General features: G+C 42.6%; 3 protein-coding genes and 1 non-coding gene across 5 annotated transcripts; 3 read left to right on the top strand and 1 right to left on the bottom strand.

Moving 5' to 3' along the window:
* Positions 1–42825: 42825 nt before the first annotated feature.
* Positions 42826–46210, bottom strand: fahd2a (fumarylacetoacetate hydrolase domain containing 2A). 2 transcript variants are annotated; one of them, XM_021606280.2, is made up of 8 exons: positions 45976–46210; positions 45089–45354; positions 44778–45000; positions 44369–44428; positions 44107–44269; positions 43901–44009; positions 43601–43688; positions 42826–43228 (listed from the first exon to the last, which is right to left on the bottom strand). In XM_021606280.2, exons 2-8 carry the CDS (start codon positions 45352–45354, stop codon positions 43166–43168), a joined length of 972 nt encoding a protein of 323 aa, XP_021461955.1. In that variant the 5' UTR covers positions 45976–46210; the 3' UTR covers positions 42826–43165. The 2 variants fall into 2 exon arrangements, with proteins under 2 accessions (XP_021461955.1, XP_021461956.1); XM_021606281.2 differs by having other exon boundaries at positions 45089–45280; positions 45976–46209.
* Positions 46211–46409: 199 nt separating this feature from the next.
* On the top strand, positions 46410–63037 carry LOC110525830 (putative aminopeptidase W07G4.4). Its single transcript, XM_036979969.1, has 16 exons — positions 46410–46538; positions 49811–49852; positions 50075–50165; positions 50256–50404; positions 50528–50636; positions 50880–51007; positions 58858–58957; positions 59280–59355; positions 60909–60994; positions 61142–61246; positions 61348–61423; positions 61635–61753; positions 61842–61925; positions 62061–62118; positions 62245–62426; positions 62516–63037. Exons 1-16 carry the CDS (start codon positions 46519–46521, stop codon positions 62678–62680), a joined length of 1590 nt encoding a protein of 529 aa, XP_036835864.1. The 5' UTR covers positions 46410–46518; the 3' UTR covers positions 62681–63037.
* Positions 63038–65779: 2742 nt separating this feature from the next.
* LOC110525832 (proliferating cell nuclear antigen) lies at positions 65780–68651 on the top strand. Its single transcript, XM_021606282.2, has 6 exons — positions 65780–66221; positions 66973–67070; positions 67286–67353; positions 67479–67673; positions 67771–67894; positions 68007–68651. Exons 1-6 carry the CDS (start codon positions 66001–66003, stop codon positions 68081–68083), a joined length of 783 nt encoding a protein of 260 aa, XP_021461957.1. The 5' UTR covers positions 65780–66000; the 3' UTR covers positions 68084–68651.
* LOC118965128 lies at positions 66821–66891 on the top strand. The gene has a single exon (XR_005052458.1). It is a non-coding gene; the product is annotated as a small nucleolar RNA SNORD2 (small nucleolar RNA).
* Positions 68652–71572: the final 2921 nt, after the last annotated feature.

Raw genomic sequence — 71572 nt, 5'->3', positions numbered from 1 at the left:
TACCCTTTCTCTACCTCGTCCTTCTTCCTCTGCCTTCCTAGTAGGAAGCTGGGGGGCCCTGGAAACCACTGATCGATTCCTGGTGTTCCAGGGGGAAGATAATGAATGTGGGAACCAGAGCCAGTTGAAGTGGAGCAACTCCCCAAAGGGAGGGGCTTAGTTTTAATTAGCCAACTTTAATGGGGCGGGGGTGAGCGAAAGAGAGAGAGAGCGATGGAGACAGAGAGGAGCAGAGAGAGATACGGGCTTTAAGTGTCTCTGTTGCAGGATTAGCATTGAACCCACTAATACATGAACTCTACTCTACTAAATAACCATATATCAAAGGAATGTCCCATGGAAACCTGTTTGTAGAGCAACAACACAGTACTCTGGCTAGCCATGGCTTCACTCACACTGCAAAAATACCCCCGCTACTGTAGCTGTGTGAAGTGAAATTAGATCATGTTTCCTGAGGCCCTATATAACTGTGACCCACCAGTTTTAATCTAACCTTGATACACTATATATACAAAAGTATGTGGACAAATTAGTAGATTCAGCTATTTCAACCACACCCATGCTGACAGGTGTAGAAAATTGAGCACACAGCCATGCAATCTCCATAGACTTACTGAAGAGCTCAGTGACTTTCAACTTGGTACCGTCATAGGATGCCACCTTTCCAGCAAGTCAGTTCATCAAATTTCTGCCCTGCTAAAGCTGCCCCCGTTAACTGAAAGGGCTGTCTAGGAGCAACAACGGCTCAGACGGGAAGTGGTAGGCCACACAAACTCACAGAACAGGACCGCCAAGTGCTAAAGCGGGTAGTGCGTAAAAATCATCTGTCCTCGGTTGCAACACTCACTACCGAGTTCCAAACTGCGCCTGGAAGCAACAAGAACTGTTCATCGGGAGCTTCATGAAATGGGTTTCCATGGCTGACGAGCCGCACAAGCGAAAGATCACCACGCCAATGCCAAGCGTGTAAAGCTCGCCGCCATTTGACTCTGGAGCAGTGAAAAGGCGTTCTCTGGAGTGATGAATCAAGCTTCGCCATCTGGCAGTCTGACAGACGAATCTGGGTTTGGCGGATGCCGGGAGAACGCTACGTGCCAGAATGCATAGTACCAACTGTACAGTTTGGAATAATGGTCTGGGACTGTTTTTCATGGTTCAGGCTAGGCACCTTAGTTCCAGTGAAGGGTGAACGCTACAGCATAAAATTATATTTTAGACGTTTCTGTGCTTCCAACTTTGTGGCAACAGATTTGGGAGGTCCCTTTGCTATTTCAGCATGACAATGCCCCCGTGCACAAAGCGAGGTCCATACAGAAGTGGCTTGTCCAGATCGATGTGGAAGAACTTGACTGGTCTGCACAGAGTCCTGATCTCAACCCCATCTAACAACTTTGGAATTAATTAGAACACAGACTGCGAGCCAGGCCTAATCGCCCAGCATCAGTGCCAACCTCACTAATGCTCTTGCTCACTGTCCCTCTTTCTTTGTTGGCTCTCTCTCTCATCTAATGCTTGTCTCCCCCTCTAGACTCTATTCCCAGCCCTGCGGTGTAATGGGAATATCAGTGTGTGAGTTGACGATAGTGTGAATGACAGTGGTTGCGAGTGCAACCATGGTTATACCAGTCTCCTCTCTCACTGAGAAAATCCCAGTCTCAGCCCAGTAGGGGAGAGTGGGGTAAATTGAGCCCTTTTTACATTCAGCACCACTCTGTCAATGGAAATAGATACTGTGTCAATTGATTAGACATGATTTAGAAAGGCACACACCTGTCTTTATAAGGTCCCACAGTTGACAGTTCATGTCAGAGCAAAAACCAAGCAATGAGGCCGAAGGAATTGTCCATAGAGTTTAGAGACAGGATTGGGTCGAGGCACAGATCTGGGAAAGGGTACCAAAAAATGTTTGCAGCATTGAAGGTCCCCAAGAACACGGTGGCCTCCGTCACTCTTAAATGGAAGAAGTTTGGAACCACCATGACTCATCCTAGAGCTGGCCACCCAGCCAAACTGAGCAATCGGAGGAGAAAGACCTTGACCAAGAACCTGATGGTCACTCTGACAGAGCTCCAGGGTTCCTTTGTGGAGATGGGAGAACCTTCCAGAAGGACAACCATCTCTGCAGCACTCCACCAATCAGGCCTTTATGGTAGAGTGGCCAGACGAAAGCAACTCCTTAGTAAAAGACACATGACAGCCCGCTTGGAGTTTGCCAAAATGCACCTAAAGGACTCTCAGACCATGACAAACAAGATTCTCTGGTCTGATGAAACCAAGATTGAACTCTTTGGCCTGAATGCCAAGTGTCATGTCTGAGGTGACCAAGAGCCTGAAGGTCACTGATAGAGCTCCAGCTCTCTTCCTCTTTGGAGATGGGATAACCTTCCAGAAGGACAACCATCTCTGCAGCACTCCACCAATCAGGCATTTATGGTAGAGTAGCCAGATGGAAGCCACTCTTCAGTAAAGACACATGACAGCCAGCTTGTAGTTTGCCAAAAAGCATCTAAAGGACTCTCAGACCATGAGAAACAGATTCATTGGTCTGATGAAACCAATATTGATCTCTTTGGCCTGAATGCCAAGTGTCACATCTGGAGGAAACCAGGCACCATCACTACGGTGAAGCATAGTGGTGGCAGCATCATGCTGTGGGGATGTTTATCAGCAGCAGGGACGGGGGAGACTATTCAGCATCGGGGGAAAGATGAACAGAGCAAAGTACAGAGAGATCCTTGATGAAAAGCTGCTCCAAAGCGCTCAGGACCTCAGACTGGGGTGAAGGTTCACCTTCCAACAGGACAAAGACCCTAAGCACACAGCCAAGACAATGCTGGAGTGGCTTCGGGACAAGACTCTAAATGTCCTTGAACCTGATTGAACATCTCTGGAAAGATCTGAAAATAGCTGTGCAGCGACGCTCCCCATCCAAGCTGACAGAGCTTGAGAGGATCTGCAGAGAAGATTGGAAGAATGTCCCCAAATACAGGTGTGCCAAGCTTGTAGCGTCATACCTAAGAAGAATCTAGGCTGTAATCTCTGCCAAATGTGCTTCAACAAAGTACTGAGTAAAGGGTTTGAATACTCATGTAAATGTGATATTTCCGTTTTTTGGGTTTATAAATTTGCAAACATTTCTTAAAACCAATTTTAGCTTTTGTCATTATGGGGTATGGTGTATAGACTGATGAGGAACATTTTCTTTTTAAATTAATTTTAGAATAAGGCTGTAACGTAACAAGATGTGGAAAAAGTCAAGGTGTCTGAATACTTTCTGAATGCATTGTATAATAATTAATCAAGCCTACAAACAATACAATACTCTATTATTATGGGGGGAGATGATATTACAGTTTTAAATACCTCAATGGACTGTAATGTAAATCACAATAAAACTATCACCCTCATGCACTTAAATAAATCACGAATATCATGGATATATTGGAACTAGTGGATGTACGGAGGCATAAATGTCCTGCCCTAGTGAGATATACTGTACATGGCGGAGGTTCAATCAAGCTAGTCGTCTTGACTACTTTCTTATGTCATTTTCGGTGGCACCAAAAGTTTAAAAAGTGTTGATAGTGGACAGAATGCAGTAGGACAATCAAATAATTGACATATACATTACTCTTACATAATTTCCACATGGGTGAGGTTATTGGAAATTGAATCAAAGCCTATTGGATGACAACTAGGACCGAAGAATTTATAACTGACTTTTTCCGACATAACATAGGTATAGCAGATCCCCTTATTGTACGGGACACTTTTAAATGTGCCTTTAGAGACCATGCAGTTCAATACTCATCTTTAAAACAAAAGCAGTGTCGGGTCAAGAGTTCATATTAACAAAGGAAATAGAGGGACTAACAGTACAGATGGATAGCAATAAAAACTATACCAGGCACATAATCAGTTAAAGGAAAAACAAAAACAACTGGAGGAACTTATTCAATAATGATCAAGTGTAATATATTATAAAACATTTAAAAAATTGATGGAAAATGGGGGAAAATGTACTGTACATTTATCTTTATCTTCAACATAGAAATGCTACCAAAAAGAATAACTGAAACATGTTACAAATGATGGAGTCACCATTGATTCAACAAACAATATTTTGAAAGAGGACGCAAAGTACTTTAAACTTATGTTTTCGTTTCAGTGTCCTCCATATCTACTAACCGACGTTAATTATAGGGTTGTTTTTCTATTAATAATGTAAAATTAACAGCTGTACAGAAAGCCTAATGTGAATGCCAAATTACAGAGGAGGAACTTGCATGCAATTCAAGCCATTAAGTCCGGGGGAAAATCCAAATATGGATGGCATACCAGTTGGGGTATATCAAACCTTTTTTGATGTACTCAGCGGTCCGTTATTGGCATGTTTAACCACTCAAATAAATATGGCAGATTATCAGCTACTCAACAAGGTCTGATTCCACTATTACTGAACCAGGACCCAGGTGGTAAACAAAGATCCAGTCCATTTAAAAAAAATTGAGGCCCTTTACATTTCAGTGTTGTGATGCACAAATTCTAGCAAAATGCATAGTGCATAGAAACATAAAGGTATTGTCAGATATTATTAATCCTAATCAGACAGGTTTTTTATATGGACGATACGGTGAAGATAATATAAGACAAGTACTGGAAACAATATAACACTTTGAAAAATCTGTGAAACCAGGCCTGGTATTCATCGCTGACTTTGAAAAGGCTTTTTTTTTATTATGATTGTAATTTATATATAAATGCCTGTAATATTTCAATTTGGGAGAGTCTCTTATACAGTGGGTTAAAGTTGTATAGTAACCCTAAGTGTAAAATAGTAAATAATGGCTACTTCTCAGAAAGTATTGAACTGTCAAGATGGGTAAAACAAAGCTGTCTACTATCGGCATATCTATTTATTATGGCCATTGAAATGTTAGCTATTCAAATCAGATCCAACAGTAATATCAAGGGGCTAGAAAAACAGGGCTTAAAAACAAAGGCGTCATTATACGCTGATGATTCATGTTTTCTTTTAAATCCAAAATTTGGATCCCTCCACAGCCTCATAGAGTATCTAATTGTTCTAAACTCTCTGGATTACAACCAAATGATGATAAGTGTACTATATTACATATCGGATCACTAGAAATAAAACTTTTACATTACCGTGTTGTTTACCAATGAAATGGGCTGATGGTGAAGTGGACATACTCAGTGTTCATATCCCGAAAAATACATTTTAATAGAAAGTTAGCAAAAATAGATAAGATAATGCTACCATGTAGAGGAAAATACCTGTCTATTTGTCAAAAAATCACCCTGATTAACTCTTAAATCATATCCCAGTTTACCTATTTGCTTATGGCCTTGTCTACACCTAAAGACTTGTTTTTTTTTATATATGAGCAAAAACATATTAATATTCATTTGGAATGGCAAGCCACAAAAAATTAAACGGGCCTATTTATATATTGAATAAGAATTCGGAGGGCAGAAATTATTAAATATTAAAGCATTAGACCTCTCAATAAAGGCTTCAGTCATACAAAAGCTATACTTAATTCTGAACTGGTTTTAGAATGGTTAATCCCGTGTTCAAGAAGGGCCTTTTTCCCTTTATTCAGATTACAACCTCTCACTTTCGATTATTTGAAAATGAAATCATATCCAAAATATAGCTATTTTTAAAACAAGCCATAAAAAGTTGGTTTAAATGTCAGTTTAATCCACCAGAAAAGGCAGAACAAATATAAAAATACATATTACAGTTAAACTCAAATATACTAGTTGATAAAAAAAAACATGTCTTTTTTTAAATTAAGAAAAAACTGTATAATCTTTGTAAATTAAATAATAAATAGGGCTGGTGGAGTTATGTCACACATGCAGCTAACAAAAATATATGAAAATGTCAGCTCTATCGAAAATTACAATCAACTAATTGCAGCATTACCGCAAAAAATGGAAGCCGTGGAAGGGGAGAAAGTAAAAACTTGTCTGTTGGCCCTGCATTAACGATCAAATGTAAAGAAAATTCTGATAAATAAAAAGTATACAAGTTTAATTTAAGGACAAAAAAATTGACAGCTGTGCCATACAGATTGCAAAATAGCACCACCAAGCAAGCGGCACCATGAAGACCAAGGAGCTCTCCAAACAGGTCGGGGACAAATTTGTGGAGAAGTACAGATCAGGGTTGAGTTATAAAAAAACATAATCCATTGCTAAATAATGGAAAGAATATGGCAATACAACAAACCTGCCAAGAGAGGCCACTCACCAAAACTCACAGACCAGGCAAGGAGGGCATTAATCAGGCAACAATCAAGGAAAACGCTATGTCTGGCGCAAACCCGACACCTTTCATCACCACAAGAATACCATCCCCACAGTGAGACATGGTGGTGGCAACATCATACTTTGGGGATACTGTGGGGATGTTTTTCATCAGCAGGGAATGGGAAACTGGTCAGAATTGAAGGAATGATGGATGGCGCTAAATACAGGGAAATTCTTGAGGGAAACCTGTTTCAGTCTTCCAGAGATTTGAGACTGGGACGGAGGTTCACCTTCCAGCAGGACAATGACCCTAAGCATACTGCTAAAGCAACACTCGAGTGGTTTTATTTATTTATAAATATATAATATAATATAATATATATATATAAATTCCCTTTATTTAACTAGGCAAGTCAGTTAGGAACAAATTCTAATTTACAATGACGGCCTACCAAAAGACAAAAGACCTCCTGCGGGGACGGGGGCTGGGATTTCAGTTTTTTTTGTCTTATTTCTTGTTTGTTTCACAAAACAAAATGTGCATCCTCAAAGTGGTAGGCATGTTGTGTAAATCAAATGATACAAATCCCCGCAAAAACTATTTTAATTCCAGGTTGTAAGGCAACAAAATAGGAAAAATGCCAAAGGGGGTGAATACTTTCACCAGCTACTGTATGCACTGATTCAGAAAACTAAACCTGATTCAAAACTTTCAATTTAAATTATTATAAAAAATTATTGCAACCAATAACATTTTATATATTGGGGATACAACCATACCAGCTCTGCAGATTTAGCCGCAAAGAGAATCAATAGAGCATTTGTTTTGGTACTGTCGATATGTAGCTTGTTTTTGGTCGCAGGTTCAGGAATGGCTGAAGAATCCATATCACCTGTCTTTTCGGACTACTGTAGATGAAGGAGAGGAAGCCTCTATTGAGATGTACCCATAGACAGAGGGTTGACCTGACACCTAAAGCATATTTAGCAAACCCAGTCATGTCCTAATAAATGACCCATTTAGATGACATCCCTCAAGGACCTTCAGTATTCACTTCAGTCTCTGCAGCAGTGGTGGCTGGGGGCACTTTATTAAATTAGAGGATGAGTTCATAATGGCATGAATGGGCTGCAGAACAAGTCTGATTATTGAGTTTCGGCTGTCAGTGAAAAGCATCTGAAAATGTGTGAAGACAATGTGTCTTGTGTATAATTTAAAATGTTAAATCCTGCAGGATTTTTCTTTATTTTTCTTATTTTCTACATTGTACTGTAGAATAATAGTGAAGACATCAAAACTATGAAATAACACATATGGAATCATGTAGTAACCAAAAAAGTGTTAAACAAATTTAAAAAAGGGTACCAGTCAAAAGTTTGGACACACCTACTCATTGCAGGATTTTTCTTAATTTTTACTATTTTCTACATTGTAGAATAATAGTGATGACATCAAAACTATGACATAACACATATGGAATCATGTAGTAACCAGCATTTTTTTTAACATATCAAAATTCATTTTATATTTAAGATTCTTCAAAGTAGTCACCCATTGCCTTGATGACACTCTTGGCATTCTCTCAACCAGCTTCACCTGGAACGCTTTTCCAACCGTCTTGAAGGAGTTCTCACATATGCTGAGCACTTGTTGGCTGCTTTTACTTCACTCTGTGGTCCAACTCATCCCAAACCATATAATTGGGTTGAGGTTGGGTGATTGTGGAGGCCAGGTCATCTGATGCAGCACTACATCACTCTCCTTCTTGGTCAGAGCTCAACAGTCCTATAGTATAAAAGGTAATAGCAGAGCAGTGTTTTTGAAACAGCTGCAATGTATTGACATTTTCCTTATATTTCAGAATTGTTTTGTTGAGTTTTTACCTGAAATTGCAGTAACATCCTCTTACATTCTGAAATTGTCGCAGTAGCTGCCGCCTGCCGGCTGCACTGAGCCACGTAAAACTATGGAAGCTCATTTCCGCCTCCAATTTTTTTTCTATAATCTCAATAGTTTCTAAACTATACTGAACAAAAATATAAACGCAACATGTAAAGTGTTGGTCCCATGTTTCATGAGCTGAAGTAACAGATCCCAGAAATGTTCCAAACGCACAGAAAGCAAATTTCTCTCAGATTTGGTGCACAAATTTACATCTCTGTTAGGGAGCATTTCTCCTTTCTTTGCCAAGATAATCCATCTAGCTGACAAGTAGCTGATTAAACAGCATGAACATTACACAGGTGCACCTTGTGCTGGAGACAATAAAAACCCAATCTAAAATATGCAGTTTTGTCATACAACACAATGCCTTCACCTGCGGGATTGTCTGAGACCAGCCACCCGGACAGCTGAGGAACCTGAAGAGTATTTCTGTCTGTAATAAAGCCCTTTTGTGGTAAAAGAAAAACAACTAATTCTGATTGGCTGGACCTGGCTCCCCAGTGTTTTGAGTTTCCACTTCGTCAGGAGGTGAATTAGCACCAATTGAATGAGGCTTACGTATAATATTAGTTCACATAAAGATTAAGGCAAATTATAAAATTCTGGAGCCCTATTTTCACAGTAAATTATTTCAAAAATGGCCTAATTGTCAACCCAAAATTCAAGACAATCACTGGATTAGGCTGCATTTCACAATATTTTGAATCATGCATTCCTGCTTGGAGATGTTAAATGTAACAACTTATTTTGTTGAATACCATCTCAGCAGTCTATTACAGTTCTTAATAAAGCATTGTGAATGACTTTATAATGACTTTATAAGATGTATTCTATTGTGAAATGTATTCTATTGTGTAACACTACATATTGTTTTTTGGGGGGGAGCCATCAAATCATGGGCTGGTGCCACCAACTGAAAAAGTTAGTGGCACCAGTGCCACGAAGGAAAATGTTAGTCTGGAGACCTGCCAAGGAGCCATAGGTTGATCATAGTAGAATGGACTGGTGAGAAAATGCATCTATGTTAAACTAACTGTGAAATCATGTACTGTATGTCCATACACACACACAGACTTTTGATCGGGAGGTTTGTAGGTGTGCATGTGCATAGAGTGCAATTGAAAGAATAAAGTGGGTGTGTGTGTTTCTTTGTTCATGGGGTGCTCCACAGTTGTATATACACTATATACCCCTCCTGTCTCAGCTTCCAGTATTTATGCTGCAGTAGTTTATGTGTCGGGGGGCTAGGGTCAGTTTGTTATATCTGGAGTACTTCTCCTGTCCTATTCGGTGTCCTGTGTGAATTTAAGTGTGCTCTCTCTCTTTCTCTCTTTCTTTCTCTCTCTCGGAGGACCTGAGCCCTAGGACCATGCCTCAGGACTACCTGACATGATGACTCCTTGCTGTCCCCAGTCCACCTGGCCGTGCTGCTGCTCCAGTTTCAACTGTTCTGCCTTATTATTATTGGACCATGCTGGTCATTTATGAACATTTGAACATCTTGGCCATGTTCTGTTATAATCTCCACCCGGCACAGCCAGAAGAGGACTGGCCACCCCACATAGCCTGGTTCCTCTCTAGCCACCGTGCTTCTACACCTGCATTGCTTGCTGTTTGGGGTTTTAGGCTGGGTTTCTGTACAGCACTTTGAGATATCAGCTTTACAGCTTTATGTAAAACAGTACAGCGCCCTTAACCACTGCGCCACCCGGGAGGCCCTGTCTTTGATTAATTCTGACTATTTTGAGGAAGTGTATACTGGCTATGGCGTCCCAACATGGACAAACAGTACTATTACCGCTTTCTTCTTGTTTTTCAAGCAAGGGTCTTTTAAGGAGGTATGCGAGCACACTCGTTCGGTTCACAGCCTGCCGAAATGAAGTATGCTAACGCCTTAACTCTCTTCCTGTCACCTGACTGATATAACCCGCTCCTATAGGTCAGTCCTGCAGATATTTTGCGTGGTCTTCCTTCCTGTGGGTCCAATCACACAGCAGGAAGCAGAAACAGACAGCCTCTACTCATGGGCTGGTGCCACCAACTGATGTTACTCATGACATCCGCAAGTCTGACTCCAACAGTAAGCGCATTTGAAGGGCCTTCATTCTTCAAAAGGAAGAGCAGAAATGTAATTTGGGCTACACACACACACACACACAAATACACACACCATCTTTATTTCTCTACTTGGCATGCTGATGGCAGCCCTTCAATCAGAACCCAACCTGTCCCTATCCCCATCTCATCTCCAGGACCATCTCCATCCCACACTCCATCCCACTCCAGCTCTGTTGCCATTCCCATGGACAGCCGCTCCAAATCTCACTAGTGAGGCTGTGGCGTCTGTTGGCTGGAGAGGAGAGATGGAAAGGAGAGAGGAAAAGGGGGAGAAAAAGCTGTCTCCCCACTCAATCAGAACAAACAAATCTCCTGCAGGTTGAGTTCAATAACTACAGGCAGATGTATGTTGAGATGTTGGAGGAAGCTTTGAATTGGTCAGTAGCCTACAGAGTAATATGAGAAGAATGCAATTCCTGAATTTATGTAGATATTCTAAACTAAGTGTTTTGATAACTTTCAAATGTAGTAACAGGTCCATGTAGAATAAACAACACTTTACATAATACCAAAGAAGTAGTGTTCTGCTAATATAACAATGTGCACATTTCATCTTTCATTGTCATTCCCAGCCGATACAGATATTGTGCCTATCGGCATTTTGTCTAGTGGTAATGGGGCTACCTTGGCAAACGTGTCAGAGTGGTCATACCCTAGGGCTGTGACAGTCATTACATTTTGACAGCCGGTTATTGTCATGCAAATGACTGCCGGTCTCATGATAATTTGTTGTGAATGATACAAACCTTAGAATATCTTAGAAATCAAAACATATACAGTATGGGCTGCATGATGCAACTATAGGCTATTGACTATTTGAAAAAGTTACAAGAAAAATTTGCTCTCTGATCCTTGCCTCAGGCTGCACACGCTGTTCTCTCATCAAGTGATAATATACTGAACAAAAATATAAATGCAACCTGTAAAGTGTTGGTCCCATGTTTCATGAGCTGAAATAAAAGATCCCAGAAATGTTCCATACGCACAAAAATCTTATTTCTCTTCAACTTTGTGCACAAATTTGTTTACATCCCTGTTAGTGAGCATTTATCCTTTGCCAAGATAATCCACCTGACAGGTTTGGCATATCAAGAAGCTAATTAAACAGCATGATCATTACACAGGTGCACCTTGTGCTGGAGACACTCTAAAATGTAATTTGGGCTACACACACACACCAACTTTATTGCTCTCCATGCTGATGGCAGCCCTTCAATCAGAACCCAACCTGTCCCTATCCCCATCTCATCTCCAGGACCATCTCCATCCACACTCCATCCCACTCCAGCTCTGTTGCCATTCCCATTAACAGCCGCTCCCAATCTCACTAGTGAGGATGTGGCGTCTGTTGGATGGAGAGGAGAGATGGAGAGGAGAGAAGAAAAGGGAGAGAAAAAGGTGTGTCTTTGTATGTGCGTGTTTGGCAAGCCTAGGCAGGTTGTGTCTATTTCTGTGGGTAGGTGATTTGTCCATGTGTGTCCTTATTTAGAGAGGTCAGGGTAAGTAGTGCTGGATGAATTACTCTCGCTGTTACATTCCTCCTCAACTCTGCCTCGCTCTTTTATTTTTCCATGTCAATTTCTTTAGTCTGTTTCTCCTTTTTTTCTATGTAGCCTATCTGTTGTTCATGATTATCAATGTGTTTTTGTACCATAGAAATACCTTTCTATTTGGGGACAAAGCCCTTGGCTCTAACCACTAGGCTACCTGCCGCCCCAACTTAAGTATGCTCTCTCTAATTCTCCCATATCTCTCTCTCTCCTCTCCCAGAGGACCTGAGCCCTAGGACCAAGTCTGAGGACTCCTGGCTGTCCCCGTCCCCAGTCCACCTTGTCTTTCTGCTGCTCCAGTTTCAACTGTTCTGCCTGCGGTTATGGATCCCTGACCTGTTGCCTGGATGTGCTACCTTCTCCTGAACCTGCTGTTTTTGACCCTCTTTGTCACTCTCCCTCCCTCTCTCTACTGCACCTGCTGTCTCAAACTCTGTTTATTTTTATTTAACTAGGCAAGTCAGTTAAGAACAAATTCTTATTTACAATGACGGCCTACAGGCTAGACCAATTATGTACCAGAGAAATCTTAAATCATTTTTGTTTTATGTTTTTCTTCCATGCATAATATGTGGTAGGCTGTTTGTTGTATAAAAGGCACAATCATAATAAAAAATAAAAAATGGGCTCATAAGCCTATGCATAAGCTCTAATATTCATATGGAAGTGTTGAATTGATCATCACTTTAGAAAGCGCTGGTCCTTTCATCAGGTTAGGCTTTGAAACAACATCCACAACAACCATGTTTTACACTGTTTCAACCTGCTGTTGAACTTCTTTCTTCAAATTGTTCATCACAGTGAGGTGAGTTTTAAAGGGACTATAGGCCTACTGTTTTAATGATAAGTGTTTGATGTGAATTTCAATTGCATTGATATCAGAGTGGTTAGAGGAACAATAGAGCCCCGAGTACCAGGCCATAGGACCTGATGGTAGTTAGGTGCTACCTAAGCATGTCCAGAGTGCATTAACCATGACACGTGGAATTTTACTGCGGTCATGACTCATGACTGCCGGTGTGGTGGTAATACGGTCACCACAACAGCCCTACTCATGACTGCCGGTGTGGCGGTAATAAGGTCACCGCAACAGCCCTAGTCATGCCTTCCTGTGTGGTGTCCCGTATACAACAGGTGTTTCCTGATTCTGGTGCAGAATACAAAGGGTTTCTCCCTCCCCATATTGACTGATACCATTCAATCCAACAATAAAAAGAGGCAATACAAGTAAAAGTTGTGTCTAGTAAAAGTTATGCCGAGTGCCAGGTCTCTCTCCATTCAGAGACATCAGTATCAAGCCCTTCTGTCAGTCTGGACTTCATCACATCATCTTGCGAGTCTCCATGTGGTGGCGCCATACATGTTTCTATGAACACATACACATATAGTCACTGTTCTATTACCAATATCAGTTAGGATAGGTACTATGTTGAAGTTTGAACAGGTAAGACTAAACCTACCTAATTCTGTTCTCCCCATCGACAACCATTGGTGAGCAGGCAAGAGACTGGAGGTGAGGTCTTTGCAGAGCCCCATTGATTGGCATTGCAGCATAGATCAACTCCTGGCCCCTCAAAGATACTGGTCGGACACACACACACACACACACACACACACACACTAGGTCATGCCCTGGACATTATATGCATCTAAGAAGTAGAAAATAAGCAACAAATAAAGTCAGTTTACATAGATTATGTTTCAAAATTGGGTTATCAAATGTATCAAAATAATGAAGTGGGCAAACTTCTGTATTTGTGCAAATGATGAGCCTGTGAAAGCTGTTGCCGCTGACAGGTGAAAGTTGCTGGCTGGATACTTGCAAACATGTGCCTGACTGTTTCATTCATAGGAATATTCACAGTGGAGGCATGTCTGAATCAGTGGAGGCTCGGAGGACCATCTGTCAGTATACTCCGCTCTTCCCCTCCGGCATTTGACGTTGACGGTTTACTATCCACCGGCCCTGGCAACCATCGTTACGCACACCAGGCACCCATCAATACGCACACCTGTGTCTCATCATGAGACATACCTGGACTCCATCACTTCACTGATTACCTCCCCTATATCTGTCATTTCCTTTATTCCATTCCCCAGGTGGTATTGACTGTTTCGTGTCTATACGCTGCTCGTGTTTCTTGTATTGGTCTATGGGCCGTTTATTAAACTCACGACCTGCACTTGCTTTCCGACTCCCAGCGTACATGTCACACCATCCTCCTCAATTAATTTCATAGAAATGGTGAAACATTAAAAGTGATCCTATTTAGATATGTCAACAAATAATTGCTTAAACACACTGTTTTGTAATGTAGGTAGCCTCAGCAGCACTCTGTAGGGTAGCACCATGGTGTAGCCAGAAGACAGCTAGCTTCTGTCCTCCTGTGTGTACGTACATTGGCTAAAAATACAAAACCTAAGAGGCTCATGGTTCTCACCCCCTTCCATAGACTTACACGGTAATTATGATTGGTTTCAGGATGTCCTCCGAAAAATCATCAGAGCACTTGCATCATGAACTGACATGTTGTCCACCCAATCAAAATAGCAGAGAATGAATCTAGTAAAGAAAGCATAAACTGCAGCTAGCTAGCACTGCAGTACATAAAATGGGGTGAGTAACTCACTCAGAGAGACAATAGTTAAACAGTTTTGAACAAATTAATTTCTTCCAAAATTAGCGAGATGCAAAAGAGAGCTAACTATATTTGGTTTCACTTTCATTTTCACTTAGCTAGTGAATGGAGCTAGCTAGTTTAGCCTTCTCAAACACCCAGCTCAAACCCGAGAGGAATGCCATGTTAACTAGCTGGCTATGGCTATCCAACACTGGAACTCTTCCAAGTCAAGGTAAGCTTTTGGTTTTATTTATTGAAATCAGGTCTCATCAGTGTAACTGCTAAACTGCTTTCTGACTACACTGTACTGCATGATTGTAGTGGGTTTACTAACACAGTTGTAGTAGCTACGGTACGTCTACTATGACGATATCATAACCGCCATCGATAAAAGACAATACTGTGCAGCCGTCTTCATCAACCTGGCCAAGGCTTTCGACTCTGTCAATCTGTCAAATGACTGCCTCGACTGGTTCACCAACTACTTCTCAGATAGAGTTCAGTGTGTCAAATCGGAGGACCTGTTGTCCGGACCTCTGGCAAGTCACTATGAGTGTGCCACAGGGTTCAATTCTTGGGCCGACTCTTTTCTCTGTATACATCAGTGGTGTCGCTCTTGCTGCTGGTGATTCTCTGATCCACCTCTACGCAGACGACACCATTCTGTATACTTGTGGCCATTCTTTGAACACTGTGTTAAAAAACCTCCAGACGAGCTTCAATGCCATACAACTCTCCTTCCGTGGCCTCCAACTGCTCTTAAATAAAAGTAAAACTAAATGCATGCTCTTCAACCGATCGCTGCCCGCACCCACCCGTCCGTCTAGCATCACTACTCTGGAAGGTTCTGACTTAGAATATGTGGACAACTAAAAATACCTAGGTGTCTGGTTAGACTGTAAACTCTCCTTCCAGACTCACATTAAGCAACTTCAATCCAAAATTAAATCTAAAATCGGCTTCCTATTTCGTGTCAAAGCATCCTTCACTCATGCTGCCTAACATACCCTCGTAAAACTGACCATCCTACCGATCCTTGACTTCGGCGATGTCATTTACAAATTAGCCTCCAACACTCAGCAAATTGGATGTAGTCTATCACAGAGCCATCCGTTTTGTCACCAAAGCCCCATATACAACCCACCACTGCGACCTGTATGCTCTCGGCTGGCCCTCGCTTCATATTCGTGGCCGAACCCGCTGGCTCCAGGGCATCTATAGGTCTTTGCTAGGTAAAGCCCCGCCTTATCTCAGCTCACTGGTCATCATAGCAGCACCCACCCGTAGCACACGCTCCAGCAGGTATATTTCACTGGTCATCCCTAAAGCCAACTGCTCCTTTAGCTGCCTTTCCTTCCAGTTCTCTGCTGCCAATGACTGGAACAAATTGCAAAAATCACTGAAGCTGGAGTCTTCTATCTCCCTCACTAACTTTAAGCGTCAGAGCAGCTTACCTGTCACGTCCTGACCTTAGTTCCTTTTTTATATCTCTATTTTGGTTTGGTCAGGGCGTGAGTCGGGGTGGGCATTGTGTTTTTTCTATGTTTTCTATTTCTATGTGTTTGGCCTGGTATGGTTCCCAATCAGAGGCAGCTGTCAATCGTTGTCTCTGATTGAGAACCATACGTAGGTAGCCTTTTCCCACCTGTGTTTTGTGGGTAATTATTTTTCAGTGTGTGTTTGTGTGCACCTCTGTTGTGTCACGTTCTTTGCTGTTTACCTGTTTGTTTTTTGGTAATTTCAATTTTACTTTTATTAAAAGATGTGGAACTACATGCACGCTGCGCCTTGGTTGATTTATGACAGGGAGTTTGAGGATAGCGAGCATGACAGAATTACCCACCACAAGAAGACCAAGCAGCATGCGCCAACCTGGAGGAGGAGTTGGACCGGGGAGGAGAGAATGGTGGAGGACAAGACCCGGTCACTGAAGCCCGAGAGGCAGTCACCAAAATGTTTTGAGGGGGGGCACACGGGGAGTGTGGCGGGGTCAGGTTGGAGACCTGAGCCCACTCCCCATGCTTACTGGGGCGAGCAGGTGACAGGTCAGGCCCCGTGCTATGGGGTGATGCGCACTGTGTCTCGGCCGAGTATTCACAGGCCGGTGTGCTTGGTGCCAGCGTCCTGCATTTGCCTGCCGGGTGGAAGCTGGCATCCAGCCAGAACCGGGGGGGGGCAGCTATGCGGTCGAGACCGCCAGTGCGCCTCCAAAGCCCTGTCTATCCGGTGCCTCCTCCACGCACCAGGTCTCCTGTAGGTCTCCCCAGCCTGGTGGGTCCTGTGGCAGCCCCACACACCAGGCTGTCTCTCTGTCTCCTCTCTCCAGGTTCTCCCGTCAGTCATGAGTTGCCAGAGCCGCCCGTCAGTCAGGAGCTGCCAGAGCCGCCCGTCAGTCAGGAGCTGCCAGAGCCGCCCGTCAGTCAGGAGCTGCCAGAGCCGCCCGTCAGTCAGGAGCTGCCAGAGCCGCCCGTCAGTCAGGAGCTGACAGAGCCGCCCGTCAGTCAGAAGCTGCCAGAGCCGCCCGTCAGTCAGAAGCTGCCAGAGCCGCCCGTCAGTCAGGAGCTGCCAGAGCCGCCCTTCACTCCGGAGCGGCCAGAGTCTCCCGCCTGTCCGGCGCCGCCAGGGTCACCCGCCTGTTCAGGGCCCGTGGTAAGGGTCCCCAGTTTGGGGTCGGCGGCGAGGGTCGCCACTCCAGAGTGGGCCAAGACTAAGGTGGAGTGGGGTCTACGTCCCGTACCAGAACCGCCACCGCTGTGAAATGCCCACCCAGACCCTCCCCTATAGGTTCAGGTTTTGCAGCCGGAGTCCGCACCTTTGGGAAGGGCACTGTCACGTCCTGACCTTAGTTCCTTTTTTATGTCTCTATTTTGGTTTGGTCAGGGTGTGAGTTGGGATGGGCATTCTATGTGTTTTTTCTATGTTTTCTATTTCTATGTGCTTGGCCTGGTATGGTTCCCAATCAGAGGCAGCTGTCAATCGTTGTCTCTGATTGAGAACCATACTTAGGTAGCCTTTTCCCACCTGTGTTTTGTGGGTAATTATTTTTCAGTGTGTGTTTGTGTGCATCTCGATTGCGTCACGTTCTTTGCCTGTTTACCTGTTTGTTTTTTGGTTATTTTGGTTTCATTTTCATTAAAAGATGTGGAACTACATGCACGCTGCGCCTTGGTTGATTTATGACAGGGAGTTTGAGGATAGCGAGCGTGACATTACCAATCATTGCACCTGTACACAGCCCATCTGTAAATAGCTCCTTTGCATCTCTACTTGCACATTCATCTTCTGCATATCTATATCTCCAGTGTTTCATTGCTAAAATGTAATTATTTCGCCACTATGGCCTATTTATTGCCTTACCTCCCTATTCTTTCTACATTTGCACACACTGTATATAGATTTTTTTATTGTGTTATTGACTGTACGTTTGTTAATCCCACGTGTAACTCTGTGTTGTTTGTGTTGCACTGCTTTGCTTTATCTTGGCCAGGTCGCAGTTTTAAATGAGAACTTATTCTCAACTGGCCTACCTAGTTAAATAAAGGTAAAATAAAATGACACAACAATGTAGGCTGTGTGTAGTGGTTGGTGGTCATGGTGTGAAGGTTTGGCTTTGAAAGACTTGGTCAAAGACACCTGGTCACAGACAGCTGATGTGTTGTGCATTGAAGTCCACAAGAAAAGGTGAGATGAGGAGAACGAGTAGATAGTTGCAAGAAATAATTATACAGTGCATTTGGAAAGTATTCATACCCCTTGACTTTTTCCACATTTTGTTACGTTACAGCCTTTTTCTAAAATGTATTAAATTGTTTATTTCCCCTCATCAATCTACACACAATACCCCATGATGACAAAGCAAAAGCAGGTTTTTAGAAATTGTTGCTAATTCAAAAACAATACTGAATATCACATTTACATAAGTATTCAGACCCTTTACTCAGTACTTTGTTGAAGCACCTTTGGCAGCGATTACAGCCTTGAGTCTTCTTGGGTAGGATGCTACAAGCTTGGCACACCTGTATTTGGGGAGTTTCTCACATTATTCTCTGCAGATCCTCTCAAGCTCTGTCAGATTGGATGGGGAGCATCGCTGCACAGCTATTTTCAAGTCTCTCCAGAGATGTTAGATCAGGTTGAAGTCCGGGCTCTGGCTGGGCCCCTTGGACATTCAGGGACTTGTCCCGAAGCCACTCCTGCGTTGTCTTGGCTGTGTACTTAGGGTCGTTGTCCTGTTGGAAGGTGAACCTTCGCCCCAGTCTGAGGTCCTGAGTGCTCTGGAGCGGGTTTTCATCAAGGATCTCTCTCTGTACTTTGCTCGGTTTATCTTTCTCTCAATCCTGACTAGTCTCCCAGTCCCTTCCACTGAAAAACATCCCGAACAGCATGATGCTGCCACTACCATGCTTCAACGTAGGGATGGTGCCAGAATTCCTCCAGAGGTGACGCTTAGCATTCAGGCCGAAGAGTTTAATGTTGGTTTCATCAGACCAAAGCATCTTGTTTCTCATGACCTGGGAGTCCTTTAGGTGCCTTTTGGCAAACTCCAATCAGGCTGTTATATGCTTTTTACTGAGGAGTGGTTTCTGTTTGGCCACTTGATCATAAAGGCCTGTTGGAGGAGTGCTGCAGAGATGGTTGTCCTTCTGGAAGGTTCTCCCATCTCCACAGAGGAACTCTGGAGCTCTGTCAGAGTGACCATCGGATTTTTGGTCACCTCCCTGACCAAAGCCCTTCTCCCCCGATTGCTCAGTTTGGCCAGGCGGCCAGCTCTTGGAAGTGTTTTGTTTGTTCCAAACTACATTTGAGAATGATGGAGGCCACTGTGGTCTTGGAGACCTTCAATGCTGCAGAAATGTTTTGATACCCTTCCCCAGATCTGTGTCTCAACACAATCCTGTCTCGGAGCTCTATGGACAATTCCTTCAACCTCATGGCTTAGTTTTAGCTCTGACATCTACTGTCAACTGTATATAGACAGGTGTGTGCCTTTACAAATCATGGCCAACCAATTGGACACCACAGGTGAACTCCAGTCAAGTTATAGAATACTTATGGAAATAAGATTTTCACTTTGTCATTATGGGGTATTGCGTGTAGATTTTTTTACATTTAACTTCTTATGGGCCAACATCCGGTGAAATTGCAGAGCGCAAAATTCAAACTACAGAATTAAAAAATATTTAACTTTCATAAAATCACAAGTGTTATACATCAAAATAAAGCTTAACTTCTTGGTAATCCAGCCGCTGTGTCATATTTCAAAAAGGCTTTACGGTGAAAGCACACCATGCAATTATCAACCAGGCAGGTGCGCCACGAAAGTCAGAAATAACGATATAATAAATGCCTTACCTTTGATGATTTTCTTCTGTTGGCACTCCAAAAGGTACCAGATACATCACAAATGGTCCTTTTGTTCGATAATGTCCTTCTTTATATCCACAATAACTCAGTTTAGGCGGCGCACTTCAGTGAATAATTCACCCAGTTTCCCTCCATCAAAACGCAAACAAAATGAATCCCAAACGTTACTAATAAACTTTTCCAAACAAGTCAAACAACATTTATAATCAAACCTTAGGTACCCTAATACGTAAATAAATTATACAATTGAAGACGGAGAATCTTTATTGTCTTTACCCGAGAAAAATACCAAAGAACGTGCTCTCTTCCACACGCTTGGAAACACTACAGCCAAAATGGAAGCCACCTAGAAAAACTACAATTTCTGGCGCATTTTTCCAAAAACCAACAATAAACTCTTTCTAAAGATTGTTGACATCTAGTGGAAGCCCTAGGAACTGCAATCTGGGAGGATTTCGCCTTATAATAAAAGTGACAGCCATTGAAAACAGTGGTAGGCTGAAATATTTATTTTTCTGGGATGGTTTTTCCTTGGGGTTTCGCCTGCCATACCAGTTCTGTTATACTCACAGACATAATTTTAAGAATTTTAGAAACTTTAGAGTGTTTTTTATCCAAATCTAAATTATATGCCTATTATATATATTGTATGTGTCGAACTGCTTTGCTTTATCTTGGCCAGGTCGCAAATGTAAATGAGAACTTGTTCTCAACTTGCCTATCTGGTTAAATAAAGGTTCATTTTTTTTCTTTTTTATAAAAATATATATGCATATCCTAGCTTCTGGGCCTGAGTAACAGGCAGTGTACTTTGGGCATGCTTTTCATCCGAACGTGAAAATACTGCCCCCTACCCAAGAGAGGTTAATCCATTTCAGAATAAGGCTGTAACGTAACAAATTTTGGAAAAGGTCAAGGGGTCTGAATACTTTATGAAGGCACTGAATATACGGTACAACAGGCAACATGATCATACTGTTTTTAATGTGGGTTCTATGAAAATGAACTGTGTTTGCACGTGATCAGGGGTGTATTCCGCCAATTCTGTTGAAAAACGTTTCTTAAACGGAAGCAAACAAAATGGGGATTAACATACTTGAACTTGTCCAATTGAAACTCAAATGTACAAATACTAGACTAATGATTACATCCTATATCAGCTAGATGCAGGCAATAGTGTGCAAGGCAGTATTGAATGTGTCACTGTCTGTCACCTTGATTACTTAAAATTCTCTCGACCTGTAAACTTTCGTTCATAGGCTAGGTTGTAGTAACCTCATGATGGGTATAGGGAAAATTTGAGCATCATGTTGTAGCCTAAACCTATCGGTCTTACATTGAGCTGGGTGAATGGAATGTGAATGACAGTCATCCGATATGCTGCGATAGAAATAAGGCCATGCTCATAAAACAATTATCATCCTCCCTCATCTTAAACGGGATCGACCACCACTGGTCTACATGATGCTGATGAAAGCCTCCTTGCTGGACTTCTCTATGCTGCATGTCTGGCTGCAAACTGGACATCTCTCTTACAACTGCAGCAGGCAATCTTATGAGGTGGTGTGGACTGGGAGGGTATGTGACAGGGTGATATAATAAATAACCAAGTGGTAAATTGCATTCTGTTCTAAAGAAAGGACTAAGTTTTTTTGCTAATGCAATTCACAGCCAAAATTACCCTGCTAGTTGTATCTGCTTGGCAGGGGAATTGGCCTACTATTTTATCAAGCCGGGTTGTTTTTTAACACAACATTTCACATTTCACATAACACACATTACCTTTCGTTGTTGATGAAGCCGTCTGTGTCCTTAGGGCAGTAACTCAGGTCACTATCAGAGGCCTAATGATGGGGTGTCCTTTTCAAAGGAGTCGAGGGAGACTGGCAACAACGGAGGAGTTGTCACAAATGTACTTTTATTCTTGCCTGACAAGCTGTGAAAATAGCAAGTGAACATTCAATTAAATTATTTCTGGAGGTCACTAAACCATTGAAATCACAATGGTGGACATGTTATGATACCCATATTTGCTCCTTCTGATAGGTCCCGGCATCCGTTCCTGACCAGGGGATCAGTCTGACACCCATCTGAGCACTTTTTATAACAGAAAAACAGGGTCAACGATTGTTATCATCCCTCAATTATAAACATAGCTCGAGAAATAACGTAATCTTGTTTGGAAGCTAATTCTATGCTTTACAGATGTAGACACTGGCTCCAGATTGGATTAGATTCAGGCCTGTGATGCCGTTACACTATGCAGTCAACTGTGACATGATTTGAAATAGGGTGCAGGCCAGGCAGCAGGCTGTTAGCCAGCCTGCCAGCTTAGTGGAGTCTGCCACTAGCACAGTCAGTGTAGTCAGCTCAGCTATCCCCATTGAGACAGTGTCTGTGGGCAAAACAAAACATGGCGGTGTTCGCCTTAGCAATCTCACTAGAATAAAGACCTCCTCCATTCCTGTCATTATTGAAAGAAATCGTAATACCTCACATCTCAAAATAGGGCTACTTAATGTTAGATCCCTCACTTCAAAGGCAGTTATAGTCAATGAACTAATCACTGATCATAATCTTGATGTGATTGGCCTGACTGAAACATGGCTTAAGCCTGATGAATTTTCTGTGTTAAATGAGACCTCACCTCCTGGTTACACTAGTGACCATATCCCCCGTGCATCCCGCAAAGGCGGAGGTGTTGCTAACATTTACGATAGCAAATTTCAATTTACAAAAAGCTTCTAGTCATGAAATCTATGCAGCCTACTCAATCACTTTTTATAGCTACTGTTTACAGGCCTCCTGGGCCATATACAGCGTTCCTCATTGAGTTCCCTGAATTCCTATCGGACCTTGTAGTCATAGCAGATAATATTCTAATTTTTGGTGATTTTAATATTCACATGGAAAAGTCCACAGACCCACTCCAAAAGGCTTTCGGAGCCATCATCGACTCAGTGGGTTTTGTCGAACATGTCTCTGGACCTACTCACTGTCACAGTCATACTCTGGACCTAGTTTTGTCCCATGGAATAAATGTTGTGGATCTTAATGTTTTTCCTCATTATCCTGGACTCTCGGACCACCATTTTATTACGCTTGCAATCGCAACAAATAATCTGCTATGACCCCAACCAAGGGGCATCAAAAGTCATGCTATAAATTCTCAGACAACCCAAAGATTCCTTGATGCCCTTCCAGACTCCCTCTGCCTACCCAAGGACGTCAGAGGACAAAAATCAGTTAACCACCTAACTGAGGAACTCAATTTAACCATGGCAGTACCCTTGATGCAGTTGCACCCCTAAAAACAAAAAACATTTGTCATAAGAAACTAGCTCCCTGGTATAAAGAAAATACCACGTTCTGAAGCAAGCTTGCAGAAAATTTGAAAAGAAATGGCACCACATTAAACTGGAAGTCTTCTAACGAGCTTGGAAAGACAATACCATGCAGTATCGAAGAGCCCTCACTGCTGCTCGATCATCCTATTTTTTTCCAACTTAATTGAGGAAAATAAGAACAATCCGAAATGTATTTTTGATACTGTCGCAAAGCTAACAGCATTCCCCAAGAGAGGATGACTTTCACTTCAGCAGTAATACATTCATGAACTTCTTTGAGGAAAAGATCATGATCATTAGAAAACAAATTACGGACTCCTCTATAAATCTGCGTATTCCTCCAAAGCTCAGTTGTCCTGAGTCTGCACAACTCTGCCAAGACCTGGGATCAAGAGAGACACTCAGGTGTTTTAGTACTATATGTCTTGACACAATGATGAAAATAATAATGGCCTCTAAACCTTCAAGCTGCATACTGGACCCTATTCCAACTAAACTACTGAAAGTGCTGCTTCCTGTGCTTGGCCCTCCTATGTTGAACATAATAAAGGGCTTGTAGCGGTATTTATTAGAGAGGGGTAAAGAAAGCTTTTGTTCGGGCGCCAGGCAGGTATTAACCATGCCGAAAGGAAAAGAGTAGAATAGAGAGAACCACTACCAGACCCACACACATCAGCAGAAGAGACTGCCTAGAGTGTAGCCTGTTTACCAGATAGCCAGTGGAGAGAAAAGAGAATACACACCATATAAAACCCACATCACAGCACAGGGGTAACCCAAACAAGAATACCTCATACAATAATACTAATACTAATAATGGCAGAGCAATTCAACAGCAACTTCATACAAGAACGAACCCAGTCATCAACATAGGATTTGCAATAATCTGTATTATTTTCTAGTAGATGAGTGCAGAGGTTATGAATGTGGGGGGTGTTCATCGACACAACAAAGGCCTTAAAAATGTCCAGTCTTCTCGGCCACATGTCATTAGTACATCTCAATACAGTTCACATAACAATACACAATTGGCAAGCAACCTCCTTTTTAACTAAAATGTCCAAATACTTCAGGCAGGGCAATAATAGTCCAGCTCTAATGCACTTCAATGGGAAGTGCATTGGAAAAATAGAGAGTCTGTTTCAGGGTAAAGCACTGGAACGATAGAGGGAAGAGAAAAAGAGAAAGAGAACAAGAGAGGTCTTAGCTGTGGTCTTCAGGCGTGCAGGTGTACGCTGGTGGTTTGTATGTTAAAGCTTCGCAACAATGTTGCTACTAATCCATGCGATCCATAACGGGCGTGGTCCCAAACAAAAACAACCACGACCTAGAGCGATTACACCGATGATTGAGTTAAATACTCTATAAACTACACACGCTGAAAACAAACAAAACTTCTGCAGCACAGCACACACAATCAAACTGTCGCGCCACCAAAGAGCCCCTCCCCAAAGAGCTGAACGAGCTCTCTTTATATTCTTAGCCTTACTGCTCATGCGCTCTTAAAGTGGCAGTGCACGGTGAAGGCTCTGTGCAGATTTCGCCACAGGCTCTCTATCCATCGGATGTGTACCAAACTCAATAAAAGTGGCAGTAATAAAGCCTCTCTTGAAAAATCCAAAATTTGACCAGAAAATATAAAAAACTATCGGCCTATATCGAATCTTCCATTCCTCTTAAGGTGGTAAATCCTCTTCCTCTTGTGAAGGTGGTAAATTACATTTTAATGGCGTCAGACCGAGGCTCTGCATATTTCCTCGTGCTCCTGGCTTTTGATACCATCGATCACCACATTCTTTTGGAGAGATTGGAAACCCAAATTGGTCTACGCGGACAGGTTCTGGCTTGGTTTAGATCTTATCTGTCGGAAAGATATCAGTTTGTCTCTGTGAATGGTTTGTCCTCTGACAAATCAACTGTAAGTTTCGGTGTTCCTCAAGGTTCCGTTTTAGGACCACTATTGTTTTCACTATATATTTTACGTCTTGGGGAAGTCATTTGAAAACATAATGTTAACTTTCACTGCTATGCGGATGACACACAGCTGTACATTTCAATGAAACATGGTGAAGCCCCAAAATTGCCCTCGCTGGAAACCTGTGTTTCAGACATAAGGAAGTGGATGGCTGCAAACGTTCTACTTTTAAACTCGGACAAAACAGAGATGCTTGTTCTAGGTCCCAAGAAGCAAAGAGTTATTCTGTTGAATCTGACAATTAATCTTGATGCTTGTACAGTCGTCTCAAATAAAGCTGTGAAGGACCTCTATGTACTCTGGACCCTGATCTCTCTTTTGACGAACGAATCAAGACTGTTTCAAGGACAGCTTTTTTTCCATCTACCTAACATTGCAAAAATCAGAAACTTTCTGTCCAGAAATGATTCAGAAAAATTCTCTACAATGCTCTACTTTCCTGCTACCCGGATAAAGCACTAAATAAACTTCAGTTAGTGCTAAATATGGCTGCTAGAATCCTGACTCAAACCCCAAAATTTGATCAAATGACTCCAGTGCTAGCCTCCCTACACTGGCTTCCTGTTAAGGCAAGGGCTGATTTCAAGGTTTTACTGCTAACCTACAAAGCATTACATGGGCTTGCTCCTACCTATCTTTCCGATTTGGTCCTGCCGTACATACCTACACGTACGCTATGGTCACAAGACGCAGGCCTCCTAATTGTCCCTAGAATTTCCAAACAAACAGCTGGAGGCAGGGCTTTCTCCTATAGAGCTCCATTTTTATGGAATGGTCTGCCTACCCATGTGAGAGACGCAGACTCGGTCTCAACCTTTAAGTCTTTACTGAAGACCCATCTCTTCAGTAGGTCATATGATTGAGTGTAGTCTGGCCCAGGAGTGTGAAGGTGAACGGAAAGGCTCTGGAGCAACAAACCGCCCTTGCTGTCTCTGCCTGGCCGGTTCCCCTCTCTCCACTGAGATTCTCTGCCTCTAACCATATTACAGGGGCTGAGTCACTGGCTTACTGGCTTACTGGCTTACGGCGATGGTTCCCAGTCCAGAGCTTCCGGCGACAGTTCCCAGTCCAGAGCTTCCGGTGACGTTTCACAGTCCGGAACCTCCTGAGACGGTCCACAGTCCGGAACCTCCTGAGACGGTCCACGGTCCGGAACCTCCTGAGACGGTCCACGGTCCTGAACCTCCTGAGACGGTCCACGGTTCGGGAACCTCCTGACACGGTCCATGGTCCGGAACCTCCTGCGATGGTCAACGGTCCGGAACCTCCAGCTCCATTGCCGGAGCCTTCCCCTGCGCCAATGCCCAGTCTAGGCACGGCGTCCAGTCTAGCTACAAGGCCAGAGTCTTCTTTGGTGTTGGTGCCAAGTCCAGGCACAGCATCCAGTCCTGTTCCATGGCGGGAGCTTTCCCCTGCGCCGATGTCCAGTCCAAACACGGCGTCCAGTCCAGCTCCATGGCAGGAGCTGTGGATGAAGTTCACCCTCTACAGACCCTCCTGCACCTTTACCATCCTAAACAACAGGTGTGTGTGTGTGTGTGTGTGCGTGTGTCTGTATGTTCATATTATGCCTAAGGATGGGCATATTACCTTTTCTGACTGTTTGAGTACTCTAGTGATTTTTTTGTTGTTGAGTACTCCAGTACAATAAAATGAAAACTATTTTTAGAACACAAGGCCCTCACTGGAGAAAAAAATGTGTACATTTATCTATAGGCCTATGCCAACAGTGTGCAACAACGCCTAATTTATCATAACCATTACAGATAACAAATCCTAATTGCATCATATACAGTATATTCAGTCAATAAAAAAGCAAGTGCCATATAAGATGAGTTTATTGGAACCATAATGTGAACTGATTATACTGTATTCTATTGTGGAGTCAGTAACCTCAGCAGAGGCGAAAAAAAGCCTATGGCTCTGCAATGGCATAGCGTTGCTTAGAACATTTCTGCAGACAAGTCGCTCTTATTTCCCGAGCCCTTATCACAGTCAAGACACCTATTTTATAGTAAAAAACAACAACAATGTAATAAGACAGAATAAAATAGAACATAATATTTTTCCTAATTAAAAAGGTTCCAGGTGCAAAGTACATCTCGCTGTCACGTCCTGACCTTAGTTCCTTTTTTATGTCTCTATTTTGGTTTGGTCAGGGCGTGACTTGGGGTGGGCATTCTATGTTTTTCATTTCTATGTTTTGTTCTGTGTGTTGTATTTCTATGTGTTTGGCCTGGTATGGTTCCCAATCAGAGGCAGCTGTCAATCGTTGTCTCTGGTTGAGAACCATACTTAGGTAGCCTGTTCCCACCTGTGATTCAATTTGGTGAGTTGAAAGGCATTTATTTCAGGGTTAAAACAAAAAATTGTCGATATACAGGTATTATTGTGCCTGTTCTTTGGAATTTTCTAAATGGATAAAAAATTCCACATTGAACACTGCATGGTGATGAATAATGGCCACAACATCTGTTTGGTGTGTAAGCCTATGCTTAATGATTCTGATGAAAATATGCTTTTTATCTTTAAAAAAACTGTTTGTTTTTTTATTTTCAGCATGGAACCTGCCTACAGTGGGGCAAAAAAGTATTTAGTCAGCCACCAATTGTGCAAGTTCTCCCACTTAAAAAGACGAGAGAGGCCTGTAATTTTCATCATAGGTATACTTCAACTATGACAGACAAAATGAGAAAAAATCCAGAAAATCACATTGTAGGATTTTTAATGAATTTATTTGCAAATTATGGTGGAAAATAAGTATTTGGTCCATAAAAAAAGTTTATCTCAATACTTTGTTATATACCCTTTGTTGGCAATGAGAGGTCAAACGTTTTCTGTAAGTCTTCACAAGGTTTTCACACACTGTTGCTGGTATTTTGGCCCATTCCTCCATGCAGATCTCCTCTAGAGCAGTGATGTTTTGGGGCTGTTGCTGGGCAACACAGACTTTCAACTCCCTCCAAATATTTTCTATGGGGTTGAGATCTGGAGACTGGCTAGGCCACTCCAGGACCTTGAAATGCTTCTTACGAAGCCACTCATTCGTTGCCCGGGCAGTGTGTTTGGGATCATTGTCATGCTGAAAGACCCAGCCACTTTTCATCTTCAATGCCCTTGCTGATGGAAGGAGGTTTTCACTCAATCTCACAATACATGGCCCTATTCATTCTTTCCTTTACACGGATCAGTCGTCCTGGTCCCTTTGCAGAAAAACAGCCCCAAAGCATGATGTTTCCACCCCATGCTTCACAGTAGGTATGGTGTTCTTTGGATGCAACTCAGCATTCTTTGTCTTCCAAACACGACGAGTTGAGTTTTTACCAAAAAGTTATATTTTGGTTTCATCTGACCATATGACATTCTCCCAATCTTCTTCTGGATCATCCAAATGCTCTCTAGCAAACTTCAGACTGGCCTGGACATGTACTGGCTTAAGCAGGGGGACACGTCTGGCACTGCAGGATTTGAGTCCCTGGCGGCGTAGTGTGTTACTGATGGTAGGCTTTGTTACTTTGGTCCCAGCTCCCTGCAGGTCATTCACTAGGTCCCCCCGTGTGGTTCTGGGATTTTTGCTCACTGTTCTTGTGATCATTTTTACCCCACGGGGTGAGATCTTGCGAGGAGCCCCAGATCGAGGGAGATTATCAGTGGTCTTGTATGTCTTCCATTTCCTAATAATTGCTCCCACAGGTGATTTCTTCAAACCAAGCTGCTTACCTATTGCAGATTCAGTCTTCCCAGCCTGGTGCAGGTCTACAATTTTGTTTCTGGTGTCCTTTGACAGCTCTTTGGTCTTGGCCATAGTGGAGTTTGGAGTGTGACTGTTTGAGGTTGTGGACAGGTGTCTTTTATACTGATAACAAGTTCAAACAGGTGCCATTAATACAGGTAACAAGTGGAGGACAGAGGAGCCTCTTAATTAAAGAAGAAGTTACAGGTCTGTGAGAGCCAGAAATCTTGCTTGTTTGTAGGTGACCAAATACTTATTTTCCACCATAATTTGCAAATAAATTCATTAAAAATCCTACAATGTGATTTTCTGTATGTTTTTTCTCATTTTATCTGTCATAGTTGAAGTGTACCTATGATGAAAATTACAGGCCTCTCATCTTTTTAAGTGGGAGAACTTGTACAATTGGTGGCTGACTAAATACTTTTTTGCCCCACTGTATGTTTAGGGAGTTATAGCCTAGGCTAATAAATTCTAAATGACACTAGCAGTTTGCAAAGTAGCCTCAGCGGAAAATAGACGGGATGCAATTATTCCGAAACTGCAGCTCGTTGTTGGAACACCTATTGTTCAATCAACCAGTCCATTTTCAATTTGTGATAGCACTGTTGTCACCTGTCAAGGAATGTATCTTGTGTATCCCATCAGTTAGATACGTTTTGTAATCATTTATTTCTGTAGGCCTAACGGGAGCTTGTGTGCGCACTCAGCGTGCATGTGTGTAGTATGTGGTCAGAACACAATTGAGTGAATGAGACATGGAGGGGAAAGGAAATGTAGGGAGAAGAACTGTGATGCTTGGCTTGGTTTCTTTTTTGTTGTGCCCCGCAAAAGTACATGTACAAATGGAACACTAGAGTCAAAGCAAATTAAAGTTGTCTTCAAGACCACATTTCACTTGCCCGTTCGGCCAGCCACAAGGCATATTCCACCAAATAGTTTTACAGTATATATATATATATATATATATATATATATTGAATTTGTTAAATCTCTTGTTAAAGATCAAGCTTTGGTACTAGAGTATTCGATTACTCATACCCATCCCTAGTTATGCCGACCAATATTGTTGCAACTTGCAATTGTTCTTCAAGCATATCAAAACTTTGTGTTAGCATTACACATTCTGTGGAGCCTTTTCACAGCATTGTCACAGCATTGTCACATGAGTCTTTCTGACAGAGAAGATAAGATGTGATTTATTCTGTTATCTCAATCTCTGTTGTTCAGTGCTCACTTCTTATGAAATTTAGAGGGAGAGGTAGAGGAAGATAGAGAAAGAGTTGGCAGCGATTATCAGCAGTGGGCACTAAAGATGGAAAGAGAAAGAAGACACAACAAGATTGCATTTAGTCAATCTGTATGGCTTTTCTTGGTTTATTGTTTCTGTTTAAAGTCTCTATTGTTCACAGCTCAAATAATAAGCACATCAACAGCAGTCAACAGGAGAGCTGGCCAAATTAAGCTGGGGCCTGGTGGGATACACAAACACACACTTTTGATCTCACTCAAACACACAGGTTTAAAGTACCTAAGTGATGCACACACACACACACCATGCAGTCTCTACTCTGTTTTATGTTTCCTGTAGTCTATCCAGCGTCGCTAATTAAGATCCTTTCCTGTTTTGAATTAGCTGATTTGTTGAAAGGTCTTCTGGCTGATCTGTCTGTCTGTCCTTTTCCCCCCTCCAGGTCATCACCCACTGATTAACTTGTCATATAGCAGGCTAAAATGTTTTGAGCTATTCATATGTCAATATTTATCTTTAGAAATTAGTGTTGTTTGGATACCAACATTTTTATTAACGATACAATACCAGGCCAAGTTTCACGATACCAAGTAGTATTAAGATACCACAGTAGTGAGAATTCAGTGGCCTAGCGTCCTGTTTGCTCCGTCGCCTGGTGCTTGTTCCCGTTTTCTAACGCCCCCCCCCCCCTGAACGACTGCGGAATGCAATTGCTTGACTGCCGGGAGATTAGCACAATATCATTCAAACGATTCGTTCTCTAATTCGAGTGTTTAGCAGAGGCAGGGTATATATGGTTTCGTTTTACAAAGCTGTGTCCATCGATTACATTCAATAATCAATTAATTGCATTCATTCTTTCACCATTCAATCAATTATCATGTATTTATCATTAGTTTTTTCTTCTCTATGCCTCCTGCAGCATTATCTATTTGTCTGTGCGCACATGATAGACAGTTAGTGGTCGGAGCACGCCGCTGAGCTCGTATTTATCCTGCAGAATTAATTGCGACCAGCAGGTCAACGAACAACCAAAATGTATGAGTCACTCGGAAACATGTAAAAAGAATGACGAATTGTTCTTGAACTGCACATCGCTAGCTGACGCTGACTCTTTATGCTCAACGGGTCAAAAAAATTATAATAATTATTGGTCATTAGTTCCAGTCTGCTCAGCTCACCCCATTTTCTCTCATTCCTTCTGACCCACTATTTCTTTCTCTCTCTCTCTCTCTCTCTCTCTCTCTCTGTTTCTGTCTCTCTCTGTCACTCTCTCCCTCAATCTCTATATGATTCCCGACCCCTATCTCTCCACCACTCCCTCTCTTTCCCACCAAGCCCAGATACTTACACACACACACACACACATTCATCCATGAGGCTGTCGATGGTACATGTGTGTGCAAATCCATTACCACATTCACAATCTTGGTTGGTTAGTTTGCTTTAAAGATTCATTATTTATATGACTATTTTTAAATAAAAACACGTCTTACCTTTTTGTAGTTAATAAAGCCAATGTGAAATGTTATAACTATAGAATTCTTAAAGTTACTCCATTCTTCTCAAATAAAATACCTCTCTGCCTAATTTCTGAATCCCGGTTGTAACATCATTAGGCTAGTAGCCTATGCTTCGGAGGGGAAGGGGCAGCTAGCACACAAAGGTTTTCAGCTGGCAGGCAGACACTGGAATATGTTTCTAAGTGAGGGCTTTGCGTAAGCGCTTTGAGTTTTTTTGTGGAACTGGAGAAAAATGCCCTGAAAGTAAAATAACGTTTTTAACCGGTTCCCATGATTTCAAAATAACGATTCTGCTCCAGAACAGTATAGATCACTTTTGTTCCCAGTTCTAATTCTGTTCCTCGGAAAAACAATTTTTTCTGGTTTTCTGTTCTGTTCCCTGAACCGGTTCTAACCCATTGCTGTGAGTACACACACTCACACTGCCCCAGGTATATACCGGTGAGTAGTACACAAACACACCTATTGCCCCGGGATATTACTGGAATAGTCACTAAACAAACACACACACTATCTCTGTAGTTGAGCCAGCCCAGCCAGTGTCCAGAGCTGCTATTCTTCCTATGCAGTCTGATTGCTGGGCTACAGAAAGACTGCACCTCCTAAACTTCCCCTACCAGATGTGTGTGTCTACCCCTGCAGAGGCTGTATGTTTAGCCCAGATACACTCCCACCTGTGTGACACCGCCCAGAGGGACAGGTGACACTATGGTGAGATTAGAACTACACAATGACACACACACAGAATGCTAATACCTGTACTTCAGACATTTGTCTAATGAAAAACACCTCTCTTTAAGAACCAGCTCATTTGTTTGTAGGCTACGCACTCTACTTACACATTCACATTTACTCCGATTTACACACCATTCCCAAAAACTGGTGTGTGTGTTTCACAGAGAGCTGCTCAGAGGAGGTGGCATGTGAGGCAGTCAGGATGCTGTGATTAACATTTTATCAGTGACTCACTGGTCCTTGCACGTGTATCTAAATAAAGTGTTTGTGTGTGTCCGTCCTCAGGTTCAGCAGAGATGATGTGTGTTCCTGGGAGTCAGTCCACCCTCCCAACCGACAGCAAACAGACAAACTCCACAACTTTGTGTCATAGTCGCTAAGCATGCTCTTATTGATTTTCATGTGTTTACGTGATCAAGTTGTTGACATTAAGTTTGCATTTTACATTTCATTTTCACATCAGGTTGTTTTGTGTTTAAACTGAATGTGTTTTTCAGTTCAGTATTAGACTTTGCATGAGTCTATAAGAGACCAGAACTTTGGTTCTTGCTTCAGTTCAGAAGTTGCCTTTGGACAAGGATGTACAATATGTAAAAAATATTTGTTTTCTCACCCATCAACACACAATACCCCATAATTACAAAGTGACCACATGTTTATTGAAAATGAAATGCAGAAATACCTCATTTACATAAATATTCACACCCCTGAGAATCACCTTTGGGAGCGATTACAACTGAGTCTTTCTGGGTAGACAGACATGGCAGCTCTGCTTCTAGCTCCTAAGCAACTTTGCAGTATTTTGTTTTTTTTGTGTGTTATTTCTTACATTTTTTAGCCCAGAACGTTTTTTGTGTTTATTATTACATACAGCCGGAAATAACTTTTGGATATCAGAGTGGTGGTAACTTAGCATTACGACCAGGAATATGACTTTCCCGAACTCCCCAGGGAAATGTAACTTATCCCAGAGGCTGCTCCAAAATGCCGCCAGCGGAGAAGAGGTATTCGGAGTGGACTTCTAGTCCAACTCAGGAGGCGTGCACACCATCCACCGCTTCCTAGTATATTAATCGCTAATATTCAATCTCTGGACAATAAAGTAGATGAGCTCAGGGCAAAGGTCTCCTTCCAGAGAGATATCAGGGACTGTAACATTCTCTGTTTCACAGAATCATGGCTCTCTCCAGATATACTGTCCCAATAGAGAACTAACCATTTGATTAGATGTTCATGAGTCTTATGGTTTGGGTGTAGAAGCTGTTTAGAAGCCTCGTGGACCTAGATTTGGCTCTCCGGTACTACTTGCCGTGCGGTAGCAGAGAGAACAGTCTATGACTAGGGTGGCTGGAGTCTGACACCGCCTAATATAGAGGTCCTGGATGGCAGAAAGCTTGGCCCCAGTGATGTACTGGGCCGTACGCATTACCCTTTGAAGTACCTTGCGATCGGAAGCCGAGCAGTTGCCATACCAGACAGTGATGCAATCAGTCAGGATGCTCTCGATGGTGCAGCTGTACCTTTTGAGGATCTGAGGACCCATGCCAGAAACTACTGCACTGTTGGAGCTAGGAACACAAGCATTTTTTTTTTCGCTACACCCGCAATAACATCTGCCAAATATCTGTTTGTGACCAATAAAATTTGATTTGTAAGACTCTAAGAGCTTTGCACACCTGGATTGTACAACATTTGCACATTAATCTTTTTAAAATTCTTCAAGCTTTGTCAAGTTAATTGTTGATCATTGCTAGACAGCCATTTTCAAGTCTTGCTGTAGATTTTCAAGCCTATTTATGTCAAATATTTTAACTAGGCCCCTCAGGACCATTCCATGTCGTCATGGGAAGCAACTCCAGTGTATATTTGGCCTTGTGTTTTACGTTATAGTCCTGCTGAAAGGTGAATTTGTCTCCCAGTGTCTGTTGGAAAGCACTCTGAACCAGGCTTGCCTCTAGGATTTTGCCTGTGCTTATAGCTCTATTCCATTCATTTTTATCCCCAACAAAACTCTAGTCCTTGCCGATGACAAGCACACCCATAACATGATGCAGCCACCACCATGTTTTAAAATATGAAGAGTGGTAGTGATGTGTTGTGTTGGATTTGCCCCAAACATAACGCTTTTTATTCAGGACATAAAGTTAATTTATTTGCCAAATGTTTTGAAGTTTTACTTTAGTGTCTTATTGAAAACAAGCATGTTTTGGAATATTTGTATTATGTACAGGCATCTTTCTTTTCACTCTTTGTCATTTAAGATAGTATTGTGGAGTAACTGCAATGTTGTTGATCCATCTTCAGTTTTCACATATCACAGCCATTCAAGTCTGTAATTGTTTTAAAGTCACCATTGGCCTCATGGTAAAATCCCTGACCGGTTTCCTTCCTCTCCAGCAACTGATTTTATGAAGGACGACTGTATCTTTTGTAGTGACTGGGTGTATTGATACACCATCCAAAGTGTAATTAATAGCTTCACCCTGCTCAAAGGGATATTCAATGTCTGCTGTTTAAATGTTTTAACCATCTACCAATAGATGCCTTTCTTTGTGAGGCATTGGGAAACCTCCCTGGTCTTTGTGGTTGAATCTGTCTTTGAAATTCACTGTCTGACTGAGGGACCTTACAGATAATTGTCTGTGTGGGGTATAGAAATGAGGTAGTCATTCAAAAATCATGTTGATAACATATTGCTCACAGAGTGAGTCAATGCAACTTGTAACTTGTTAAGCAAATGTTAGTTAGGCTTGCCATATCAAAGGGGTTGAATGCTTGACTCAAAACATTTCAGCTTTTAATTTTAAACAAATTTGTAAACATTTCTGAAAATATATAGTTGAAGACAGAAGTTTACATACACTTACACAGCACCCAAACCGGCTGCGTGCGTGCGCCATTGTGCATAAATGTATTTTGTCCCCCCACACCAAACGCGATCACGACACGCAGGTTAAAATATCAAAATATCACTCTGAACCAATTATATTAATTTGGGGACAGGTCGAAAAGCATTAAACATGTATGGCAATTTAGCTAGCTAGCTTGCACATGCTAGCTAATTTGTCCTGGGATATAAACATTGAGTTGTTATTTTACCTGAAATGCACAAGGTCCTCTACTCTGACAATGAATCCACACAAAACGGTCAACCGAATCGTTTCTAGTCATCTCTCCTCCTTCCAGGTTTTTTCATCTTTGAACTTATATGGTGATTGTCATCTAAACTTTCATAGTATTACCTACGACGACAGGCAAAACAGTTCGTCTTTCAATCACCCACGTGTGTATAACAATGAGGAGATGGCACGTGAGTACCTGATTCTATAAATCAACGAGGAGATGGGAGAGGCAGGATTTGCAGCGCGATCTGCGTCAGAAAGAGGAATGACTTCTATTTTAGCCCTTGGCAATGCAGATGCTCGTTGGCGCGTGCGAGCCGTGTGGGTGCAATAATTGAATAACATGGATTTCTACATTTATTTTGCAACACTCTCGCACGCGACGTGTCCGGTCTGGTCAGCATGTTAGGTTGGAGTAAAACTTGTTTGAAAAAAAATGTAAAAATTCAACCACTCCACAAATTTCTTGTTAACAAACTATATTTATGGCAAGTCGGTTAGGGCGTCTACTTTGTGCATGACACAAGTAATTTTTACAACAATTGTTTATGGACAGATTATTTCACATATAATTCACTGTATCACAATTCCAGTGGGTCAGAAGTTAATTTACACTAACTTGACTGTGCCTTTTAAACTGCTTGGAAAATTCCAGAAAATGATGTCATGTCTTTAGAAGCTCCTGATAGGCTAATTGACATCAATTGAACCAATTGGAGGTGTACCTGTGGAGGTATTTCAAGGCCTACCTTCAAACTCAATGCCTCTTTGCTTTACATCATGGGAAAATAAAAAGAAATCAGCCAAGACATCAGAAAAATATTGTAGACCTCCACAAGTCTGGTTCATCCTTGGGAGCAATTTTCAAACGCCTGAAGGTACCATGTACATCTGTACAAACAATAGTACGCAAGTATAAACACCATGGAACCACGCAGCTGGTATACCGCTCAGGAAGGAGACACGTTCTGTCTCCTAGAGATGAACGTACTTTGGTGCAAAAAGTGCAAATCAATCCCAGAACAACAGCAAAGGACCTTGTGAAGATGCTGGAGGAAACAGGTTCGAAAGTATCTATATCCACAGTAAAATGAGTCCTATAATCGACATGAACTGAAAGGCCACTCAGCAAGGTAAAAGCCACTGCTCAAAAAACGCCATAAAAAAGTCAGACTATGGTTTGCAACTGCACATGGGGACAAAGATTGTATTTTTAGGAGAAATGTCCTCTGGTCTGATGAAACAAAAATATAACTGTTTGGCCATAATGACCATTGTTATGTTTTGAGGAAAAAGGGGGAGGCTTGCAAGCCTAGGAACACCATCCCAACCGTGAAGCACGGGGGTGGCAGCATCATCTTGTGGGGGTGATTTGCTGTAGGAGGGACTCGTGCACTTCACAAAATAGATGGCATCATGAGGTAGGGAAAATTATGTGGATATATTGAAGCAACATCTCAAGACATCAGTCAGGAAGTTAATAAAGCTTGTTTGCAAATGGGTCTTCCAAATGGACAATGACCCCAAGCATACTTCCAAAGTTGTGGCAAAATGGCTTAAGGACAACAAAGTCAAGGTATTGGAGTGACCATCACAAAGCCCTGACCTCAATCCCATAGAAAATGTATGGGCAGAACTGAAAAAGCGTGTGCGAGCAAGGAGGCCTACAAACCTGACTCAGTTACACCAGCTCTGTCAGGAGGAATGGGCCAAAATTCACCCAACTTATTGTGGGAAGCTTGTGGAAGGCTAACTGAAATGTTTGACCCAAGTTAAACAATTTTAAAGGCAATGCTACCAAATACTAATTGAGTGTATGTGAACTTCTGAGCCACTGGGAATGAGAAATACAAGTCTAAATAAATCCTTCTCTCCTATTATTCTGACATTTCACATTTTGAAAATAACGTGGTGATCCTAACTGACCTAAGTCAGGGAATTTTAACTAGGATTAAATGTCAGGAATTGTAAAAAACTGAGTTTAAATGCATTTGGCTAAGGTGTATGTAAACTTCTGACTTCAACTGAACAAGAACAATTGAGACAAGCTCTGTGTTTGTGTGAAATAGGTGTGATAGGTCAGTGAAAAGTGTCTAGCAAGGTTTTTTTAATATACATATAATGCTATTTTTTGTTTGTTTTTATGAAACCTAGAAATGTGTTTGTTTTTCCTGAATCCATCATTGATCTACTTTCACTAACATGAAGCACCACAGTCCATCAGAAGTGATACGGATCATAATGATTGAGAACTCTACCTTTAAAACTAACATGTATGCAGCCCTTATTTTCATTGGTGCCAATAGCACCAAGGCTGTTTTAAGACACTGCAGAGAAAAACATGCTCTTCAGTCACAATGTCAGAAGACTTCTCTTATATGACACATCACTTCCACCTCGTGGTGGTCTGAACAAATAGCAGCATTTGAAATCTGAGATGTGGATGACTCACAGGCTGTGCATTTTACCTCTCTGTTGCACTTTGAATAGTTACTAGCCTTCAGCTCTCTCTGTCTCTCATTAAGATGGATTGTTTAAATCTGAGGTTTGTACGACACAGTTAACACTTGTGTTTGTATATGCGCTACAGGAGAGGCCCTCACTGTGTGTTGGTGTGAGTGCATGTGACTATCCAGGTATCACCTAACTGCCAGACACTAAACATTTCCAATACTTAATTTGTATCTACACTACAGTAAAGCATCAAACTGCAGAGGATACAGATATTTAATACAGATATCATACAGATATCTGATTGAATCATGGAGACCAAACCCACCATTGTCCATACAGTTCAGGGGCCTCATTTATAAGCATTGCTTAAATTTCACACTAAATTTCTGCATGCGCTATTTCTGAAAAGACTGCCCATGCACAAAAATATTGAGATTCATAAACTTGGAGCACAGCATACATTATGCATGTTTCCGGTGGTGGAAAAAGTACTCAATTGTCATACTTGAGGAAAAGTAAAGCCAACTTCAAATAAAATAACTAAAGTAAAAGTGTAAGTCACCCAGTAAAAAACTTAGATTAAAAGTCTAAAAGTATTTGGTTTTAAATATACTTAAGTATCAAAAGTAAATGTAATTGCTCAAATATACTATCAAAAAGTATAAACAACAAAAAAAGTATCAAAAGTAAAACTAAAAGTATAAATAATAAAAAATTCCTTATATTAAGCAAACCAGATGTCATAATTTTTGTTTAAAAAAAATACAGATAGCCAGGGGCACTCTCCAACACTCATACATAATTTACAAACTAAGCATTTTTGTTTAGTGAGTCCGCCAGATCAGAGGCAGTAAGGATGAACAGGGATGTTCTCTTGATATATTTTTCAGATGGGACGTTAAACGGGTGTCCTGACTCTGTGGTCACTAAAGATCCCATGGCACTTATCATAAAAGTAGGGATGTTAACCCCGGTGTCCTGACTAAATTCCCAACCTGGCCCTCCAATTGGCTCATTCATCCACCCTCCTCTCCCCTGTAACTATTCCCCAGGTCATTGCTGTAAATGAGAATGTGTTCTAAGTCAACTTACCTGGTAAAAAAAAAAAAAAAGAGTTAAAAAAAAATGAGTTGGATTTTCCATAGCCCCGGGAAGTAGTGGTGCTGAGGGTGATTCAGCACCCCCTGAAAAATCAGAATAAAAACATATGGAAATAATATTTTTGCACAGAGTAGTGCACTGGGCCTTTACCAGTATATGTAAACTGATATAAACATCTGTAGCCCTGGCAAAACATTCTTTTTTTGCATCTACACTTGGGCAAAAGACAAGGTAGTTGAATAATTAGGAACAGTATCTTGCAGGATTCAACAGTAGGAATTGTAAAAGTTTTTGCCCTGTCCCTTTCTCTGTGATTGGCATTCTAATTGAATCCAGAAAGAACAAAATCCTGTCCTCAAACATTTACATCAAAAGGTGAAAAATGATGGGCAAAGACACAAAACATCCACAACAAATAAAATATTTTTCTTGATCAAATAACATGGACAACAGACACTTTTTGTGCAGTATCAATATACCATCCATACAAACCACTTAATATTGTACATAGGCTGGTCATCTAGGTTTGGTACCTGTAGACTTTCCATTACCATGAACAAAAACAATGTACAATACAATAATTGTGCACATTAAGACACACGTGGTTTGTGATATGATGATGTGGCTCAGTTGGTAAAGCGCTTGCAACGCTAGGTTTGTGGGTTTCATTTCCATGGGGAGCAGTACAAAAAAGTATGAAAATGTATGCACTCACTATTCAAATCAAACTTTATTTGTCACATGCCGAACACAAAAGGTGCAGACCTTTCCGTGAAATGCTTACTTTACAAACCCCTAACCGACAATGCAGTTCAAGAAAGAGTTAAGAAAATATTTACCAAATAAACTAAAGTAAAAATAATTCAAAAGTAACACAAAATAACAATAGCGAGGCTATATACAGGGGGTACCGGTGTCAATGTAGGGGGGGGGGGGGGGGGGGTACAGGTTGGTTGAGGTAATTTGTTCATGTATTATAGGTAAGGATCAAGTGACTATGCATAGATAATAAAAAGTGAGTAGCAGCAGTGTAAAAACAAATGTGTGTGGGGGGGGGGGGGGGGGGGTCAACGTAAATAGTCCAGGTGGCCATTTGATTAATTGTTCAGCAGTCTTATGGCTTGGGGGTAGAAGCTGTTAAGGGGTCTTTTGGTCCATGACGTGGCGCTCTGGTTCTGCTTGCCGTGTGGAAGCAGAGAGAACAGTCTATGACTTGGGTGACTGGAGTCTGACAATTTTTGGGGCTTTCCTCTGACACCACCTAGTATATAGGTCCTGGATGGCAGGAAGCTTGGCCCCAGTGATGTAGTGGGCCGTACACACTACCCTCTGTAGCGCCTTACGGTCAGATGCCGAGCAGTTGCCATACCAGGTGGTGATGCAACCGGTCAGGATGCTCTCAATGGTGCAGCTGTAGAACGTTTTGAGGATCTAGTGACCCATGCCAAATCTTTTCAGTCTCCTGAGGGGGAAAAGGTGTTGTCGTGCCCTCTTCATGACTGTCTTGGTGTGTTTGGACAATGACAGTTTGCTGGTGATGTGGACACCAAGGAACTTGGAACTCTCGACCCGCTCCACTACAGCCCCGTCGATGAGAATGGGGGCCTGTTCGGCCAGCCTTTCCTGTAGTACACGATCAGCTCCTTTGTCTTGCTCACATTGAGGGAGAGGTTGTTGTCCTGGCACCACACTGCCAGGACACCACTCTGATCTCCTCCCTATAGCCTGTCTCAGTGTTGTCGGTAATCAGGCCTACCACTGTTGGGTCATCAGCAAACGTAATGATGGTGTTTGAGTCATGTTTGGCCATGTAGTCGTGGGTGAACAGGGAGTATAGGATGGGACTAAGCGTGCACCCCTGAGGGGCCCCAGTGTTGAGGATCAGCATGGCAGTCATGTTGTTGCCTACCCTTACCACCTGGGGGTGGCCCGTCAGGAAGTCCAGGATCCAGTTGCAGAAGGAGGTGTTTAGTCCCAGGGTCCTTAGCTTAGTGATGAGCTTTGTGGGCACTATGGTGTTGAACGCTAAGCTGTAGTCAATGAACAGCATTCTAACATAGGTATTCCTTTTGTCCAGGTGGGAAAGGGCAGTGTGGAGTGCGATTGAGATTGTGTCGTCTGTGGATCTGTTGGGGCAGTATGCAAAATGGAGTGGGTCTAGGGTATCCAGGATTATGGCGTTGATGTGAGCCATGACCATCCTTTCAAAGCACTTCAATGCTACCGACGTGAGTGCTACGGGGCTGTAATCATTTAGGCAGGTTACCTTCGCTTCCTTGTGCACAGGGACTCTTGTCAGGGAGAGGTTGAAAATGTCAGTGAAGACACTTGCCAGTTCGTCCACGCATACTTTGAGTACACATCCTGGTAATCCATCTGGCCCACGGCTTTGTGAATGTTGACCTGTTTAAAGGTCTTGCTCACATCGTCTACCGAGAGCATTATCACACAATCGTCGAGGAACAACTGGTGCTTTCATGCATGCTTCAGTGTAGCTTGCCTCGAAGCAAGCATAAGGCATTTAGCTTGTCTGGGAGGCTTGCGTCCCAGGGCAGCTCGCGGCTGGGTTTCCCTTTGTAGTCCGTAATAGTTTGAAAGCCCTGCCACATTCGACGAGTGTCAGAGCCGGTATAATAGGATTCAATCTTAATCCTGTATTGAATCTTTGCCTGTTTGATGGTTCAACTGAGGGTGTAGAGGGATTTCTTATAAGTGTCTGGGTTAGTGTCCCGCTCCTTGAAACCAGTTGCTCTAGCCTTTAGCTCGATGTGGATGTTGCCTGTAGTCCATGGCTTCTAGTTGGGATATGTACGTATGGTCACTGTGGGGATGACGCCGTCAATGCACTTATTGATGAAGCCGATAACTGAGGTGGTATACACCTCAATGCCATTGGATGAATCCCGGAACACATTCCAGTCTGTGCTAGCAAAACTGTCCTGTACCGTAGCATCCGCGTCATCTGACCACTTCTATATTGAGCGAGTCACTGGTTCTTCCTGCTTATTTTTTGCTTGTAAGCAGAAATCAGGAGAATAGAATTATGGTCCATTTTGACAAATGTAGAGGGAGAGCTTTGTATGCGTCTCTGTATGTGGAGTAAAGGTGAACCAGAGTTTTTCCCTCTGGTTGCATAGGTGACATGCTGGTAGAAATTAGGTAAAACGGATTGCCTGCATTAAAGTCCCTGGCCACTAGGAGCACTGCTTCTGGATGAGCACTTTCTTGTTTGCTTATGGCCTTATACAGCTGGTTGAGTGCGGTCTTAGTGCCATCATCGGTTTGTGGTGGTAAATGGATGGCTACAAATTATACAGATGAGAACTCTTGGTAGATTGTATGGTCTACAGCTTATCATAAGGTACTCTACTTCAGGCGAGCAATAATTGAGACTTCTTTAAAATTAGATATAGCGCACCAAAATATCTTCGTCCAGTTCGAGGTAAGTATTCACTGTTCTGTAAGTTCCAAATGTCACTTGACTGGTCCCAAATGGCACCCTATTCCCTATATAGGGCACTACTTTTGACTTTTGGTCCCTAATAAAAAGTAGTCCACTATGTAGTAAATAGGGTGCCATTGGAAAGCACAGTGTTATAGGAGACATGATTTCATGAAGACTAGTCACACATTTAGCCATGTGAGTGGTACTGTAGTACCATGACAGTATATGTTTTGTATAAGAAGGATCACAGAAAACAAGAATAAAGAACTTGCATTTATAAAAGTAATCTATTCAATTCTATAGACAATCCACAAAAAATTGCAACTTCAGTTAGATTGATAGTTTACAAACCTAATTCACCATCTTTGGCTGTTTACACAGGCAGTCTAATTTGGATCATTTGACCAATCAGATTAGAGCTTTTGCCAATAATTGGGAAAAATATAATAATTGAGCTTCCTGTGTAAACAAAGCCTTTCAAACATGGATTAGATCTGATTTATAGTAGACTAGATTAATGACACTTGGGTCCAAAGAGAGCTGAATCAAGATTGAAGAGAGAGCTGTCCAATAGGCTGGCTGTTTCATAGGTTAGAATTCAGACAACATTGTTGCGTATGACCCCGACCTGGTCTATTTGACATTCCACCACATCTCCTTTCTGAAACACACAGGAACACTTCATTACACCTTTCACAAGACAGGGCCACAACAGGCAACGCTTGTAACTCTTGTGCCCTTTTTGATCTTTTCAGATCTATGGGAAGTGCCTAGCCCTATAAGAGCTTGGGGTGGATGTGGAGTTCATTACTACTATATGTAACAATATGGATTCATTCCAGGCTAACTACATTACAGACATATGTCAGATCTTAAAATGCTTGGATAGGTGTTTAACATATCAGCTAACCAAATCATATGATTTAGCAATCAGTCGTAGTGGCACACAACCATTGATTGATTCATTACAACATCTGCAAAGTAGTTAGCCTGGTACACAACAAATGTCTTTCTATAAGTGTGTGATGCTGACCTTGAGGAAGACAGGTGGGTTCCTGAACACACCCACACCTGGAGGAGTCCCCGTCAGAAACACGTCACCTGGAGACAACGTCACAAACCTAACACAGGAGAAAACACACACATGCAAATCTTTGTTATCATAGAGCAACTGTAGACTACTCCATAGCTGTCACACATATTGGTTTTGTGATGACATTGTAACTCAGTTGTCATAACTGTTAGTGACTGTTATGTATACCTTGTGATAGAGGGCTCAAGTAAAGTATTACCATCACAAGAACTATAAACACATTGTGTGTGTGTCACTCACTGTGAGACCCAGGCCACCACTTGCTCAGTCTTAAAGATCAGCTGGTCAGTGTTGCTGTTCTGGACTGCAACTCCATTTACCAGACAGCGGATACCCAGGTTATGGGGGTCTGACGACAAACAGAGATACATGTTAGCAACCACTCTGCCAAAGTAAGCAAATTATATGTATACATTTTATCTTGTGTTTCTTCCTGCCTCTCTCACCCGTCACAGCGGAGGTGGTCACTAAGGCGGGGCCGAGAGGACAAAAGCTGTCAAAGGTTTTTCCCAGCAGCCACTGGTTCCCGTTGCGTTTCATCTGCCAATCACGTGCGCTGACATCGTTGGCAACGGTGAAACCTGCCACGTAAGACATAGCATCCTCTTCCTTGGAGAAAGAGTTGGGGGGTAGGGGGGGTAGGGGGGGAAATGAGCTCATCTGTGGGACATGAAACCCCTGTGTCTGTCAAGTTCTATTCAGACTCACCTTAATGTGTTTCCCCTTTCGTCCAATCACAAAGGCTAGCTCCACCTCCCAGTCCACCTCCTTCAATCAGGGATAACCAGGAATAATCCATCAATTAAGTTATTGAATGCAGAAACTGTATAACACCCAGGCTACAGTGCCTCTGTACATTATAATTGTATCAGGAATGGATCTAGGATCATGCAAATCTACTGATTCTCAATCTTCTCCTCTGAGCCTGACAGGGGTCGTGTTCTCCTGCTCAGAAGTTGCGTACAACGTCATCGACTGTGCCGTCAGGCACCAGATTGCTACAACATATTATGTGGTTAGCTGATACGTAAAATACCTATCCAGGTGTTGTAAGATCTGGCATGCTTCAGCAACGCCTGGGCAGAGGAACACACCCATTGACTAAAGCTGCTCTCACCTGGCTCTCGTCAGGCAGTGTGATGTCATCAAAGGGCCCAGTAATGGCGCTGGGGAACTTGCTGAAGATGATTGGCTCTTTAGGGATAGGGGCGTTCTGCTCAAGGCAGTGGTCCCGGTAGTTCATCCCCACACACACCACTTTCTCTGGGGCTAGGACTGGGGACAGCAGCCTCACCTCCGCAAAGGGAACCACACACTGAGCAGGACTAACCTCCAGTGCCCTGAGAGAAAGAGGATAGTATGTGCTCTGGGTGGAAAGGATGGCTACGGACAAGCAACAAGACAGTGTGTGTGTTGTGTATGTGTTACCTCTGTGCACACTGCATGCCCTTCGCTCCCATCTCCAGCAGCTCTCTCATTGTCATGGGCATCGAAGGGTCAAAGGCCTTAAGGTCAACGACCCCTAGCCCCTCCCCCCGATCAACGCCGACTCTAACCCCTCCCTCATCGCCTTGGCGGCAGAACTGCACCAATCGCATCGCAGCGCCACACACTCCCCGCCTACCGGGGATAGCAGACAGCCTATCAGACAAGCTCCTCGAGATGAGAGACAAGGAGTGAAGAGGAAGTCTCATCTAATGAGAACAGAGAGCAGAAAAAATACTGAGAGAGAAAAGCAAAGACAGCGAGTAAATGTACAAAAATGAAAGAAAGTGAAGGGGTGAATTTAATAGTTTCAGAACACAGGGTGGGCTAAGAATTGTCCAATCCCAATTAAGGAAGTATTGAACCATTTCTGTAGATAACCTCAAAGTGCAGTAGCCTATATACTGTCTTATGATGCAGTAAAGTGACCCATGAGTTCAGAGCTCTAGCGTAGCTAGTTGCACTTTGACATATCAGGAACCCGAATATGGACTGAGCAAAGTCATTTCCAAAAGAAAGATAAACCCTTGCGGGTTTCTTCAAACTCTTAGTTGCAATGTAAATTATTGTAATGAAACAGCAGGGAGCAGGTCTCGAAGCCTCGACTTTCTAGCCCGAGGTCCGGCGCGCTGTCGACTGTGCAGCAAAAGCATGCTCGTGCAGCACGGACGATTTCCGCGATTATAAACCCAGGGTCGTTACATTATTTTATTAGTGATAACATTATCACCCTGACCGCAAACTCTACTCCTGTAGATAACATACATGTACAGTATCTTTACAATCAAGACAATATAAAGTCGCACAGTATTCAGTTAAAACCGTCCTACCTGATCACCAGTGATTACTGACTCTGCAAATGCAAAATAACCACAAGCCAACAACAATGTTGCACAACCAAATCTGCAAATATATTAAAGTCAATCAAGAGTCGCTAATTTTACTGATATCATATGGTCAGTCAGGTGAAAAGTCTAATAAACCGTCTCATTCTTGCACTTTGGACCAATGATCAGGCACTCCCCTTGCTGGCTTGTCTACTGAACAGACAACAGGATTGGACTTCCTGGTTCGGTATTTGTAGTTCAGTTTATTGGATACTGTCACTCAATGCTCTCAGTTATATATAATCGGAAGTGTAGATACTTCTCTAGTATGTACATAATATATATAACACTTCCAATTTATACTATATTTGGATATTTTTTTATGTGTAGATAACCTGCACATTTCCGCGTAGTAATCAGTATGTAAAAATTACAACTCCCAGGACTAGGTTGAAAGGACGTTGATAAATCACGTGATTGACCGAGGAAGCTTGGTTGTGTCAGCTGACGGCTTAGCTTGCTGTCTTTTTCCCTCAAGACGTCGGAATGCCAGCAATGTGTACCCAGTAAGCCCATTTATTCATACATTTAGCCGTTCCGTGCAAATTTTCCGTCAGAATATGTACTTCATGAAATGCATGCGTGGAGGATCTGTTGTTATTGCGTATTAATTAATGAATGAGCAATGGAATTTATTGAGACGTGGTTTTCCTAAACATGATTGAGTGCACACAGTGCCTTCAGAAAGTATTCACACCCCTTGACTTTTTCCTCATTTTGTTGTGTTACAGCCTGAATTCTAAATTGATTCAATTTAGATTTTGTTTCACAGGCCCACGCACAAAATAGCCCATCATGATAACGTGGAATGGTTTTAGATTTGTTAGTTGTTATGGCAAGCCTAAATAAGTGCAGGAGTAAACATTTACTTAAGTTGAATGGACTAACTTTGTGTGCAATAATGGTGTTTAACATGATTTTTGAATGACTACCCCATCTCTATACCCCACACATACAATTATCTGTAATGGTCCTCAGTCAAGCAGTGCTTTTCAAGCACAGATACAACCACAAAGACCAGGGAGGTTTTCCAATGCCTTGTAAAGAAGGGCAACATTGGTAGATGTGTATAAATAAATAAAGCAGACATTGAATATCCCTTTGAGCATGGTGAAATTATTCATTACACTTTTGATGGTGTGTCAATACACCCAGTCACTACAAAGATACAGGCGCCCTTCCTAACTCTGTTGCCAAAGACGAAGGAAACCACTCAGGGATTTCACCATGAGACCAATGGTGACTTTAAAACAGTTCTAGTTTAATGGCTGTGATAGGAGAGAACTGAGGATGGATAAACATTGAAATTACTCCACAACACTAAGGTAAATGACAGCTTGAAAAGAAAGAAGCCTGTACAGAATACAAATATTCCAAAACATGCATCCTTTTTGCAATGTGGCAAAGAAATGAACTTTTATGTCCTGAATACAAAGTATAGTATAGTATAGTATAGTTATGATTGGTGCAAACAACGCATCACTGAGTACCACTCTTCATATTTTCAAGCATGGTGATGGTTGCATCATGTTATTGGTATGCTTGTCATCAGCAAGGACTAGGGAGGTTTTTGGAGGATAAAAATAAACAGAATAGAGCTAAGCACAGGCAGAATACTAGAGGAAAACCTAGTTCAGACTGCTTACTGACAATGGGAGACAAATTCACCTTCCAGTAGGACAATAACCTAAAACACAATGTAAAATATACACTGGAGTTGTTTACCAAGATGACATTGAATGTCCCTGACTGGCCTAGTTAGTTGACTTAAATCGTCTTTAAAATCTATGGCAAGATTTGAAAATGTCTGTCTAGCGATGATCAACAACCAACTTGACAGAGCTTGGAAGAATTATTGTATGATCCAGGTGTGCAAAGCTCTTAGACTCACAGCTGCTAAAGGTGATTCTAACATGTATTGACTCAGAGGTTTGAATACTTATGTAAATTAGAGTTTGTATTTAATTTTCAATAAATTGCTAATATTTTTTGAAAGCATGTGTTCACTTTGTCATTATGGGGTATTGTGTGAAGATTGGTGAGAGAGAAAATCTATTTAATCCATTTTGAATTCAGACTGTAAAACATAATGTGGAATAAGTAAAGGGGTATGAATGCTTTCTGAAGGCACTGTATTTAAATCCCCATGATCTATCTGCAAGGAGTGGACTGTCCATTGTCTTTGCAGACAGCTACTTAGCCAGATAGTTGCAATTTTTCCTCCCAAGTACCAGCAAACTAGCTTTCTATTAAAGCCCCATTGTCCTATCTAATCTTCCAATTTGTACTTTCTGTTGCTAGGTCATGTGCCTACTTCTTGTTACTTCCCTCAAAACAGTATCTCAAATTGAAATGTTCCCCATATGACGTCATTACATATTATTCTCGTTCCAAATGCATGAATCTACACACATGACAGGAAAGGAAGGTTGAGAGAAAGGGAACAATGTCCTTTTTAGAATACTGCATTTCATTCAAAGCATGGTTTGTGCAATGGAAAGATGAGTACTAAGTCAGGCTTATATAGTCTGCAACTCTCATTGTCCTTTGTATCTCTCTAGACCCCAAGGGGGTATACCCAGTTTACAGCCGGTCCCCCCTTTGGGTTCTCAGCTGATGGTAAGGATCACAGCTGGCTCCATGTGAACTACAATCCCCACGCTCTGTTTAATCCTGGCGCTCTGTCTAAACACAAATAAGCTTAACTTGCGATACGGTTTTGTGAAACCTTCCGAACTTAACTTTCATATAAGCGAGAAAGAATCTTTAGAATACAAAATATACACTTACTGTGCGCATTTTAGCAAAGTTTCACCCTGATGTTTTTACACACAGCCTCTGCTACGACACATCCTCTCACCTTGCGCTCGCATTTCCATTGGACCATTCCATTCCACATTTCCAGTGTTTCTCTAAGTACAGCTAGGTGCAATTTTCCTTAACTGCGTACAGTAAGTGGATCTTTTGTATTTGAAAAAGTATTTCTTCCTTATGAGAGTTAAGTTCCAAACGTTTCCAAAACTGTAACGGGTGCCAGGCATATTTCCATTTAGACAGAGCATTTGGGAAGCGTTGGGGAATTTGCCTCAAGCGGCAAACAGCTTTGTGAATAGACGGTATACCGTTTAACCTGATCATCTATTGAATGGGCTAGGTCCTCTGTAGCTCAGTTGGTAGAGCATGGCACTTGCATTGCCAGGATAATGGGTTTAATTGCCAGGACCACTCATGCTTAAAGTGTATGCACGCATGGCTATAAGTCTCTTTGGATAAAAGCGTCTGCTAAATGGCATATATTAAATCCCAGGGTGCATCTCAATGGTCTAAAGGTATGTCCTTTCCTCATCTCCTTTCTTTCTGCATTTGTACTGATGTTAATAGACTGGACAGGTGAACGCAAAAGAGCTGCTTTAGACTAATGAGATGTCAAAGTGTGCACAAGTCCTGCAGATTATCTGGAGACCAAAGGTTTCTCCGAAGCCAGACTTTGACCCAATGTCACTGATATCACCAACCCTGCAGCAGAGAATACCAGACAGGAATTTAAAGCAATTTTTTTATCACAATTTTCTGAGTTGGTAACCAGTGCTGTCTGTTTGTGCTATAATTGTAGCCAACTCCTTGGTCACCCATTGTCATGCCAAACAATGTTTGGCTTAACAATGACAGCAATGGAGTTAGTTGGCAAGAGCACAAACAAATCTGGGACCAGGCTACTGAGTCCGACCTTCAAGACCAGTACTATTGAGCTGTATTGAACGTGCGTTTCTCTCTATAGCGTCCAGCCCATCGAGTGGACCACTGACTGTAAGAACCAGAAGTGAGTATTGAGGAACTGCTGATCAGGTCACATGTCGTGTGGGGGTGGGGTTAAACCAGGAGAATTCTCTCTCCTGGGGACAGTCAAATGCTATTTTAAGATTAGGTTTTGGGTTAGTGGTTAAGGTTGGGATTAGGGAAAATAGGATTTGGATATTTCATTTTATTTCGCCACAAGGGTGGAAGAACAAAATGTGTGTGCTCTGTGTGTGTTTTCTCCTAGTTATGATGGCGTAGTCTTGGTGACCCAGAGTTATGACACGCTGCCCAAGGAGCTGGAATGTCTGAAAGCACCTCTGCAGGACTACAGCTCTGTGAGTCACGCGCACAAACCCACACCAACAACATAGATAGATGAATATACTCCTCCTACTTTCTCTTCTCCTCTCTCATTTCTCCTCAAGGTGGACTGTGGTCTGGGAGATAAGGTGGTGGTGTTGATGGTTCCGGGGTTGCCTGGTAAACGCTTGGTGTTTGCGTCCACCGGGCCCGTTAACCGGGACTACGATGACGTCCGACGCTTCAGCGACGCAGCCGTTAATGGCATCAAGAGGTACAAGTCAACACCAAATACGCACACACACACAAAATGTACCAAGAGGTTACTATATATCTGTATTCCTGTCCTGTGTGTATCTCTCCCATTCATTACCATGTACTGTGGGTATTTCTTCAGGGCCATGAAAGCAGGCATGCAGCGCCCCCTGCTGGTCTGTCCTCGTCACAGCAGCTATGACAGGAGCACCATGGTTGCTGCCCTAGGGGCCCTGCACGCCCTCTACATGGTGAGAACACTGAATCGATACCTGAACACTGACGATTTCTCCCATTGTTTTATTGTGCAATGTTTCGAGCTGAAGGCACTCCTATGCCCCCCCCCCCCCCCCCCCCAAAAAAAAAACAGACCCTTTGCACACAGGTGGAGCTCGATTGTCTTTTGCTCCAAATGTGGTGCTGACATTCATCCTTTATCCACAATCTCTCTCTTTCCCCTCTCACTCTCTTCCCCCTCTCTCACTCTCTTCCAGCCTCTGGAGGTGAGGGAGGTGTCTGTGAAGCCCAGCCAGTATAAAGTGTGTGTTCTAGGGTTGTGGGTGGACCAGGAGGCCCAGGGGAAGGAGTTGGTGGACCTGGTCTCCGCTCTGGAGAGTGGACGGTGAGTTGCGCATTTTTATATGTTAAATGTGATCATGCTGAACAGATTTTCCTCAAGGGCCCATTAGGTCTGTTGGGATAGATTTTCCTCCATCTTGGAATTAAACATTTCCGCCACATCCTACGATGTCGCACTTCCTCATCTGCGGTGAAAGGTGACGGCACTAGAGCGGTGTCAGACCATGAGACATCGGTTGTTTTGCTTTAGGACGGCCACAGGCCTCACAAGATTCATCTGAAGGTCGCCCGGTATATATCTATTTTTAAATGTATGGAAGCATATATGGAGACTGTTTAGTGCCAAAAATAAAGGGTTACATACATTGGGGGGGGGAAACTATCTGTTGTTCCATGTAGTGAATGTGTTATTACATGGGCTAATAGCAGTAGGGCCAAAAAAAAAAATATATATATATATATATATATATATAAAATGTTTTTGCATAGTTTTGGTCTTGACGATGGCCTCTCAACTTAAGGGTAATGAAGGAAAAAGGAAACCGCACACTGCTCTTGATAGTATCACTGATATTTAATAAGCTTACGTATCGGCCTCACGGCCCTCGTCAGAGCTTTTGTGAATTATTTTTGAAATTAGCACCCTTATGTAGACCTAGCACCACCCACATCCGTTCAACACATCGAAAGGGGTTGGAGGCAAAGGAAAAATAAAGTGCTACCAAATATACCAATATGCATTTCATAAATATTACAGAACTGTATAAATATCAAATCAAATTTTATTTGTCACATACACATGGTTAGCAGATGTTAATGTGAGTGTAGCGAAATGCTTGTGCTTCTAGTTCCGACAATGCAGTAATAACCAACGAGTAATCTAACCTAACAATTCCACAACTACTACCTTATACACACAAGTGTAAAGGGATAAAGAATATGTACATAAAGATATATGAATGAGTGATGGTACAGAACGGCATAGGCGAGATGCAGTAGATGGTATCGAGTACAGGATATACATACAGTGGGACAAAAGTATTTAGTCAGCCACCAATTGTGCAAGTTCTCCCACTTAAAAAGATGCGAGAGACCTGTAATTCGTCATTGGTACACTTCAACTATGACAGACAAAATGAGAAAAAAAATCCAGAAAATCACATTGTAGGATTGTTAATGAATTTATTTGCAAATGATGGTGGAAAATAAGTATTTGGTCAATAACAAAAGTTTATCTCAATACTGTGTTATATACCCTTTGTTGGCAATGACAGAGGTCAAACGTTTTCTGTAAGTCTTCACAAGGTTTTCACACACTGTTGCTGGTATTTATTGCCCATTCCTCCATGCAGATCTCCTCTAGAGCAGTGATGTTTTAGGGCTGTTGCTGGGCAACACGGACTTTCAACTCCCTCCAAATATTTTCTATGGGGTTGAGATCTGGAGACTGGCTAGGCCACTCCAGGACCTTGAAATGCTTCTTACGAAGCCACTCATTCGTTGCCCGGGCGGTGTGTTTGGGATCATTGTCATGCTGAAAGACCCAGCCATGTTTCATCTTCAATGCCCTTGCTGATGGAAGGTTTTCACTCAAAATCTCACGATACATGGCCCCATTCATTCTTTCCTTTACACGGATCAGTCGTCCTGGTCCCTTTGCAGAAAAACAGCCCCAAAGCATGATGTTTCCACCCCCATGCGTCACAGTAGGTATGGTGTTCTTTGGATGCAACTCAGCATTCTTTGTCCTCCAAACACGACGAGTTGAGTTTTTACCAAAAAGTTATATTTTGGTTTCATCTGACCATATGACATTCTCCCAATCTTCTTCTGGATCATCCAAATGCTCTCTAGCAAACTTCAGACGGGCCTGAACATGTACTGGCTTAAGCAGGGGGACACGTCTGGCACTGCAGGATTTGAGTCCCTGGCGGCGTAGTGTGTTACTGATGGTAGGCTTTGTTACTTTGGTCCCAGCTCTCTGCAGGTCATTCACTAGGTCCCCCCGTGTGGTTCTGGGATTTTTGCTCACTGTTCTTGTGATCATTTTGACCCCACAGGGTGAGATCTTGCGTGGAGCCCCAGATCGAGGGAGATTATCAGTGGTCTTGTATGTCTTCTATTTCCTAATAATTGCTCCCACAGTTGATTTCTTCAAACCAAGCTGCTTACCTATTGCAGATTCAGTCTTCCCAGCCTGGTGAAGGTCTACAATTTTGTTTCTGGTGTCCTTTGACAGCTCTTTGGTCTTGGCCATAGTGGAGTTTGGAGTGTGACTGTTTGAGGTTGTGGACAGGTGTCTTTTATACTGATAACAAGTTCAAACAGGTGCCATTAATACAGGTAACGAGTGGAGGACAGAGGAGCCTCTTAAAGAAGTTGTTACAGGTCTGTGAGAGCCAGAAATCTTGCTTGTTTGTAGGTGACCAAATACTTATTTTCCACCATAATTTGCAAATAAATTAATTAAAAATCCTACAATGTGATTTTTCTGGATTTTCTTCCCTCATTTTGTCTGTCATAGTTGAAGTGTACCTATGATGAAAATTAAGTTTTAAGTTTTTAAGTGCGAAAACTTGCACAATTGGTGGCTGACTAAATCATTTTTTGCCCCACTGTATGAGATGAGTAATGTCGGTATGTAAACATTATATTAAGTGGCATTGTTTAAAGTGGCTAGTGATACATCTTTTACATCAATTTCCATTATTAAAGTGGCTGGAGTTGAGTCTGTATGTTGGTAGCAGCCACTCAATGTTAGTGGTGGCCGTTTAACAGTCTGATGGCCTTGAGATAGAAGCAGTTTTTCAGTCTCTCGGTCCCTGCTTTGATGCACCTGTATTGACCTCGCCTTCTGGATGATAACGGGGTGAACAGGCAGTGGCTCGGGTGGTTGTTGTCCTTCATGATCTTTATGGCCTTCCTGTGACATCGGGTGGTGTAGGTGTCCTGGAGGGCAGGTAGTTTGCCCCCGGTGATGCGTTGTGCAGACCTCACTACCCTCTGGAGAGCCTTACGGTTGTGGGCGGAGCAGTTGCCGTACCAGGCGGTGATACAGCCCGACAGGATGCTCTCGATTGTACATCTGTAGAAGTTTGTGAGTGCTTTTGGTGACGAGCTGAATTTCTTCAGCCTCCTGAGGTTGAAGAGGCGCTGCTGCGCCTTCTTCACGATGCTGTCTTTGTGGGTGGACCAATTCAGTTTGTCCGTGATGTGTACGCTGAGGAACTTAACTTACTAGGGGGGTGCTCCCTCTGCTGTTTCCTGAAGTCCACAATCATCTCCTTTGTTTTGTTGACGTTGAGTGTGAGGTTATTTTCCTGACACCACACTCCAAGGGCCCTCACCTCCTCCCTGTAGGCCGTCTCGTCGTTGTTGGTAATCAAGCCTACCACTGTAGTGTCATCCGCAAACTTGATGATTGAGTTGGAGGCGTGCATGGCCACACAGTCGTGGGTGAACAGGGAGTACATGTGAGGGCTCAGAACGCACCCTTGTGGGGCCCCAGTGTTGAGGATCAGCGGGGTGGAGATGTTGTTACCTACCCTCACCACCTGGGGGGTGGCCTGTCAGGAAGTCCAGTACCCAGTTGCACAGGGCGGGGTCGAGACCCAGGGTCTCGAGCTAGATGACGAGTTTGGAGGGTACTATGGTGTTAAATGCTGAGCTGTAGTCGATGAACAGCATTCTCACATAGGTATTCCTCTTGTCCAGATGGGTTAGGGCAGTGTGGTTGCCATTGCGTCGTCTGTGGACCTATTGGGGCGGTAAGCAAATTGGAATGGGTCTAGGGTGTCAGGTAGGGTGGAGGTGATATGTTCCTTGACTAGTCTCTCAAAGCACTTCATGATGACGGAAGTGAGTGCTGCGGGGGGGGGGGGGGGGGGGGGGGTAGTCGTTTAGCTCAGTTACCTATTAAACACGTCTGTAAAACCACAATGAGGACATAGCAAGTTTTCATTAATCATTGGGTACATCGTACAAAAACATCAGAGTAATCTTAAATAGGCACATAATTCATGTTCAAATTCACAACATAACATGCATAGGCATTTCATCATTAAGTCCTTTAGGAAATGATGTCTGATGGATGAAAATCCAAAAACATTATCTTTTACTCAGAGTATTATTAATATCACCTCCCCTGTCTGATATCTTAACTTTCTCTATGCCACAAAATCTAAAAGTAGAAATGTCATGCTTTAGATCATTAAAATGTACTGCGACTGGATAATCCCTGTCGTTTCTCCTGATTGAACTTTTATGTTCACTAATTCTCTGTTTGAGAGTGCGGGAGGTTTTAACGACATAGCAGAGCCCACATGGACATTTAATAATGTAAATAACATGGGTGATGGAACACGTAATAATGTCATTTATTTGGAACTGTTTTCCTGTGTGTGGGTGGCAGAAATATTCACACTTCATCATATTGTTGCACTGTGCGCATCCTCTGCATTTATAGCTACCATTTGGTAGAGAGCGTAAAAGGGCCTGGCTGGTTTTCTTTTGTGGCTGGCAGTTGGCATGAACCAATTTATCGCGTAAATTGCGACCTCCTATACACAATAAGTGGTGGATTTTTAAAATCAGCCGGCAAAGCTGGGTCCGATGATGACATATGCCAGTGTTTAGCGGGTCTTTTTTGTAACAGTTCATCTCGTGTTTTTCCCCATGCCAAATTAAGAGCTTCATCCACACATTGTGGCGAATACCCTCTTCTTAGAAACCTAGTGCGCATCTCCGCTGCTTTTTCTAGATAGTCCTCTGTGGAGTGGCATACAAGGCACAGTCGGAAAAATTGGCTTCTTGGAAGTCCTCTTTTTATTGGCTCAGGATGGAAGCTGTCCCCCTGTAATAGAGTATTTCTGTCTGTTTCTTTTCTATACAGAGTTGTAAACAGGGTTCCATTTGATTTTTCAATCCACATATCGAGATAATGAACACGTTGAGTGTCACATTCAATAGTGAATTTGAGATTGGGGTCATTGAGTAGTGCCATAAAATCTGACGGCTCTTTTTCAGTTCCTTCCCATATGCAAAAAAATGTTGTCAATATAACGATACCACTTCAGGACTTTATTTAAAAATAGATTTTCGTTTTCATTATTAATCAACAAAACGTTCTTCAAAAAGACCCACATGAAGGTTAGCATAACTCAGAGCGAATGTGGAGCCCATCAATGTTCCATTCGTTTGGAGGTAGTATTCATCATCAAACCTAAAATAGTTGTACGTCAAAACATATTCAGCCAGCTCTAGAATGAAGCTTGTTGGTGGATATTCATTAGTATCTCTGTCTCCCAAATAGTGTGCTAGTGCTGCCAGCACTAGCACACATGATTTGGAAAGGCACGCACCTGATTTGGAAATAAGGTCCCACAATTGACAGTGCATGTCAGAGTGAAAACCAAGCCATGAGGTCAAAATAAATTGTCTGTAGAGCTCTGAGACAGGATTTTGGCGAGGCACAGATCTGGGGAAGGATACCTAGACTCTTCCTAGAGCTGGCCACCTGGCCTAACTGAGCAATTGGGAGAGAAGGGCCTTGGTATGGGAGGTGACCAAGAACCCGATGGTCACTGATAGAGCTCCAGAGTTCCTCTGTAGAGATGGGAGAACCTTCCAGAAGGACAACCATCTCTACAGCACTCCACCAACCAGGCCTTTATGGTAGAGTGACCAGACGGAAGCCACTCCTCACTAAAAGGCATATGACAGCCTGCTTGGAGTTTGCTAAAAGGCAGCTAAAGGACTCTGACCATGAAAAAGACCATGCCTGAAAATCGTCCTCTGAAAGGTAGGCTATATCCTGTAGGCCTATGCAAAACCTAACAAGTGTCGCAGTCATCATTCTTTCTGCTTCCAGTTCAGTAGCCATACCTACGAGATCAGGTACACGTGTGGTTCAATTAGAGTAGGCTATAGCCTATGCATGGACGAAGAAGCACAGGGTAGTTGTCTTTCCAAGGAAATGTACTTCTAAATAGGCCTATAATTAGGTTACATTGCCTAGAAATAGGCTTAAATATTGATCACCAATATTTCTCCTTCTGAAAATCTTCCCACTCCTAAAAGGTAGGCTATAAAAATAGCTCAAGAGAAAGTGCAAGTCTCTCCAGCTCAAACTACATCAAGCATATTGACTGAAATAGGCCAGTAATACAATGTAAGGGCCTTGTGAGAATCTCTGATAATTTAAGTTATTGTTGCGCATTTGATGTTGCCTATAGGGCGCAAAATTGCTGGGATTGTGAGCTGTTTCACATACGCCAAAAATTCGGGCTGCATCACATCCGGGCGGTGATTGGGATTCCCATAGGGCGGAGCACAATTGGCCAAGCATAGTTCGGGTTTTGTCGGGGTAGGCCGTCATAGTAAATAAGAATTTGTTCTTAACTGACTTGCCCAGTTAAATAAAGGTTACATAAAATAAATAAAAACATTGCGGGACTGCGGTTGGGTTTGGGAACATGGGAGTCAGACAGAAAGCCAGTGAGTGTGGGCGGGAGCGGATGAAGAAAACGGTCTGTGCAGACCTCTACTGTGCACCATGTTTACATATCTGGCATTACTCATCTCATGTGTTTTCTATACTATTCTACGGTACCTCATTCACGTAATAATGCGTACATATCTTGCATTAATAATCTCATATGTGTATTCTGTTTTTCTATACTATTATACTGTATCTTAGTCCTTGCCGCTCTGAGATCGCTCGTCCATGTGTATATAGTCTTAATTCATTCCTACTTAGATGTGTGTATTGGGTATATGTTGTGTAATTTGTTAGATATTACTGCAAGGTCGGAGCTACTAGCATTTCGCTACACCCGCATTAAGTTCTGCTAATCACGTGTATGTGACCAATAACATTTGATTTGACAATGAAGCCTGTAACGTTAGAGCTGTTTATTACTGTGTCAGTGTTAAAAGTAGGGAATTGACTAGGGTAACTGACCAATCAATAAAAACAAAACACCCGTCTCAACGTCAACAGTGAAGAGGCGACTCCGGGATGCTGGCCTTCTAGACAGAGTTGCAAAGAAAAAGCCATATCTCAGACTGGCCAATAAAAATAAAAGATGAAGATAAGGCACAAGAACAGACACTGGACAGAGGAACTCTGCCTAGAAGGTCAGCATCCTGGAGTCGCCTCTTCACTGTTGACGTTGAGACTGGTGTTTTGCGGGTACTATTTAATGAAGCTGCCATTTGAGGACTTTTGAGATGTCTGTTTCTCAAACGAGACACTCTAATGTACTTCTCCTCTTGCTCAGTTGTGCACCGGGGCCTCCCACTCCTCGTTCTATTCTGGTTAGAGACAGTTTGCGCTGTTCTGTGAAGGGAGCGTTGTACGAGATCTTCAGTTTCTTGGCAATTTCTCACATTGAATATTCTTCATTTCTCAGAACAAGAATAGACGGATGAGTTTCAGAAGAAAATACTTTGTTTCTGGCCATTTTGAGCCTGTAATCGAACCCACAAATGCTGATGCTCCAGATACTCAACTAGTCTAAAGAAGGCCAATCCTTTAATCAGCACAACAGTTTTCAGCTGTGCTAATATAATTGCAAAACAGTTTTCTAATGATCAATTAGCATTTTTTAAATGATAAACTTGGATTAACTAACACAACGTGCCATTGGAACACAGGAGTGATGGATGCTGATAATGGGCTTCTGTACGCCTATGTAGATATACCATAACAAATCTGCCATTTCCAGCTCCAATAGTCATTTACAACATTAGCAATGTCTACACTGTATTTCTGATCAATTTGATGTTATTTTAAATTGACAAAAATGTGATTTTCTTTCAAAAACAAGGACATTTATAAGTGACCCCAAACTTTTGAATGGTAGTGTGTATATATGATCTTTCTCTCTCCAGGCTTGCTTGCCGTGACATAGGAGGGTCTGATCCTGAGAGGATGGCTGCTCCTCGTGTAGCTGAGTACGTCCAGGCCCTCTTTAAGGAGAGCCCAGTGCAGGTGAGAGAGAGAGAGAGGCTTTAATCATACATCCAAAAAAAAGAAAAGGGGATGGTATCTCCCAAAAAGACAACAGAAGTATTTTATTCATAGGGCTTTTTTATTGGTTAAAAAAATGTGTTGCTGTCATTGTCAAAGCTCTTAGTTGTGGTCTTTTTGGGAGATGCCATCACCTTTTCTTTGTTGGAATATGACTTTACGTAGATGAGCACCCCATGCCATAGAAGCCTTTAGTAGCGCCAGCATATGTCATTTCTACTTCTCTCAAGTACTGGATCTCACTAATGTGTTAATGTGATAATGCTGAGCCGGCCTGTCTCAGGTGGATGTGGTGAGTGATCTGAAGGTGCTGGAGAAGGAGTATCCCTGCCTCGCTGCTGTGAACCGCTGTGCCAATGGTAAGTGTGTGTGTACAGTGCATTCGGAAAGTATTTAGACCCCTTGACTTTTTCCACATTTTGTTTCGTTACAACCTTATTTTAAAATCGATTTAGATTGTTTATTCCCCTCAAGCTACACACAATACTCCATAATGACAAAGTAAAAACAGGTTTTTAGAAAGACAAAAAAAACAGAAATATCTCATTTACATAAGTATTTACACCCTTTACTCAGTACTTTATTGAAGCATCTTTGGCAGCGATTACAGCCTCAAGTCTTCTTGGATATGACGCTACAAGCTTGGCACACCTGTATTTGGGGAGTTTCTCCCATTCGTCTCTGCAGATCCTTTCAAGCTCTGTCAGGTTGGACGGCGAGCATCATTGCACAGCTATTTTCAGGTCTCTCCAGAGATGTTCAATCGGGTTCGTCCAGGCTCTGGCTGGGCTACTAAAATACATTCAAAGACTTGTCATGAAGCCAACCCTGCGTTGTCTTGGCTTTGTGCTTATGGTCGTTGCCCTGTTGGAAAGTGAACCTTCGCCCCAGTCTGAGGTCCTGAGTGCTCTGGAGTAGGTTTTCATCAAGGATCTCTTTGTACTTTGCTCTGTTAACCTTTCCCTCAATCCTGACTAGTCTCCCAGTCCCTGCTGCTGAACAACATCCCCACAGCATGACGCTGCCACCACCATGCTTCACCGCAGGGATGGTGCCAGGTTTCCTCCAGACGTGACACTTAGCATTCAGGCCCAAGAGTTCAATCTTAGTTTCATCAGACCAGAGAATCTTGTTTCTCATGGTCTGAGAGTCTTTAGGTGCCTTTTAGCAAACTCCAAGCGGGCTGCCATGTGCTTTTTACTTAAGAGTTCTGTCTGGCCACTCTACCATGAAGGCCTGATTGGTGGAGTGCTGCAGAGATGGTTGTCCTTCTGGAAGGTTCTCCCATCTCCACAGAGGAACTCTGGAGCTCTGTTAGAGCTCCATCGGGTTCTTGGTCACCTCCCTGACCAAGACCCTTCTCCCCGGATTGCTCAGTTTGGCCGTACTCCAGCTCTAGAAAGAGTCTTAGTGTTTCCAAACTTCTTCCATTAAAAATTATGGCGGCCACTGTGTTCTTGGGGACCTTCCATGCTGCAGAAATGTTTTTGTACCCTTCCCCAGATTTGTGCCTCAACACAGTCCTGTCTCTGAGCTCTACGGACAATTCCTTTGACCTCATGGCTTGGTTTTTGCTCAGACATGCACTGCTTTAACTGTGGGACCTTTCTATAGACAGGTGTGTGCTTTTCCAAATCATGTTCAATGAATTGAATTGACCACAGGTGGACCAAGTTGAAGAAACATCTCAAGGATGATCAATGGCAACAGGATGCACCTGAGCTCAATTTCCTGTCTCATAGCGAAGGGTCTGAATACGTATATAAATAAAGTATTTCTGTTTTTTAATAATCCTTTTTAGAACAAGGCTGTAACATAACAAAATGTTGAAAAATTCTAGGGGCCTAAATACTTTTCGAATGCACTGTGTGTGTGTGTGTCTTTTTCATCCATGTGGGTTTGTCTTCTGTAGCTGTGCCTCGTCACCAGGCCAGAGTAATCAAGCTGCAGTACTGTGGAGAAGGACCCATTCAACACACACTGATGCTGGTCGGCAAGGTGAGCAGGAGAGAGAGGAGGAGGAGGGGGAATTATGAATTGATAATGGAGTGGGGTGTTCCTATCATGTCATGACCATGTTTTTCTGTGTGTAACATGCATGCATTTATGTGTGTGTGTCTCTCTCTCTCTCTCTCTCTCTCTCAGGGCATCACCTATGACACCGGTGGAGCTGACATCAAGGCTGGTGGCATCATGGCTGGCATGCACAGAGATAAGTGTGGTGCTGCTGCCGTGGCTGGGTTCTTCCAGGTAAATAACTAATACTTTGTTACCCCTCAGTGATCACTAGTGGACTCATAGTCCCTGACATAGTCTGTTACTCCTGCTAACATGTAGCTGTGTCCTGTCAGGTCCTGGCCAAACTCAAGCCCAAGCATCTGAAGGTGGTGGGTGGCATGGCGATGGTGAGGAACAGCGTGGGCTCAGGTCAGTGTGATGTCGTGGGGTGGGGGTTTCACCCATAGAAATAGAATCTAGAAAATAAAAATCTAATAATTATATTTCAATGGTTTCACCTACTGAGTAGTTGGCCTCTTCCTGCTCTCTTGTAAATATGTGTGTGTGATATGTTCTGTCTCTCTGACAGAATGAGGGTTTAAGGACTGTGTGTTGTGTTTCTCTCTCTCTGTTCTGTCAGATTGCTACGTAGCTGATGAGTTGGTGGTGTCCCGTGCGGGTCGCAGGGTTCGCGTAGGGAACACCGATGCTGAGGGACGCATGGTGATGGTCGACCTGCTTTGTGAGATGAAGGAGAAGGTAAAGGATACACAACTCTATTCCACGTCCTCCCCCACTCTCCCTGTACCTCCTGTCTGTCACCTTAATCTTATGTCTTCCTCTACAGGCGGTGCATGAGGTATCTCCTCAGCTGTTTACCATTGCCACTCTGACAGGACATGCCATCAGAGCCATGGGACCCAACTACTCTGTGAGTACTGAACCTTACACACACACAGTATCTGTACTGTACCATACACAAGCTCTTTATATAATAGCACACTGGCCATGGTGAGAATGATTGCTAATAATGTAAAGTTATTGATTTAAACTCTTTCGGTTATAGATCATCATGGACAACGGAGCTGCCCATCGCTCTGGCAATGCCCGTCAGTGGCAGAAAGGTGAGACGCTCGACACACACTATTCAAACAAATCAGCAAACCAGGGTTTACAGGTCGGAACATGGGTTTTCTGGTATGAACACGGTGTATGTAACCTGTTAGTCCTTTCTCTTTCACTCTCTGTAGCAGGGGAGGTTCTGGGTGATCTGTTTGAGGTGTCCAGTATCAGGCGTGAGGACTATGACTTCCATAAGGGGAAGTCCGAGTATGAGGAGATTCTGCAAAGCAACAACCTACCATCCTCTGCTACCCCCCGCGGACATCAGACCCCCGCTGCCTTCCTCATCATGGCCTCTGGGCTGGACAAGGTACACACACACACTCCACAGCCCTGTTCATAACCCTGAATCTAACCTAATCGCTTTTTTTTTGTGTTTGTCTTGTTTCCCTCCATCAGCACGGCGTGGACTCTGGCACTCCTCTGCCTTACTCTCACATCGACATCGCTGGCTCTAGCGGCCCCTTCCCTGGTGTTCCCACCGGCGCTCCAATCCTCGCCATGGCTACCAACTACATCCTACCCAGTGCCTATCAACCCAACGACGCCCTGCCCAGAGCCTAGCAATTTGATGATAGAAATAGAATGTGTCGAATGGACCCTATTTTCCATCTCATGAGAAATGTCACATAGAGCAGTCCTGATAGTGCCAGTTCAATTGATGTTTCACAAAGTATTCATGAACACAGATATCCATCAATGCGATCAAGATCTGTTGTCCTATAGATTTTATTTCTAAGCTACTGCACTATCATTCAACCTCAAATGTCAATTTTTTCTACCCCTATTTCTAACATGGGTCACTGTATTGAATACACTCTCAATTACCAAACATGCTTTGTTGTTCATGCAGCCATTTTGTGAGTTGCAGGTCATGTGGTTGTGTGCCAGACAATATCAAGTACAATATCAAGACTAATACATTGTTTTTGTTTATTTCAATCAATGTTAGCTGTTGCTCGTTCCAGGTATTGCGGAATGGTTACGTAGGTAGGCCTACTAGGTCAGCAATCATATGGTTGTAAGTCTATTTATATTCATTACGGATCCCCATTAGCTGCTGGGCAGCAGCTACTCTTCCTGTGGTCCAACAACATTAAGTCAGTTTTATACAATTAAAATATTACATTTGATAACACTTCACAACACATTGTATGCCCTAAGGTCACCACTCTACTACCACACAGGAGTGCAACTTTCACTGGGAACACTTTCACCACCCACATTCTGAAATTTCATTTTTTTCCCTCCCCAGTTTTATCATTAGATAAAGCAGCTGGGTAGGCTGTTTGGAGTGTTTATCTGAAAAAAAGATATGTGTGCCCCCCACTTCTAAAAACCAAAGTTGCGCTCATGCTACCACATATCTAATTATTTTTTTAAGTCCCCTTAATAAGGAAGTCATAGTCTGCAGTGTTGGTTTCTCTTTTCTCTCATGATTGTCTTAACTCACCGCACCTCTGACTCAGAGGGGTTGGGTTAAATGCGGAAGACACATTTCAGTTGAATACATTTTTGGACAATTGACTAGGTATCCATCCCCCTTTCACCTCACACAAGTCAACAAAGTATTATTATTTTTTTTACATCCATTTGAAAAATCTTTCCAGCACTCCCGGCCTCGATAATCATGATCCCATATATCGAGTGGAAATGTCAAACTGCTTCAGGCTGGACCCTGTGATAATTTGATACTGTTGAAATTCTCTAGCAATAGCTCAAGTCAAGACAGATCGAAAGGGAGGCACAGGTGGAAAAGATGGATGCATATGATTGAAAGAACCTGAATTTATCAGAATATTTTCTTCTGATCTTTTTCAGCTTTAGGCCTTTGTATTTTAGTTAGTTGAATGTAAGTAATAGGCCAACAGCTGCATTGGCCTATAGGCTACATCTGAGTTCGGTGCTCTCATTTCTCGAGCTGCCAATAGAGTACCAAATTATGAGTCATAATACCCATTAAACCTAGCGGTCAAAACAGGGAAATTGTTCCAATTGTTTTCCACCATTCATTTTTCCCATAGGGGATTTTAGAAACCCTAAAAATAAGGGCAGTGTTTCATGTAGGCTAACACTGGCATAACGTTTTGATAACTGTAAATCTCTCTCTGACAAGGTGACTTAACAATATAGTTGCCTGTATTTACCCCCAACAAATGAAATGCTAATTAGCTGCTAATGTGGCTATCATAAAGAACTACAAATGCCATGATGGTATGGAGGAGACTCAAATCGAGGTAAAAGTAAGAATCTCTGGATTAACTATGTTAGCTAAATGTAGAAATTAATAAATTGGCTACATTTCTTTAAATGTACCTTTTAGCAAAGGTGCCCACTAGGGATGACGTGCAGGGATTTGTTGTCTTGTATAATGTCTATGTTGATGCTAATTACTGTGTTTTGAATCAGAGTAAATAGAGCCAAATATATATTGATAAGTCACCTTGTTCGAGAGATTTACACAGTTATCAAAAAGTAAACTTACACAAAACACAGCTCTTATTTTGAGGTTTTCTAAAATCCCCTATGGGAAAAAATGAAGGGTGGAAAAACGATTGGAACCATTTCCCTATTTGACTGCTAGGTTTTATGGGTATTATGACACCACTGTGGGGCTCTATGGATCACATTCTATCAATGTGTCCCTATGGTAGTTTTATGATTTTACTTCAGATTTTTATGATTAACCACGTGACAACGTTATTATTGAAGTTCCATGAAAATGTGCATAAATAAATATAACTGGCACGCAGATCAGTAGAAATCATAAGCTTCCGCAAACTCATGAGTAGCCTATAGACCATTTTTCGAGTACATCACACACAGATGCGCGTGGCAGTAAGAAAGTCATCGCCATCTGTGCCCATTCAACATAGCCTAGATTTACACTATTCTAAACAAAAAAACTTTGGGTTCTCATGCGCCTACAATTATGGTTTGATCCTTGCTTGAACAGTCGTTACGATTATATTTGGTTGTGATCTTTGTAAAATAAATATTTTGCATGCAGCAGTTGTTAAAACGCTAATGCTCATTGACATTTTTGCTGGTGTTCTAAAAGAACTCCCCCCATGCTCTGTCATCAACTTGCGCGCATCGCCCTCGTGCGGCAATGTCTGCAAACAAAGAAAATGGTCTATGGTCTTTACTATTGCACCAAATATATTTTCATAACTAAACCAACAGACCACAGCTTGTCGTTTCCAATGGGAACAAATGAGTCATAGTGGGCAGGTATTATGGGCAGAGCCCAGTACGCGATAGCGATATCATATTGGCGCAACGGCTACAATGTGAAGTGTGCGTGTGCACATAATTCGCCTTTGCACTCCTAAACAGCGCGATTTTCGTAAACTTTTGCAAAGGGTAAAGTCTACAAAACTTAGTCCACTGTTCATAAAATATTTTAGTTTTGGGAACAGAATACTGTATTGAGATTAAATGTTTAATCGATGTGAAAATGTGCAGTATGTCGGACTTGCTTATTTGTATCACTTCCTTGCATTTGGAGAGGCGGTGGCAAATAGGTTGTAACGCATACCATTTTGGCTCAATGCATGCGTATGACCGGTATGGACAAGTGGCTAAAATTAGATCAAGATGGAGAACAGCGTACCTCAGTTTCTTCCGTGGGAGGAGCCGGATTAGCACGTTTCTACGGAAATGACGCTTTCGCATTAGAGCAAGATTAGCGCGCGCGAGTGAACTGCACAAACCATTTCCCCTCCAGGAAGAGACAACTCGTGTCGCACTTTGTGAAGCGAGAATAGGAGCTATTTTGTAACCAAGCTAGCAACATTTAGACCTAAAAACACTGAAGTTGACGGGAAAACGTCTCAGTAAATATTTTCTTAGTTCTACTTGAACCAAACACAGATTCCACCATGTTTGAGGCTCGCTTGGTACAGGGATCCATCCTGAAGAAAGTTTTGGAGGCTCTGAAGGACCTGATCACAGAGGCCTGTTGGGACGTGAGCTCGTCGGGAATTTCTCTCCAGAGTATGGATTCGTCCCACGTCTCCCTTGTTCAGCTTACCCTCCGCAGCGACGGGTTCGACTCTTACCGCTGCGACCGCAACCTCGCCATGGGAGTCAATCTTAGCAGGTGAGCAGAACTGATTGAATATGGCAGTATGATTGTGAAGTTTAGCTTGCTAGCAAGCCAGATAACTTAGCGTTAGTTTAGCAGGAATGTAGTTAAGTTTTATGATTTGTCTAATTGGCTGGATTTACTGCCAGTTAGCAAGGTAACTAACTAGCTTTAGATGTTAAGTTTTAGTTACGGGCATGTTACCGTTATACTACGACATGTATGGTGCAAAGCAGCCTTTTGAAAATGATGTGTGACGTAATTTGAGCGCCAAATCCACTGCTTTCTCTGCGTGATGGTTGGCGCGAATTTCTCGAACCCGCGAAGGTCAGCTGACGTCAGTCACTATTGTTCTGAAATTGGCTAAATGGGTCAAATGATCACGCTTACCAACCACATACAATCAACATTATCATAATGTGTCCTCTAACTGTTAGTAGATCTTGACTTCGACAATGGTGTTTCATGTAGTGGCATGATTTACACTTGAATCACATGGCCACATAGCCAATGAAAGAGCGGAGTTAAATTATTCAAATAGCCTTACACAACATGTCGAATCTACATGTCATCTTTACAGGGTGTCAGCAATTTAAGAATATATGGTGTTTTTTGAGTGAAATGATGGCTTATCATCTTTCGGGACAGACCTGATAATGGTGACAACTTTCTATACTGATCACTCAAAAAAAGGAATACTGTTTTAAAACTTGTTCCTTTAACAGTATGCCAGATACTGACTGGTCTACCACCCTCTTCCTCCTAGTATGTCAAAGATCCTGAAGTGTGCTGGGAATGAGGACATCATCACTCTCAGAGCAGAAGACAACGCAGACACACTCGCCCTTGTCTTTGAGACTCTCAGTGAGTACCTTTATCTATCCGTATCAATAGCTCTACTCTTACTGTAGGGATTTCATTTCGAGCTTGATTTTATATATTCCCCAAATAGAGGTTCATACCATTAGTAAGACTTGAAGAGTCAGGCACCGTGAAAAAGCATTGTTATCATTTATGTATGCTTGGTAATGTATTTAGATGTTTAATTAGATAAGTGTTGATCGGTCTCGCTCTTTCAGACCAGGAAAAGGTGTCTGACTATGAGATGAAGCTGATGGATCTTGATGTAGAACAGTTGGGAATCCCAGTAAGTGTTCTTCTCCCAACATTCAATAATTAAGTAATAATAGTCGTAGTGGCGGTAGCATTTGTCACCAGATCACACCACCTCAGTAGCCACATTCTCACACATCATTCTCTTCCCCACCCCAGGAGCAGGAGTACAGCTGTGTGGTGAAGATGCCATCAGGAGAGTTTGCCCGTATCTGCCGTGACCTTTCTCAGATTGGTGACGCCGTTATGATCTCTTGTGCAAAGGATGGAGTTAAGTTTTCTGCCACGGGAGAGCTGGGCACCGGCAACGTCAAGTTGTCCCAGACCAGCAATGTGGACAAGGAGGAGGAAGCTGTGAGTATGGGGGGGTGGTCTGTGTCCCAAATGAGGACTCATTACCTGTATAATGCACTATATTATTTGAGACCAATCCCTCCTTCCTTACACTCAGGTGACTATTGAGATGAACGAACCAGTCCAGCTGATCTTCGCGCTGAACTACCTTAACTTCTTCACCAAGGCCACACCCCTTTCCAAGACCGTCATCCTCAGCATGTCTGCAGACATCCCCCTCGGTAGGTACCCTGCCCCCTAACGAGACCCATAAACACACATCTTAGTATGTACTGTGGGGTTTTGTTTCCTGATGTCTGACTGATCTAATTTGACTCATCTGTTCTTTGACAGTGGTGGAGTACAAGATAGCCGACATGGGCCACGTTAAGTACTACCTGGCACCCAAGATCGATGAGGAGGCTTCCTAAACCTCCCTGGTCAAAAGTCCAATGGAAAAACAGGGGGTTGGTTCCTACTTCCTGTGGATAGGGAGGAGGTACTTCCTGTTGTGAGAGAGGGGAAGGGATGGCATCGCTGTTGGGGTTTTGGTTTTATCTGTATTCTACATTTCTGCGTGGTGATAGTTTGGCTAGCTCTTCCAGCATCCATGAGTGGGCTTATGGTAATATGGGTCTAAATACAGGTTGATGTATCTGGATACGTTCACTGATATCAGCTGTTTGGTTAATGCAGTCTGAATTGAGATTGATAGTGGCTAGATAACGGTGAAAGGGTTCTACTAATGGATCCCCCTGTCTTTTCTATAACCAGTGTTCTTATTCAAGCTAATTTGTTGACCTTGACCTATCTAGCCCCCTGAGGAAGATCAACAGACTTGTCCACTCATCCTTCTTTCTCACTCTCCCTGTCATCTGTTTGGAAAACGCATTCTCATTCCGATTTGTAGATATGTCTGTAAATATTTTCTGTGGTCATGTTAACCACCCCAGTTTTGTATTCATGAACTCAATGTCACAATAAATAATTTGATTGTGATTTATGTAGTATGCACATTTTATTTGTAACCACAAGGTGGTGCCCATGACCATACAACTATCTGAACTGACTGCGCTGTTTAATTTGGGGGCTGGATTCCTGGACACTAAGAAGCACTTGCAATGGGGACTCCTTTGAATGTCATTTTTATCACAGGATTGGCTTAATTTGTGTCCCTGAGAACTGGATTTTAAAAATAAATTAAATGGTATTACCATTTAAAATAATGGATACTTTATCCTGAACAATTGAAGTGTATTTAAACTAATGGTGCATGTTTTAATGCTAAAACCAATGAACCATCATAGGTGTAGGTATACATTCTCACATCACCGGGTCAGGTGGTTCTTCAAATGAACGTTTGATTGGGGTAAAGTCATCTGATCACATTTGTGGTTACTACCTGGAGCCTTAACATAATTCCTTGCTGCATATACATTGAGAAAGGCAAGAATGCATCAATGCATTACTTTGTTTTGCCATACATGTGATAAAGCTATAAGCCTTTTGACTGCAGTAAAAAGTACACTGGCCCAGGATCTTTGTAACGGATGTGAAACGGCTAGCTAGTCAGCGGTGGTGCGCGCTAAATAGCGTTTCAATCGGTGACGTCACTTGCTCTGAGACCTTGAAGTAGTGGTTCCCCTTGCTCTGCAAGGGCCGCCCGCGGCTTTTGTGGAGCGATGGGTAACGATGCTTCGTGGGTGACTGTTGTTGATGTGTGAAGAGGGTCCCTGGTTCGCGCCCGGGTATGGGCGAGGGGACGGTCTAAAGTTATACTGTTACACCTTTGACAACTATTGCTGACATTATCAAACCAAACACTTGTTGCCATGATGGCACAAACAGACTGGTGTTAAGGCTATAAGTAAATGGGCTATGTACTGTATGTCATCTGGCAATTATCTCTATGGGGCTGGCCAACACAGCTCAGTAATTCTGGGTTTTCTAAACTAAAGCCTTAATCCCATTGGTACGTCTCGCTCCAGTTACACCCCTCCCCTTCCTCCACTGTACTCTCAACCTTGGCATATCACTGGGTTCAAACAGCCCAAAAGCAACAAGAGGATTACAATCTCACTGTAGATAGCATTTCTATATTCCATTCCCAGCTCTCACAAAACTCATCTCCTGACCTGCACTGAGTTAGTATCAAAAGCAACCAGGGGAAATTGTTTTTGTTCTCAAATGTTCTCTAAATCTCTGATGCTCCCTCCTAAAAACCTTTATTTCCATGTTTCACAGTTTGCAGTGTTCTGTGACAAGTTTACGCATCACTGAGATTCAGTGAAAGTGACCAACTTCCACTGGAGGTAAAATAAAGACTGCCTTTCAAAGGTTGCTCACTCCAGGCAATGATTCCATCCTTCCCCCTCATCCGGGAGGAAGCCTAGGTAGGGACTTCATCCCCTGAAGACTTTAATTTCATAAAGTAATTCATCTTTATCTTGATGTGAGTGGTTAATTAAATATTGAGGGAGCTATCACAGCTTAACTGAACATGTCTTTATCAGTCTAGTCCTCTGGTGACAGGTCTGTCTCTTCTCTGGTTAGCCCCTTGCAATTCTCTCCTCCAGCCTTTGTCTCTCTTTCTATCCTCTCTTGCTTTTCACTTCCTCCAGCCATGTTTATTAAATGGTTATTTCTGATTATTTATTGCCCATGCATTCTAATAATTTTAAAAGTACAGTAGCAACCTTTCTATTATAGTTATTGCTGCACAATCCTTAGTCATTTATCACACCACATCTCTTGAGCCAGGCAACTCATTATAAAGATTCACCCAGTAGCCTATATGAAGTATGATTTTTCTTGCCTGGCTATACCCATCCATATCGCTTCGGCCAAATGCCTCACCCACTAATGTTTCTGCTACACGGCGAGTGCACTCTGTTCACAACGTTGACGTTCTCATGATGGCGCCGGAGGGGAAGGCTGCCGCCTTATCAGCTCTCAACCAACAGTGCTATTTTGTTTGTTTTTTCGCGTTGTTTGTAATTTGTTTTGTACATAATGTTGCTGCTACCGTCTCTTTATGACCGAAAATAGCTTCTGGACATCAGAACTGCGTTGCTCACCTCAAACTGGACAAAGAGTTATTCTTCAATGAGTTGGACGGGAGGGATTTACTACTACAGACACCCGACCAGGCCAAGATCCCTGTGATTTGCTGGAGAAATGGAGATTTAGTGAAAAAAAATCTGGGTGCCTTGTGAGGGTCAGGCGATGAGTGGCTAATCTTCCTTTGCCTTCCATCCTGCTAGCTAATGTTCAATTGCTGGAAAATAACGTAATGTCCAATGGGACATTCAAAACTGTAATATCTTATGTTTCACCGAGTCGTGGCTGAACGACGACATTAAGAACTACATCAGCAGGACAGAACAGCAGCCTCTGGTAAGACATGGGGCGGGGGCCTATGCATATATGTGAACAACAGCTGGTGCACGATATCTAAGGAAGTCTCAAGGTTTTGCTTGCCTGAGTATCTCATATTAAGCTGTAGACCACACTATCTTCCTACAGAGTTTTCATCTGTATTGGCACTAAAAACGCGCTCAATGAGCTGTGTACCACCAAAAGCAAACAGGAATATGCTCATCCAGAGGCAGCACTCCTAGTGGCAGGGAAACTTATATCAGTTTTACCTCATTTCTATCTGCATGTTAAATGTGCAACCATAGGAGAAACAATTCAAGACCACCTTTACTCCACACGCAGAGACGCATTCAAAGCTCTCCCTCGCCCTCCATTTGGCAAATCTGACCATAGTTCTATCCTCCTGATTCCGGCTTACAAGCAAAAATTCAAGCAGGAAGCACCAGTTTTATCAATGGCTTTATCAATAAGTGCATTGAGGACATCGTCCCTACAGTGACTGTACGTACATACCCCAACCAGAAGCCATGGATTACAGGCAA

This window comes from Oncorhynchus mykiss, chromosome 6 (assembly GCF_013265735.2).
Source record: "Oncorhynchus mykiss isolate Arlee chromosome 6, USDA_OmykA_1.1, whole genome shotgun sequence".
In the NCBI taxonomy this organism is placed as follows: domain Eukaryota; kingdom Metazoa; phylum Chordata; class Actinopteri; order Salmoniformes; family Salmonidae; genus Oncorhynchus; species Oncorhynchus mykiss.
Note: the sequence above shows the minus strand (reverse complement) of the source record. Positions and strands in the feature narration are given on the sequence as shown.

What these genes read in the sequence shown, in the direction of transcription:
- fahd2a (XM_021606280.2), bottom strand. Translation starts at nt 45,354, where the DNA reads ATGAGACTTCCTCTTCACTCCTTGTCTCTCATCTCGAGGAGCTTGTCT. An exon ending in GACCACCTCCGCTGTGACGG is followed by an intron (nt 44,010 to 44,106) that starts GTGAGAGAGGCA and finishes GTTTGTCGTCAG; the next exon opens with ACCCCCATAACCTGGGTATC. An exon ending in GTGGTGGCCTGGGTCTCACA is followed by an intron (nt 43,689 to 43,900) that starts GTGAGTGACACA and finishes CTCCTGTGTTAG; the next exon opens with GTTTGTGACGTTGTCTCCAG.
- LOC110525830 (XM_036979969.1), top strand. Translation starts at nt 46,519, where the DNA reads ATGCCAGCAATGTGTACCCA. An exon ending in TTAAGGAGAGCCCAGTGCAG is followed by an intron (nt 58,958 to 59,279) that starts GTGAGAGAGAGA and finishes GGCCTGTCTCAG; the next exon opens with GTGGATGTGGTGAGTGATCT. An exon ending in TTTGTGAGATGAAGGAGAAG is followed by an intron (nt 61,754 to 61,841) that starts GTAAAGGATACA and finishes CTTCCTCTACAG; the next exon opens with GCGGTGCATGAGGTATCTCC.
- LOC110525832 (XM_021606282.2), top strand. Translation starts at nt 66,001, where the DNA reads ATGTTTGAGGCTCGCTTGGTACAGGGATCCATCCTGAAGAAAGTTTTG. An exon ending in ATGGGAGTCAATCTTAGCAG is followed by an intron (nt 66,222 to 66,972) that starts GTGAGCAGAACT and finishes TCTTCCTCCTAG; the next exon opens with TATGTCAAAGATCCTGAAGT. An exon ending in GTCTGCAGACATCCCCCTCG is followed by an intron (nt 67,895 to 68,006) that starts GTAGGTACCCTG and finishes GTTCTTTGACAG; the next exon opens with TGGTGGAGTACAAGATAGCC.